At 41.3% G+C, this 60,948-nt stretch overlaps 1 protein-coding gene across 2 annotated transcripts; it reads right to left on the reverse strand.

Moving 5' to 3' along the window:
* Positions 1–9,780: 9,780 nt before the first annotated feature.
* Positions 9,781–57,797, reverse strand: MAP3K7CL (MAP3K7 C-terminal like). 2 transcript variants are annotated; one of them, XM_019957974.2, is made up of 6 exons: positions 57,533–57,797; positions 56,946–56,999; positions 55,373–55,481; positions 39,264–39,325; positions 26,673–26,788; positions 9,781–10,900 (listed from the first exon to the last, which is right to left on the reverse strand). In XM_019957974.2, the coding sequence occupies exons 2-6, from the start codon at positions 56,979–56,981 to the stop codon at positions 10,720–10,722; spliced, it is 504 nt and encodes a 167-aa protein (XP_019813533.1). In that variant the 5' UTR covers positions 56,982–56,999; positions 57,533–57,797; the 3' UTR covers positions 9,781–10,719. The 2 variants fall into 2 exon arrangements, with proteins under 2 accessions (XP_019813533.1, XP_019813620.1); XM_019958061.2 differs by lacking the exon at positions 56,946–56,999 and having other exon boundaries at positions 57,533–57,658.
* Between the last annotated feature and the right edge of the window lie 3,151 nt (positions 57,798–60,948).

Below are 60,948 nucleotides of genomic sequence, written 5' to 3' on the forward strand. Positions count from 1 at the left end.
AGTTGGGGGTGGGGGGCTGTGTATACAAACTATCAACACTCATCTCCACTTTATAGAGAAAAGGAGAATTTGCACACAGACTACAATGACCCTGTGGTAAGTATTGGGTTTTTTTTCTTGCCTGGGGTCTGAGACCTGCTTGCTGTGTTCACTGCGTTCATTTCCAGAAATCATAAAACCCCCAAATTTGGCTGACAGGCCAGATGTTCTAAGAATACCTAGTGCTGGGCACAATAACAAGTTCAATTTTCAAATTTTTTAAATTAAAATAAAAAAATGAAAACGCCCCAACTTACCCATGGTCAATTTCTTGCTCTTTTTCTCAGCTATTTTTAAATAACCAAATCACCATAGTCTCTATGGCACTCTGGAGATTGCAGGGTTTGTGAGTCATATCCTTATTTACAGGAATGATGGGGAAAGTCAGCCACTTCAGCATTTACTCCATTTTTGAGAAGTGAGCAGGCAATTAAGAAGCTGGGGGTGGCAGGGCGGGAAGCTGTTTTCATACATGATTTTACCTCTTCCAACTATTTCTCGATCTTTTGCTTTTCAAGGTTCAAACCCTGAGAGAACAGCCACTGCCCAGACATGTCCAAAGACAGATAAAATAGATCAGTGTAGCAGATGGTAGATGCAAAGTCTTCCTCATTTGGCTGGTGAAAAATTTGATTCCTTCTAGAAAAATGAACCTATTTGCAGGGCAGGGGTAGAGACAGAGACATAGAAGATGGACTTATAGAAACAGCAGGGGATGGAGAAAATGAACAAATTGGGAGATTGGGATTGACGTGCATACACAACCTTGTGTAAAATAGACAGTAGTGGGGAGCTGCTGTATAGCGCCGGGAGCTCAGCTCAGAGTGCTGTGATGACCTAGAGGGGTGGGGTGCGAAGTGGGGTGGGGGGGCAGGAGGAGGGAATATATGTATACACGTAGCGTGACAGACATACCTCTATGCGTGTAGCTATATGTTTATACATGTATACTGCTGCTAAGTCGCTTCAGTCGTGTCCGACTCTGTGCGACCCCATAGTATAGCTATACATATATTCCTCTCAAAGAGGAGGGAATATATGCATACATATAACTGATTCACGGTGTTGAACAGCAGGAACCAACACAACATTGTGGACGAATTGTTCTCCAATTAAAAAACAAATTTTAAACAATTAATGAAACGAAACATGATTCCTCCTTTGTTCACACTGGCTCAGTCCTTGTGTTCAGAATTTCTTCTCTTAAACTTCTTAGTCCAAAGGAATGAGAAGGTTTCAAAAGACAAACTCTTTGGGGAAAACTTTGTTTTCCAGCTTGTGTGACTCAGGCCATCACCTCAAGGGCGTTATCTAAGCTTGTAAAAGCTGCTGCTTTTATCAACCTGCCCCAGAGCACTCTGAGAAACATGCAAATATGAGGACTCGTCAGGAATATGCTCAAAGTTTCAGGGAGCAAATGGAAATGGATGTGATTTTGACACTAGAACTTCAAACTCTCTTGAATATAAAACACTTTTCTTTTAGAGAGTATTTGCTTCTAACCATGAGAAATAATTGGAGAAGGAAATGGCAACCCAGTCCAGTATTCTTGCCTGGAGAATACCATGTACAGAGGAGCCTGGTGGGCTACAGTACATGGGATCACAAGAGTCAGACACGACTTAGCGACTAAACCACCACCATGGGAAATAATAGATTCCCGGTAAATTGAAACATAGAATGTAAGAACTGGAAGGATGTTCAAAGAAGCTGAAGGTTAAGGCTGTCAGCTTTGTGGGTGATTTCATCTCTGCCCTGCGGACATTTCACACATGTGTGACTCGATCTACACATCCACTTTTTATCATTAATATCCTTTAAAAATAACATGGCGGGAAGGTGGGATAAACTGGGAGGGTAGTGTTGACATATATACACTGCCATGTGTAAAACACACAGCTAGTGGGAAGCTGCTATATAGCACAAGGAGCTCAGCCCAGTGCTCTGTGATGACCTAGAGGGGTGGGATTGGGGGAAGAGGTGGAAAACGCAAGAGGGAGGGGATATCTGTGTATATATGGCTGATTCACTTTGCTGTACAGCAGAAACTAACATAATATCATAAAGAAATTATACTTCAGTTAAAAAAATAATAAAAATAACACAGACAGGTGAAAAAAATTGTCTCCAAAGTTGTTATTGCTTAAGATTTCCTGGCAGCTAAGACAGTGAAAGGCAATGCCAAAGAATGCTCAAACTACCGCACAGTTGCACTCATCTCACACACTAGTAAAGTAATGCTCAAAATTCTCCAAGCCATGCTTCAGCAATACATGAACCGTGAACTTCCAGATGTTCAAGCTGGTTTTAGAAAAGGCAGAGGAACTAGAGACCAAATTGCCAACATCTGCTGGATCATGGAAAAAGCAAGAGAGTTCCAGAAAAACATCTATTTCTGCTTTATTGACTATGCCAAAGCCTTTGACTGTGTGGATCACAATAAACTGTGGAAAATTCTGAAAGAGACGGGAATACCAGACCACCTGACCTGCCTCTTGAGAAATTTGTATGCAGGTCAGGAAGCAACAGTTAGAACTGGACATGGAACAACAGACTGGGTCCAAATAGGAAAAGGAGTACGTCAAGGCTGTATATTGTCACCCTGCTTATTTAACTTCTATGCAGAGTACATCATGAGAAACGCTCGGCTGGAAGAAGCACAAGCTGGAATCAAGATTGCCGGGAGAAATATCAATAACCTCAGATATGCAGATGATACCACCCTTATGGCAGAAAGTGAAGAGGAACTAAAAAGCCTCTTGATGAAAGTGAAAGTGGAGAGTGGAAAAGTTGGCTTAAAACTCAACATTCAGAAAACGAAGATCATGGCATCTGGTCTCATCACCTCATGGGAAATAGATGGGGAAACAGTGGAAACAATGTCAGACTTTATTTTTTTGGGCTCCAAAATCACTGCAGATGGTGACTGCAGCCATGAAATTAAAAGACACTTACTCCTTGGAAGGAAAGTTATGACCAACCTAGATAGCATATTCAAAAGCAGAGACATTACTTTGCCAACAAAGGTTTGTCTAGTCAAGGCTATGGTTTTTCCAGTGGTCATGTATAGATGTGAGAGTTGGACTGTGAAGAAAGCTGAGTGCCAAAGAATTGATGCTTTTGAACTGTGGTGTTGGAGAACACTCTTGAGAGTCCCTTGGACTGCAACAAGATCCAACCAGTCCATTCTGAAGATCAGCCCTGGGATTTCTTTGGAAGGAATGATGCTAAAGCTGAAACTCCAGTACTTTGGCCACCTCATGCGAAGAGTTGACTCATTGGAAAAGACTCTGATGCTGGGAGGGATTGAGGGCAGGAGGAGAAGGGGACGACAGAGGATGAGATGGCTGGATGGCATCACTGACTTGATGGACATGAATCTGAATGAACTCCAGGAGTTGGTGATGGACAGGTATGCCTGGCGTGCTGCAATTCATGGGGTCGCAAAGAGTCGGACACAACTGAGCAACTGAACTGAACTGAACTGAACTGAGGGCTTCCCTGGTGGCTCAGATAGTAAAGAATCTGCCTGCAGTACAGAAGGCCTGGGTTAGATCGCTGGGTTGGGAAGATTTCCTGAAGAAGGGAATTGCTACCCACTCTAGTATTCTTGCCTGGAGAATTCCATGGACAGAGGATCCTGGTGGGCTACTGTCCATGGGGTCACAAAGAGTCGGACATGACTGAGCAACTAACATATTCCAAACTTATATTTGTTTATTAGCTCTGAGTTTGGCAACTTTGAATTATGAGTGAAAGTGTTGAAATATGAAGTAAGAGCCCTCCCCCGCCAAAAAAACAGGTAGATCTCAGAAATCTTCGTGAAAAGCAGGATTTTGAGTGTCATTCAATTATATTTGTTAGTGATGACAGTGGAGGTAGCCTTATTCCTGTTCTAAGCCAGGCCACGTGATACCATTAAGGGTTAACTTACTCAAGAAGGAGAAAAATGTTCTCTGAAATGACTTCTCAAGTTAGAGGTAACCCTATACGAATAATCCTATCATCTGTTTAGCAAGCTAAATCTGTATAGCAAAAATGACTCTTTAAAGTATAGCACTCTAAGCAACTTAAAATGAAGTAACTTAACAAAGAAAACTCATAAAACATGTTTCTCTAGAAGATAATGTGTTAACATGTTACCCCTGTGCTTTAAAGTCTTCATTGTTCCCTACTGTTTTTAGGATTTCAGCCAAAATTCTTAATGTGAACGTCAAGGTCCCGCGTTATTCTGCAACATCATCTCATCCCAGACTCTGTATACTTCCCCATGCTCAGCTACACGAGCCTCCATGCAAGTCTTTGAACATGCCAGAGGGCCTTTGCTCGTGTTTCACTCCATCTGGACTCCTTCCCCCTCCTGCTTTCTTTGCCTCTCCAGCTCTTACTCATCCACCAGATCTTAGCTCAGTAGTCCCAGCTTAAGGAAAGCATCCCAGACTCCTATCTCGATTAGATTCTTTTTCTTACATGAACTCATGTGTATGTGCCTTCTAAGTTGCTTCAGTTCAGTTCAGTTCAGTCTCTCAGTCGTGTCCGACTCTTTGTGACCCCATGAATCGCAGCATGCCAGGCCTCCCTGTCCATCGCCAACTCCTGGAGTTCACTCAGACTCACGTCCATCAAGTCAGTGATGCCATCCAGCCATCTCATCCTCTGTCGTCCCCTTCTCCTCCTGCCCTCAATCCCTCCCAGCATCAGAGTCTTTTCTAATGAGTCAACTCTTCGCATGAGGTGGCCAAAGTACTGGAGTTTCAGTCACGGCCAACTCTTCTGTGACCCCATGGACTGTAGCCTGCCAATTTCCTCTGTCCATGGGATTCTCCAGGCAACAATACTGGAGTGGGTTGCCATGTCTTCCTCCAGGGGATCTTCCCAACCCTGGGATCGAACCCAAGTCTCATGTCTCCTGCTTTGGCAGGCAGGTTCTTTACCACCATCTGTGAAGCCCATATGAACTCATAGACTATATATTTTTTTTCTGGTTGGCACTTACCTCATTTATTTGCTGTAGTTTTTTATCCATTGCTGCATAACATATCACCCTAAGACCCCATGGCTTAAAACAACATTATCATCTCCAAGATCCTGAGATTCAAGAAACAGGAGCAGCTTGGCGGCTGATTCTGGCTCAGAGTCTCTCATGAGGCTGCAGGCAAGAGGTCAGCCAGGCTGCTGCCATTTGCAGTCTCGCCGGGAACTGGAGGACCTACTTCCGTGTGGCCTGCTTTTTATCACGTGTGCCTCACCACGAGCTTCCCAAGTCTCTTCAGAACCAGGCAGCCAGCTTGCCTAGTGCTCCCGATCAAGACAGAGCAGATGAGAAGGAAGCCGTGTGTCTTCATGACCTCGAGTAGAGGACACATACTGCCACTTCTGCTTTATTCTCTTTGTTAGCAACAAGTCATTAAGTCCATCCCACACTCAGTTCAGTCGCTCAGTCATGTCCGACTCTTTGTGACCCCATGGACTGCAGCATGCCAGGCTCCCCTGTCCATCACCAACTCCCGGGGCTTACTCAACCTCATGTCCATTGCGTCGGTGATGCCATCCAACCATCTCATTCTCTGTTGTCCCCTTCTCCTCCTGCCTTCAATCTTTCCCAGCATCAGGGTCTTTTCAAATGAGTCGGTTCTTCGCATCAGGTGCCCGAAGTACTGGAGTTTCAGCTTCATCATCAGTCCTTCCAATGAACACCCAGGACTGATATCCTTTAGGATGGACTGGTTGGATCTCCTTGCAGTCCACATTCAAGGGGAGGACAATTAGGTTCTACCTAATGAGGGAATTTGGGGATAGATTTAAGACTACCCAGGGTAAGTATTTTGGGGGCTTCCTAGGTGGCAGTAGAGGTAAAGAACCCACCTGCCAATGCAGGAGACTCAGATTCAATCCCTGGGTTGGCAGCCCACTCCAGCATTCTTTCCTGGAGAATCCCATGGAATGGATAGAGGAGCCTTGTGGGTGCTACATTCCATGGAGTTACAAAGAGTTGGATGCAACAGAAGTGACTTAGGGCACACACACGCATGAGTAGGTATTTAAGTAAATGGTTACCTCTTTTACTAGACTAAGGGTTCCTTGAGTACTGGACCCACATTTCTGTAGTTCACTGTGTATCTCTGGCACTTTTCAGAATGCCTGGCAAAGTACAAGGATTCAATGAAAGAGAGAAGGAAAGGAGGAAAGAAAGGGAGAGAAAAAGAAACAAAGAAGGAAGGAAAAGGGAAGGGAAGGAGTGAAGGAACGAGTGGCGAGAGGGAGGGAAGAAGTCAGTTTTCATTTGAATCCCAGCCCTGGTGAACACTGAACACTGTACAAATTCTGGGTCCTTATTTCTGGCTTTGGAGAATGGGGATAATTATGGCTACCTCTCAGGCTGTTCTGAGAAATAATATAGCCAATGTGATGAACCTGGATTGTCTGGCATGGAAGGGGCTCATCAAATGTCACTTCTCTTCACCTTCAGCGACACAGGCCTTCCATCCCAAGGCACCTGGATTCCCCTTCTCACCATGTCTGTCCCAATGCTCCTAGTCTGTGCTGCATCCCTGCTGTTGCCGCCACACACCCTTCCTACTGACCTCCTAACAATTCCTTGTGTCTCTAGTTCCACGCAGTCTGTGCCCTGCAACCATATTCATTATCTTCAAATCCAGCCCTGATCATTCACTCCCTTTTGAAAGTGTTTGTTTTGTCGAAACCCTCCCACAAACAGGGCCCAGTGGAACTTCCCAATTTCATTTCTCACTAACGCCCTCGATATACCCTCTGGGAAGACAGCCGCTCCTCAAGGGGTGGAAGGCTGGCATTGAGTCATTCACTTTGGGGTTCCTATTGTGGCTACTCTGCCTTGCACTTGGTAAATAAATAGTAAACTTCTGTGGAACTGAATTTCAGATCCCTCTTAGTTCCTTGTTTGTACCGAGTTAATAACACATCCCAACTCAGGCACCAGAGTGACCGAGATACCAACACCGGTGACTAGAGATTGGACCTTCAGTCACCCGTAACCACATTCTTCTCATGTCTACACAAACTGGATGGCTCACAAACAGCAAAGTCTTTAGCAGAGCAATTACAGAGTATAATGTGGGTTACATTTTTCTTGCATTCAAGTACCTTCATTTTAATACTAACAGAACCTCTGTGCTCATTTTTAATGCGCTATAAACTTTTCATTACTGCTAATCACAAGAACATTGCAAATATATTTGAAGAGAGAAAACTCTTAAATGATTCTGTGTTATATAGATGATAAGCAATGTAAATAAGATTGGGGGGGCGGGAATTGTCAAATGAATGAAAAAACGAAAATGACAAAGAGAAATTTTGCCTTTAGATTTCCCTGGCAATGCTACAAAAATAGATGATGCTTGCATATTTTTTTCCTTAATTTTATCTATTTCCATTTACGGTTGTGCTGGGTCTTCGTTGCTGCATGTGGGCTTTCTCTAGTTGCGGTGAGCAGGGGCCACTCTCTGGTTGTGGTACATGGGCTTCTCACTGAGGTGGCTTCTCTTACTGCCGAGCACAGGGGCCAGAGCGTGTGGCTCGGTAGTGGTGGCTCACAGGCTCTAGGACTCACGCAGGCTCGGGAGTTACGACGCACTGGCCTAGTCGCCCTGTGGCATGTGGAATCTTCTCGGACCAGGGATCAGAGCTGTGTTCCCTGCACTGGCAGGCAGATTCTTAACCACTGGACCACCAGAGAAATCTTGTTTCCATATTTTTAAATAATAAAATCTGCTTAAAACTCATACTCCTATAACGACTCACTGTGTTGTATACCTGAAACTAACATGACACTGTTAAAAATCAACTATACTTCAATTTAAAAAATATTAAAACACATACACGCAAACCTAGAGAGATGCTGGCTTTTGAGTCATGAATAGATACCTTTTGGGAATATAGTAAAATTTCAGGCTGAGACTGATATGAAAACTATTTAGATATGCAGAGATATGAAAATTATTTACTTAGTATCTCCTTAACATAATAACAAGCGTGTTCAAGTACTTTGACCCTGTAAGATTATTTTCATTCTAGTAGAGTGGAGAGATTTTGGAACTTCATTTCCCTGCTCCCCCCCTGCCGTTTTCTATAAGGTGCTATGACTGCTTGAATTCTGTAAATACGTGTAACCTTCTTCAGGTGGGCAGTGAACAAAAACTAATCCTTGTATATAAAGATCAGTAACTTACCATTGATCCATTCCATTAACCTTAGAAACATATAAATTTAGTGAACAAATCCTCCTCTATATTAGTATTCATGTCTTGAGGTTACTGAAAAAAGAAGATTCTAACAGGATAATAGGGACTTTCACCTTTGGTTCAATGTTTGTTTTGTTGCTGTTTTTTTGTTTTGCTTTTGCTATCTTTGGCATTTTATTTTTGCTGTTGTTTTAATTGGGGTATAGCTCCCTTACAACGTGGGTTTCTGCTGTACAACGAAGCAGATCAGCCATATGTATACATACATCCCCTCCTTCTTGGACCTCCCTCCCACTCTGTCCCCATCCCACCCACCTAGGTCATCACAGAGCTCCAAGCTGAGTACTCTGCACTCTACAAAGCAGCCTAAGGGTGAATAGGCTCGCATAACATTTCAAATTTGAGATCCGTCAAAAAGCTTCATCTTACAAATGAGAAGGCTGGGGCTGAGGATGCTAAGGACCTTATGAAAACACAGCACAGGACAAGAAACCCATGGCCCTGCATCATGTTTCCCCTTGGCATTTGCCCGACCGTCCAGTGATTAGTCTAAGGTACATGGACCTCAGCACCATTGGCACATTGAAAGTGAAAGTCGCTCAGTCGTGTCTGACTCTTTGCAACCCCATGGACTATACAGTCCATGGAATTCTCCAGGCCAGAATACTGGAGTGGGTAGCCTTTCCCTTCTCCAGGGGATCTTCCCAACCCAGGGATTGAACCCAGGACTCCCACATTGCAGGCGGCTTCTTTACCAGCTGAGCCACAAGGAAGCCCAAGAATACTGGAGTGGGTAGCCTATCCCTTCTCCAGGAGATCTTCCCAACCCAGGAATTGAACCGGAGTTTCCTGCATTGCAGGCAGATTCTTTACCAACTGAGCTACGAGGGAAGCACAAGTGCAAGTGAAAGTCGCTCAGTCATGTCTGACTCTTTGTGACTCCATGGAATACAGTCCGTGGAATTCTCCAGGCCAGAATACTGGAGTGGGTAGCCTTTCCCTTCTCCAGGGGATCTTCCCAACCCAGGGATCAAACCCAGGTCTCCCACATTGCAGGTGGATTCTTTACCAGTTGAGCCATAAAGGAAGCCTGGGCCAAACAATTCTTCATTGTTGTGATGTCCTGTGCATGGCGGGATGTCCAGCAGCATCCCTGGCCTCTCCTCTCTAAATGCAAGTAGCACTCCCCATTCTAGTCATGACAATAACCAGAATTTGCCAAATGTCCCTTGAGGGCATCAACCCCAGTTAATAACAACTGGTCTACCCCAGGCCATCATAGTGCTTTAATCAGTTATTCTGTTTTATGTTTTCTGAGCAAATACTTTAAGACATTAATGCATCATTCCAGGATAGAGCTCTAAATTATTTATATAAGAAACCACAATCTTATCAAGAAAAGAGACTTCACTGCTTTTTTGGCACTTGCAAATACAACTAAGAGCAAATTCTGACTAGGGTTAGCTTATGCCAACTTTTAGCATACATTAAGGTTAAAAAAAGGAACAAAATACAGACTGGAGAATTTTGATCCATGTTTAATGAAAAAGAAGTTACAAGAATAGAAATGGACATAAAAGAAAGAGATCAATTTGGGGAAACATTGTGATAGAACAAGGGAAGATCATATTAATCCTGAATTTACTCATGTATTCTTATTAGTCATCATTGACCCAAAACATCTCCTTAAACCCAAAACAGAGGGGTAGTTAGAATTTTACTGATGTTTACATGGGAACTCACCAAAGTAATGTCTGTTTCCCCCAGAACACACACAAGCAAAGGCAGAAATGTTTACCAGGAGGTAACGTGGCATGAAGAAAATGCACCTTTATCAGTTTTTCCTTACAACAGCAAGTTAGCACTGTGAATGTGCACTCACACAAACATGCTTGCTGCTAATATTTTCATGAGAAAGCTTTTATGATATGCAACAATATATTCTTAATGCAATCAATCATTGAGGGATTAAACCTAATGGTGAACATAAATATATGCAGTGAAGTTTCTGACAGTTCACACTGGAGCACAGTTGAAATATTAAAGACATGAAATTTAAAAATACTCCGATGTGAAACTACAGTGAGCATCGTACTAGTCTGTTTCATGGCTGAATTCTGCTCGTGATTCTTAGTAGAAACAGTCAATGTTCTTTATCATTTTCTACCCAGATATATACAGTATGATCATACCTTGCTAAATAAGGAAAAAAAATGTTTTGAAACGAATTATGATCTCTAAAAACATCTGGTAAAGATTTGCTTTCATTATCTTGTTTAAAAGAAAATAGCCCTTCTGTCCAACTAGACTGGCAAGCATGCAATTCATTAGTGTAGACCTTGGCCGTGTGTGTAATAAGGAGAAGCAACAGATTTTACTCGCTATCCCTTTAAAATAAAAAATCTTTTGGCCAGTGCACAGCAGTCACCAACCTCTTATGCTCACACTGAATCATGTCGAGTTAGGACGAGCCCTGTCTCTTCTGATACTGTATTCTCAGTTTCTCCAGTTGTTCTACACACTGGGACTGGGCCAGCTTCAGTGTCCGATTCTCCTCCGTCAGTGCCTCGAATTCCCGAGCCAGCTGAGCGGCATCCAGCTTCTCCTTTTCTGCCTGATCCAGCTTGGCAATGAGCTCCTTTCTGAAGATGCACGGGGCAGGTGAGGCAGAAGCACAAAACGTAATGAAACAAATTAAATTACACAGCAACAGCATACTGGAAGCCGAATATGTCATTCCGCTCTGCTAAATCGGACCCATCTCTGCTTCTCCAGTGACTTAGGGTCATTTTTCTAGGTTCACAAATGTTTGCTGCCTTTATTTTATCCCAGCACCTCTATTAGGTATATCCCAAATACTTAAAATACACTTTTGAAAAGCTCAATAAGTCCATCAACAGTCAGAAAGGTGATCCTTTAAAGAGTTCAACTAACTGTAAATGTTACCACTATTTTGGAGAAAAAAGCAGAAAAATTTGTTTACAACTTAAGATGCTACTGTCTTAAGGGTAGGGGGACTATAGTTTGTCCCTTATCTATTAACAAGTTTTGTCCTCCAAGTTCAGATATTACTTCTTTTGTTTTCTGAGTTTAACAAACCTTGACTAAGTTTTTTCGAACTAAGAAATCTCAGTTGCTTCCTGCAGGTTTTATTTTCCATGTCTTTCTCTAGTCCTTATGTATATCTTGTCACTTTAACTACAAAAACGATGTATCCACATTTGGTGGGAGTCTGACTTGAGAATTCAGGAAGTAGGCTAAGGTTATTGGAGGGAGCCTGTGGTGATAACGCCTTAAACAAAATCAGTTTTCAATAAATATTTGTAAGTAATTCATTGATATAAATACACATAATAAGGAGGAGAAGGCAATGGCACCCCACTCCAGTACTGTTGCCTGGAAAATCCCATGGGCAGTGGAGCCTGGTAGGCTGAAGTCCATGGGGTTGCTAAGAGTTGGACATGGCTGAGCGACTTCACTTTCACTTTTCACTTTGATGCATTGGAGAAGGAAAAGGCAACCCACTCCAGTGATCTTGCCTGGAGAATCCCAAGGATGGGGGAGCCTGGTAGGCTTCCATCTATGGGATCGCACAGAGTCAGACACGACTGAAGTGACTTAGCAGCAGCAGCAGCAGCAGTCCATGTTTAGATTTAATAAATTGGGGTGGGGGGCACACGATCCCATGGACTGTAGCCTGCCAGGCTCCTCCCTCCATGAGATTTCCTAGGTAAGAATCCTGGAGTGGGTTGCCATTTTCTATTGCAGGGGATCTTCCCAATCCAGAGACTGAGCCTGAATCTCTTGCATCTCCAGCATTGGCAGGCGGATTCTTTACCACTAGCGCCACCTAGGAATCCATTAATAAACATGACAACCCAAAACAGGTCCACTCCCCTTATATGTGTCGGTTAATCCTAAACTAGATTTAACTGAATTCTCCTTTACCTCCATATAAGGGTATGTCACATTTCTTCCTCCTCTGTAGGAAAAAGTGCAGAGACCTGGAACATCACTTGAACCAAGTGATCAAACTTGACATTTCTAGTAATGAGATCAGTAGATGTTGCATACATCACAAAAGACCCTACATCTTTTCTGTGGTGTGTGCATGCTGTGCTGAGTCGCTTCAGCCGTGGCTGACTCTTTGTGACTCTGTGGACTGTGGCCGTGCATGCTCCTCTGTCCATGGGATTCTCCAAGCAAGAATACTGGAGTGGGTTATCATACTCCTCCAGGGGATCTTCCCCACCCAGGGACTGAACCCACATCTCATCTCCTGCATTAGCAAGCAGATTCTTTACCACTAGCACCACCTGGGTATTCCTTCCAAAAAATGCAAATACCAGACAACCTCAAATTGAGGGAAATGCTAAAAAAAATAGCTAGCCTGTACCCTTCAAAATGTTAAAAACAACTCTTTCACATGTTAAAAAACTAAAGAGAAATCAATATGCAATTCTGGACTGGGAAAAAAAAGCTCTGAAGGACATTATAGGGAAAGCGATGCAATTTGTTGTTGCTGTTGTTTAGTCGCTAAGTCATGTACAACTTTTTGTGACCCAAGGACTGTAGCCCACCAGTCTTCTCTGTCCATGGGATTTCCCAGGCAAAAATACCAAAATGGGTAGCCATTTCCTTCTCCAGGGGATCTTCCAGACTCAAGAATCAAACCCATGTCTCCTGCATTTGCAGATGGGTTCTTTACAGTTGAGCCACTAGGGGATGCAATTTAAATACAGGCTATGAATTAGATAACAGTAGTGTGTCAATGCTAAATTTCTTAATTTTAATTATGGTACTGAGGTCAAGTGACAGGATGTCCTTGTCCTTAGAAAACATCACTGAAGTATTTAGGACAAAGGAGCATAATAGAGATACAGATACTGATTGACATACACATATATATCTGTATATATATGGGATTCCTTGGTGGTTCAGACGGTAAAGCGTCTGCTCGCACTGCGGGAGGCCCAGGTTTGATCCCCAGGTCAGGAAGATCCCCTGGAGAAGGAAATGGCAACCCACTCCAATACTCTTGCCTAGAAAATTCCATGGATGGAGGAGCCTGGTGGGCTACAGTCCATGGGGTCGCAAAGAGTCGGACACGACTGATCGACTTCACTTTCACTTTTCACTATTTATCTGTATATATACATGTGATATAGATAGATACATATCCTACCTCTCTAAGAGAGAAAGAACCCCAGCAGTGTGCAGCTTTTGGGAGAGGGAGAATAAAGCACAACTGGGGAAATTTTTAATAACTGCTGCTAAGTCACGTCAGTCGTGTCCGACTCTGTGCGACCCCATAGACTGCAGTTCACCAGGCTCCCCATCCCTGGGATTCTCCAGGCAAGAACACTGGAGTGGGTTGCCATTTCCTTCTCCAATGCATACAAGTGAAAAGTAAAAGTGAAGTCGCTCAGTCATGTCTGACTCCTAGCGACCCCAGGGACTGCAACCCACCAGGCTCCTCCGTCCATGGGATTTTCCAGGCAAGAGTACTGGAGTGGGGTGCCATTGCCTTCTCCTTTAATAACTAGTGAATGCAATAAAGGAAATATGGGGGTTCTTTATATCATTTTTGCAACTTTTCTATAAATTTGAAACTGTCAAAATACAGTTGCCTTAGAAAAAGGGCAAAAAAGCAAATAAGAATAGAAGTTCTAGTATTTTCTTCCTGCATTCAATGGACTACCTTGTGTACCCAATTTGGTGACCACTGAGCAAAACCAGGCATTGGAAAGAAACACCCCAACAGGGACAAAGGGAAGATAACCTGAACACTGATACGCATACACACAAAGTTCCTTTGGGCTCTAATTGGTCTTTGAATCTTTGAATCTTCCATGAACACAAAGGCTCCCAAAGACAAATTAGAAGTTTGGGATTAACATATACACACTACAATATATAAAATAGATAAATACCAAGGACCTACTGTAGAGCACAGGGAACCATACTCAAATCTTATAATAACCTATAATGGAAAAGAACTTGAAAAAGAATTTATATGTGTATATATACATAACTGAATAATTTTGCTGTACACCTGAAACTAACCTAGAATTGTAAATCAACTATACTTAAATGGTTTAAAATGGTTTTTAAAAATGGTTTGAAAAAAGAGTATAGGGAATTCCCCAGCAATCCAGTGATTAGGACTTCACATTTCCACTGCAGGAGGCATGGGTTTGATCCCTGATCAGATTCAGTGAGGCCAAAGAGGGGAAAAAAAATATAAAGTCTGCAAGAAAATACTTGTTGATTAAATATAATTGGAGAATAAGGTACCTCAGGGTCAACAAATGTTTTAAAGATAAATAGAAACTCAAAGTACTTAGTCTAATTGGGAAAAGTCACACACCTATTAAGAAACAGATGTGAATCGAACCTATTCTTCTGATTAAATGTTTGAGGTTCTTGCCTCTAAACTTAACTTAAGCAATAAACGTTAATAATTAAATGTTAGTTAAGTTTCTTATGGGCTTCCCATTGGCTCAGCAGTAAAGAATCCACCTGCAACGCAGGAGATGTGGGTTTGATCCCTGGGTTGGGAAGATATCCTGAAGGAGGGCATGGCAACCCACTCCAGTATTTTTGCCTGGAGAATCTCATGAACAGAGGAGCCTGGAGGGCTACAGTCCATAGCGTCACAGAGTCAGATACAACTGAAGCAACTGAGCATGCACACACAGTTTCTAATGTAACTATCTTAAAGAAAGTGAAGTGAAGTCGCTCAGTCGTGTCCGACTCTTTGCAACCCCATGGACTGCAGCTTACCAGGCTCCCCCGTCCATGGGATTTTCCAGGCAAGAATACTGGAGTGGGTTGCCATTTCCTTCTCCAGGAGATCTTCCCAACCCAGGGATTGAACCCGGGTCTCCTGCATTGTAGGTAGACGCTTTGCCATCTGAGCCACCAGGGAAGTCCTGAAGAAATTTCTTAAAGAAATTGATCGGTAAAACTTATGTAAGTAAAAAGAGACATGCCTTCAAATCCCTCACCCATCAGATCATCTATTCCTGTTCTTTTCATCTCTTCAAATTAACTGTGTCACACAAACAGTGGCTACTGTCCAGGTTCCATATCTGATCTTGTTTAAAACTCCTGAGGACATTCATTACCAGTTTTAACTGGTAGGGAAAATAAATCACAAAATCACAGATTTTACAACTAAAAGGAATGGTCGTGATTGTCTAATCCAATCTTCTTGAGTCGGAGAAAGTCAATAATAATTTATTCCTTACTGGAATCAAGAAGACTCGATTGATAGATTTCTAAATTAGTTTCATGTATTTGATAAGCAGTTATACATCTATTTAATGAATACTGTCAAAACATCTGTTACCTCCTGTCCAAGACCTAGTTATATAGACAAGTTGATGCTCATCCATTGTGCTGTGCTGTGCTTAGTCACTCAGTCATGTCTGACTCTTTGTGACCCCATAGACTGTAGCCCGCCAGGTTCCTCTGAACATGGGGATTCTGCCGGTAAGAATACTGAAGTGGGTTGCCATGCCTTCTGCCAGGGGATCTTCCCAACCCAGGGATCGAACCCAGGTCTCCCATTTATATAGACAAATTGATGTTCATCCATTAGCAATTCATAATTAAATCCTGGCACATCAAGCTACAAAGATAATCATAAATAGATGATCTGAAGAACAAGTCAATATGTATAATTGACTAGATAGGGTCTTGCTTTGATTTCTTATTTATCATTTCTATCATTCCCTTCAAAAGAGTTTGATAAAGGTGCAGAAGACCATCATCACAGGAATCTTATTTCTGATGTCAAGAACCTGTAACACAGTTTTCCACATGAGGTACCTCAACAGTGAAAAGGTCATAACCTTGGCTGCACCAGAGATCATCTATTGTCTCCATCCTAAGCTGCATGCTTGGCAAAGGTTTTATTTGCTAAAACAAATAGGAAAAGGGGAAATCCTAGTGAGTTGGTAGAAAAAACTTGAAGACTTTCTGTAAAGTAATTCCAAAATGAAGGATATTCTTTATCTTATAGGAGGTTGGAAATAGATTCATCATTAGGACAAATATTTCTCTGCTTCTGTGAAGACCACTACTATGGCTCTTCAAACTTTCAAAGCTGACTAAACATTTTTATTTGGAAAAGAAAATCCTGGCAGGTTAGCCCCTAGGAGCTAAAGTATTAATTTTAGATAATAAAGTAATACAATACTATCTCTATCATGGGGAGACTTTTAGTTTAAATAAAGATTTAGACTGCACTGTTAGTGATTCTCGAAAGATATGTGCACTTTGCTGTTGAGTATCTAAGTCCAGTTGGATTCTTTTCAATCCCATGGACTGTAGCCTGCCAGGTGCCTCTGTCCATGGGATTTCCCAGGCAAGAGGACTGGAGTGGGTTGCCATTTCCTTCTCCAAGGGTGTCTTCCTGACCCAGGGATTGATCCCACATCTCCTGCATCTCCTGCGTTTGTAGGATGATTCTTTAAAGGCCCAAATCTTTATGACTGGGGCACCAGTGGAAAGTGTAACCTCGTAGTCTGATGAAATCTGGGATACTGGGATTTCACATAAAGCTCAGTCCTAAAATGAAAGAATCCCCTTGACCACATCTCTGCCTCTTGGAGCAAAGTGAAGAGTCAAGACACTTCTTTGGCCCTTCTACTCATTCACGCAACACATATTTGTTGAAATCCTATTGCAAACCAAGCCCTGTCCTCCATTCTCGATTGCTTAGTTAGTCTCAGAAGTGTATCTCCCCTGTTGGAAAACGAACACAAATCCTACAACTTACCAAAAACCATCTTATCTGTATTAGACATCTTAGGAAAGAGGGTCAGATTTCGTTCCCTCATTACTACATACCCTGCAAACACTTGTGGAGAAATATCCTCATTCACTGTTTCTTTATAACCCTGAAAACCTACTTTCTGAGGGCTGTGTAAATACTTCAGGAAAATATGCTGGGAATGAAAAAAAGTGAGGTTTGGTTTTCAACGTTTGCTAACTGTGGTACTGTGGGAAGAAAACTTCCCTGAAGGCAAGCAAGTGAAACACATAAAACTGAACTTCCACCATCTGGCCCTTCCCTGCCCCTCACCCTCTTTGTCCCGTCTTTGAGAGTTTCCCCAGAACACAGGTTAAAAACCTCTGAGTTCCAAAATGTAACACAGGAATATCACAAAGAAATGAATGTTTCTGGTGAGATAGAAAAACCTCTTGCTGCTGGAAATTTCAAAACAAATTAAATACCATAACTAAAAACAAATCAAAATAGGGCTGTTTCTAAACTGACTTTACAAATTGCTTACACTCCATTTTCCTCCATCCCAATATATTCTCCTCAAGTGAGATATTGCTCCCTCAAGCATCATTTTAAACACTTTAAAAAGATGTGAAGGGACTTCCTTGGTGATCCAGCAGTTAAGACACTGCATTTCCAATGCAAGGGGTGTGGGTTTGATCTCTGGTTGGGGAACTAAGATCCCACATGCCATGCAGAGCAGCAAAAAAAAAAAAAAGACAAGAACTGCTGATCAGATGTTAATTGTGGTATTCCCCCTATGAAAACCCTTTTCTAAAGTTTTGCCATTAAAATTATATATCCTTTTTTTTTAACTCAATAATAAAAAGACAACTCAATTTAAAAGTGGGCAAAGGATCCAAATAGACATTTCTCCAAGACGTCATAGAAATGTCACAAAGCACATGAAAAGATGTTCAACATTTTTAGCTATCAGGGAAGTGTAAATCAAAACCACAAAGAAACATCATTTTATAGCCACTAGTATGACTATACGGAGAAGGCAATGGCACCCCACTCCAGTACTCTTGCCTGGAAAATCCCATGGATGGAGGAGCCTGGTAGGCTGCAGTCCATGGGGTCGCTAGGAGTCGGACACGGCTGAGCAACTTCACTTTCACTTTTCACTCTCATGCATTGGAGAAAGAAATGGCAACCCACTCCAGTGTTCTTGCCTTGAGAATCCCCGGGACAGGGGAGCCTGGTGGGCTGCCGTCTATGGGGTCGCACAGAGTCGGACACGACTGAAGCGACTTAGCAGCAGCAGTAGCACGACTATAACCAAAAAGACATAATAAGCGTTGGCAAAGATGTGGAGAAATTGCATCGTTCATACGTTTCTAATGGGAATATAAAATGGTGTAGCCATTTCAGAAACAGTCTGGCAGCCCCTCAGAAGGTTATGGGGCTTCCCTTGTGGCTCAGCTGGTAAAGAATCCTCCTGCAATGCCGGAGACCTGGATTTAACCTCTGAGTTGGGAAGATCCCCTGGGGAAGGGAAAGGCTACCCACTCCAGTATTCTGGCCTGGAGAATTCCACAGACTGTATAGTCCATGGGGCCACAAAGAGTCGGACACGACTAAGTGACTTTCACTTCAGAAGGTTACACGTGGGACTATCACAGGACCCAGCAATTCTCCTCCTAGTAAAAGTGAACGGAAAAGATACATACCCACAAACACTTTTACATGAATGTTTGTAGCAGCATTATTCATAATAGCCAAAACTTCAAAGAATCCAAAGGTCCATCAACTGACCAATGGATAAATGAATGTGGTATAACCATACAGTGGAACATTATTTGACAATAAAAAGAAATAAAACACAGTTGTATCTCATTTTATTGCACTTTGCTTTATTGTGCTTCACAGATACTGTATTTTGCTTTTTTTTTCTAACATTTGCTCATTTTGTGTCTCTCTATTACATTTTGGAAATTCTCAAAATATTTCAAGCTTTTTCATTATTACTGTATTTGTAATGGTAATCTGTGATCCATGATCTTTGATGTTATTATGTAAAAAGACCACTATTTTATGAAGGTTAGCATTTATTAGCAATAAAGTGTTTTTATATTAAGATATGTACTTTTTTGGGTTTCCCTGGGGGCTCAGCAGTAAAGAATTCACCTGTGGTGCATAAGCTGCAAGAGATGCGAGTTCAGTGTCTGGGTCAGGAAGATCCCCTGGTGAAGGGAAAGGCAACCCACTCCAGTATTCTTGCCTGGAGAATCCCACAGACAGACTGGCAGGCTACAGTCCATAGGGTCACGAAGAGTCAGACACGACTGAAGCAACTTAGCGTGCACGCATGTACTTTTTTAGATATAATGCTGCTACACATTTAATAGATTACATAGTATACTTAATAGATTAATAGTATAAACATGAAAGTGAGGTGAAAGTGAAAGTTGCTCAGCCGAGTCGGACTCTTTGAGACCCCATGTACTCTACAGTCCATGGAATTCTCCAGGCAAGATCACTGGAGTAGGTAGACTTTCCCTCTTCCAGGGGATCTTCCCAACCCAGGGATCTAACCCAGGTCTCCCGCATTGCAGGCGGGTTCTTTCATATTCACTGGGAAACCAAAGAATTTGTGTGACTCTCTGGTGCGATGTTCACTTTACTGCCCATGGTCTAGAACCAAACCTGCAATACCTCCAAGGTCTGCCTGCACTGACACATGCCTCAACACAGATGAACTTCGAAAATATTACACTAAGTGAGAGAAGCCCGTCACAAAAGACCACATACCAAGTCTCTGAATGAGAAATGCATGATTCCATTTCTCTGAAATATCCAGAATAGGCAAACACACAGAGTCAGAAAGTAGATGAGTGGTTGCCAGTGGCTGGCAGGAGGAAGAGGAATGGGGACTGACTACTCAGTGCATCAGATTTGTTTTTGGGGGTGATGAAAATATTCTAAAATTGTGATGATGGTCGCACAGCTCTGAGTCTACCAAAAACCCCTGAATTGTTTCTTTTGTTACATAACATTTTTCAACCCAAATTTTCTAAGAGTTTACCTCTTTTCCTGATATTCTAAGTCAATCTTCCCACCACCACCACCCTAGCCACACCCCACAACATGTGGGATATTAGTTCCCCAACCAGGGATCTAACCCTCACCATACCCTCCCCGCATTGAGTGGAGACTCAGAGTCTTAACCACTGCACCACCAGGGAAGCCCCTCTAAGCCAAACTTTTAAACACTACAGCACCTAACACAATTTTTCTTACATAGAGCAACAAGTGATTTCTCCTCTGAATGAGATAAAACACAAAGCAAACTTTACTATTATAAATTTAAGTTTATTATTTTTTAACATATTTAAAAAATACGTATTTAATAATAGTATTATTAGTATTTAATTGGAGAAGGCAATGGCACCCCACTCCAGTGCTCTTGCCTGGAAAATCCCATGGATGGAGGAGCCTGGAAGGCTGCAGTCTATGGGGTCGCTGAGGGTTGGACATGACTGAGCAACTTCACTTTCACTTTTCACTTTCATGCATTGGAGAAAGAAATGGCATCCCACTCCAGTGTTCTTGCCTGGAGAATCCCAGGGACGGGGGAGCCTGGTGGGCTGCCGTCTATGGGGTCACACAGAGTCGGACACGAATGAAGTGACTTAGCATAGCATAGCATTAGTATTTAATAATACTAAGTTTACTACAAACTTTACTGTTATAAGTTTAAATTTTAGAACTAATTAGAGTTTAACTCTACCTTTTTTTTTTTTTTTTTTTTGCTGTGTCGAATGACTTGCAGAATCTTAATTTCTTGACAGGGATTGAACCCAGGCCCCCTGAAGTGGAAGTGCAGAGTCCTAACCACTGGACTGACAAGGAATTCCCAAAAACACATTTAAGACATGCAAACAATTCAGTGATAAATTTCAATGTCATAAAATATCTATGGGAGATTTGGGTTGACATACACACATTACTATATGTAAAAAGAGATAGCTAATAAGGATCTACTGTATAGCACTGCTGCTGCTAAGTCGCTTCAGTCGTGTCTGACTCTGCGTGACCCCATAGACAGCAGCCCACCAGGCTTCCCCATCCCTGGGATTCTCCAGGCAAGAACACTGGAGTGGGTTACCATTTCCTTCTCCAATACTGTATAGTACAGTATACTACTATACAGACTTCTCAATAAGTCTGTAGTGACCTATATGGGAAAGAATCTAAAAAACAGTGAATATATGTATGTGTGTGTATATATATACATATATATGAATATATATATGTATATGTATAACTGACTTACTTTGCTATTGTAAATCAACTATACCACAATAAAAAATTTTTTTAAATACTAAAATAGATAAAAATGGAATCCTAAAATATGTTCAATTAACCCACAGGATGTCAAGGAAAAAAAGGAAATGGCAAGGAAAAAAAAAAAACAGAGGAAACAAAAAGAAAACAATAACAAAATAACCAACTCAAGTTTATAGCCCAACAAAAAAAAAAAAACTCATTTCTATGAGTTTCCATTACATACACAAAATTTATATGTGTTCTATAAAAATGCTCATAATATTTATTGAAAAAAGTATATATATATTTTATGTTACTATACTTGTACTTATATAAATATATTTATTCACATACAAAAGGGTTAGAAAAAAATAGGCAAAAATGATAGTAGAGTTTTGCAAAGCTGTCAGAATTATTGGTAAATTTTTAAAGCTTTCAGTAAAATTGTCTTTTTTTTTTCAACTGAGAAGAGAAAACTTCCCAATGAAAGTAAGAAGCAGCTGATGGTATATCACTGGTCAATAAACCAGAAACTATTCTTTAAATTAAATTCACCCTATTGTGAGTTTGTAATCTTAGAAAATGTTTGATTCTCTTTATCCACCCAACAGACAAGATTTAAAAAATATATAGTCAACTCTTCCCTCCCCTCTGTGAAGTCTCTCAAACTAGATCCAGGGAGACCCCCTCTGGAGACGAGAGTGAAGTTCAGTTTAACCTGTGCCCACATGGCTCCAACATGTAAAAACTCTCTCTTAAACACCTGGGTTAATATGGACAGTGCCCCTCTCAGTGTGGTATGGAACATTCACTGCACAGCTGAACGCAGTGGCTGTTCTTTTTTTTAACGCTTTATTTTGTACTGGTGTTATAGCCAATTAACAATGTCGTAGAGTTTCAGTGGACAGCAAAGGAACTCAGTCATATATATCCATTCTCTGGATGTATATATATCCAGTCATAGATATAGATATATCCAGAAGCAACGTAATCAGTCACATTTTATTAAATATAGGGAAGAAATGCTCATCCAAATGATTGAAAAATGAAGAGCTGATTTATTTCAGTCAAATCCATTTGGTCCACTCTATTTTGACTAAGTATTAACAACCTCAGATATGCAGATGATACTACTCTAATGGCAGAGAGTAAAGAGGAACTAAAGAGACTTTTTTTTTTTTTTCCCCTTTAAAGAGCCTCTTGATGAGGGTGAAATAGGAGAATGAAAAAGCTGGCTTAAAATTCAACAATCCAAAAACTAAGATCATGGCATCCGGCTCCATCACTTCATGGCAAAGAGAAGAGGGAAAAGTGGAAATAATGACAGATTTTATTTTCTCAGGCTCCAAAATCACTGCAGCCACAAAATTAAAAGACAATTGCTCCTTGGAAGAAAAGTTATGACAAACCTAGACAGTGTATTAAAAAGCAGAGATATCACTTTGCTAACAAAGGTCCATCCAGTCAAAACTATGGTTTTTCCAGTAGTCATGTATGAATGTGAGAGTTGAACTATAAAGAAGGCTGAGTGCCAAAGAATTGATGTTTTCAAATTGTGGTGTTGGAGAAGACTCTTGAGAGTCTCTTGGACTGCAAGGAGATCAAGCCAGTCAATCCTAAAGGAATTAGAGTATTCATTGGAAGAACTGATGCTGAAGCTGAAGCTCCAATTCTCTGGCCACCTGATGCGAAGAGCCAACTCACTGGAAAAGACCCTGAAGCTGGGCAAGATTGAGGTCAGGAGGAGAAGGGGACGACAGAGAACGGGATGGTTGAATAGCATCACCAAATCAATGGACATGAGTTTGACCAAACTCCAGGAGACAGTGAAGGACAAGGAAGCCTGGCATGCTGCCGTCCATGGGGTCACAAAGAGTCGGACACAACTTGGCAACTGAACAACAATCTTGCCTAAACACAAAGACCATTTAGGAGAATATCTGTTGCAAAATGAATTTCTACTTCAATAAAATGAAAGTGAAGTCACTTAGTCGTGTCCGCCTACCAGGCTCCTCAGTCCATGGAATTTTCGAGGCAAGAGTACTGGAGTGGTTTGCCATTTCCTTGTGGCAAACGCTTTACCATCTGAGCCACCAGGGAAGCCCACTTCAGTAAAGTGTTAAAAAAAAACAAAATGAACCACACAAAGCCTTTGTAGGATCAAGCTCATTTTTTTACAAATATAAAACATAACCATACTTCCAGTTTTAACAATTTATCTTAGCAATTCTTTACTTCTGATACTGACTCCATATTTTAAATACAGACCATACAAATTACAAATAAAAAATGCTACATGGTGGATATAACGATCTCCTATAATCGGCCACTGTAAATCACCCCAACTCATATTTTATCCTATGCTCAACTCCCTATTCAGTGACTGGGATACAAAGAGAGGTTAAAGGGTATCGAGCTCTGCAGGGAGCTAGACAGAATCAGAAAGACAGGACATACAGTTCAGTGATAGTGATAGTCACTCAGTCGTGTCTGACTCTGTGACCCATGAACTGTAGCCGACTGTAGGCTCCTCTGTCCATGGGATTTCTCAAGCAAGAATACTGGAGTGGGTTGCCATTTCCTTCTCCAGGGGATCTTCATGATACAGGGATCAAACTCACGTCTCCTGCATTGCAGGCAGATTCTCTACCATCTGAGCCCAGTCAGTGAGTAACTACTGATAACACTAGCCTACAAAAAGTGCCCAAAGAATCATTCCAGTAAGTTTTTCTTCACCCAGGAAAAGCGGTGGGGTGGTTGGGGAGGGATACAGGCTAAGTTCTTTTCAAGGGTAGCGTTTGGACAGATGAAGAGGAACGAAGGAGACTCTAGACAGAGCCTGATGTGAGCAAGGGCACTGAGGCAGGAAAAGTGAATAGGCGAGAATGAGCTAAAACATTCTGCAGAGGTACTAAGACCATACTGAGGCAGATCTCACAATCTAGGCGGAGAACTTCATGTCCTTCTCCAGCAATGTGAAACCACAGGCAGGGAAACCAGTTAGAATATTACACTGACCAAGATTTGAAGTAACAAGTCCCAATCCCAAATGGCAGAAACTAGAATGAATAAAAAGGACTTTGAGAGACTTTACCAAAAAGAAAGGAAAAAAATAATCAAAGAATCTGGTCTTTGTCTAAAATCTAGTGAATTACTTAGGGAGAAAAAAAAAGATAACATCATGATTTCAAGAAAACTCCAAACCCTTCCAAATAGGCTTGAGAGAGGAAATAAGATGAGTTTTGCAGAAACAGCAAGAATATGCTTCAATAAGAGAGCAATGAATCACTCTCATATTGTATTATGAGATCTCATAATGTTGTCCTATTGTATTTTTTGATGCAGCATATAAAAATATACACTTACAAAACATATAATTTAGTGGGAAAGTCTTGTATTGCCACCCCCCCAAAAAAAGCTACACATGCAGCTAATTTAAATAACACTATAACTTCAGTCTAAAATATTTATTATTTACAAATAAATACATAATTTACCTGGGGCTTTTTTTCCTGTCACAACACCATAGTTAACACACACATACACACCAACTGGAAGATACGTTTATAAGCCACTGATAATACAAGTCCTCTCTTAACTTCATCACTGGTTACATTATTGATAGGCATCTTCAGTTCCTTTATGACACTTTTTGAAGGACTCAGATTGTATGCAAATGTACAATCGAAGCATTCCAACCAATTTGTGAAAACTCTTTAGACCAAAAAGTAAGTCTCAGACATACAAAGGAAAAGTTGTGTTTCTCATCTCCTCATGAGCATCTTTCAATGCCCTATAGCCAAAAGTCCAGGTATGACTTTATGTTTGAAGGAAAGTAAGGAAGTAAGAGGGCTTCCCTGGTGGCTCAGAGGTTAAAGCATCTGCCTGAAATGTGGGAGACCTGGGTTCGATCCCTGGGTTGGGAAGATCCCCTGGAGAAGGAAATGGCAACCCACTCCAGTATTCTTGCCTGGAGAATCCCATGGACAGAGGAGCCTGGTGGGATACAGTCCACGGGGTCGCAAAGAGTCGGACACAACTGAGCAACTTCACTTTACTTCAAGGAAGTAAGAAGATATTTGCAACATGCCAACTGGTCTTAGCATAAATGATGTCCGACCCTAAAACCAGTGCTGCTCCCCACCATATTATCCTGTCCAACTACCATTCTGGGGAGTCTTCAAAGGGTCCCGAGAGCTTCATAAATCTCTCAAAACAAAATATGTTTCCCTTAGAGTCATTTAAAAATTATGCTTTATATAAGTATAAATAGAAATATGTTGTGATACCATGTATCACTCCAGTAGGAAGAAGAAGAGCAGAAACTTAAAGACTCACAATATGTTTGGATTATGTGTCACTCATTCACCGAAACTTGATTCAGTATCTACACGCTATGTATTGTGCTTCAGGAAAATGATGGTGGGAAACACCTGACTATCCTCCCTTTTTAGGACACTTGCCATTTAGCAGGAGATGCAAATATCCATCAAAAGATCTCCCTAATAAATGTGTAAGTACACACTGACCAAAGCTATGAAAAAAAAGTGTCTGATGCTTTGAAAGGATGAAAGAACGGGGATCACCGAGTTGATATCGGCAGAATTTAGTGCAATCAAGAAAATGGATACATGTATGGCTGAGTCCCTTTGCTGTCCACCTGAAACTGTCACAACATTGTTAATCAGCTATACTCCAATACGAAGCAAAAAGTTTAATATAAAAAAAAGGAGGAGGATTCAGAAGCATAAAGTTATGAGTAGGTAAAGTGAGAATGCTTTAATTAATAAACTGCCTAACTCCCTTCACAGAACTTTAATGATAATAGAAGCTGTGAAGATAAAAAAAGAAAAAGAAAACTTACTAGACTATTGAGCTATAAAATACAGTTAATCAACTAACACATTTACCTTATCCCAAGGAGCCATCCCAGTGGCTTCTCTACCTGAGGTGGGCATGCCAGCATTCAAGCATTAATTAAAATCCACCCTAAGACAAAGTGCCCTGGGCCTTTGAGCACATTCTCAGGGAACACCACGTGGCTCCAGGCGGTATTTTAGCATCTTTGATTTCCTGAATTAAAGAATGCTCGTTAAAAGTTAAGTTTTGAGTAGGACACACTGCCCTGGTTCCTCTGGCCGGTCTCTTTCATCCAGCACAGTTCCTCTTTATCACTCCTAGAATCACAGATGAAGGCACAGAACCCTGAACCACAGAAAGTTCTCCTGCCCACCTGTCTCCTTCCCTCTCGCCCCCATGCTCAGCCTCCTCCCCTACCGTCCACTGTCCATGAGCAGCAGTCAGCGGTCAAGGATGAGGGTACCGGGGGGCGGCACACTACTTACTTTCTTTCCTCCAGCAGGGCGATCTCCTTTTTCACCTCGCGGTATTCTTCTGCTATCTGGCAGTGCTGCTTGTACACCTGCATGGATTCCATGGAGTCATGACAAGGCGGCAGAGGCTTCACCAAAAAAAAAAGAAAGAAATCAGTCCATTTCCTTGTAGCAGAATAAATTGCCAACCACTGTGCTATCCTGGTGATCTTTAGAGGAAGAGGTTTTTCAGGAGAATGGCATTGTCAATCCACACTGGACAGGGACTGGCTGATTCTATTTGACTACAAATGGAGAAGTGGCCCAATAACCCCCCCACCCAACCCCCCCACCCCCTGCCGCAGGCATCGTCCAGTGTTATTCCAGGGCACCCTCAGGCCCAGGCCAGAGCCCTGAGACCCATGACAGGTCAGCTACCTGCCATGCACTGAAAAATAAGTCCCCTATAATTCTAAGAATCTTAAACTCTGCTTTAGAGAATATTTCGGTTGTCTGTTTCAATTACCCCTTGATTTCTATTCCTGATGCCCAGAGGCATAAATGCAACTCGTAGAGAGGAGGAGCCCTCCAAGAAAGGAATCCAATAAACTTACTTACAAAAAGAAATAAATATATAGAGTCACAGAAATAGAAAAGAAACCTATGGTTACCAGGGGAGAATAGGAGGAGGAATAAATTGTGAGACTGGGATGAACGTACATACATCACTATACATAAAATAGATAACTAATAAGTGCTTACTGTATAGCACAGGAAACACTATTCAATAGTCTGTAAGGACTTTTGTGAGAAAAGAATCTTAAAAAAAATAAGATGCGTGTGTATAACTGATTGACTTTTGTTGTACACTTGAAACTAACACAACATTGTACATCAACTATACTCCAAGAGAAAAAAATAAAAAGAAAGAAAGGAAGCCAAACTGAAGAAATGATGCTGGCCTGGAAATAATGCTTGCAACAATTAACCAACCATATGAAAGACCAAATCCCAAATAAAACGATGCTTACAACATGTGCAGGCAAAGAGAACAAGGATTCCTGTCTGTGCTTTTCTCCCATCCTTGAGGGGGACAACAGCCAGCACACAAGTTTTTCTAACCACAACATGCTGACTTCTTTCTAGAATTTATTTTTAAAGAATTGGCTTTCCCTCAGTTCGCAATTCTAAGTTCTAATTAGCAGCATGTTATTAAACACATTACTTTGAGAAAAACTAGTTAATATTCTTTTAAAGAGGTTTGTAATCACCTTTTTCAATTATTTAATAGAAAAATGTTGCATAATATCTGAGAAAGTGTTAGTCGCTCAGTTCTGTCTGACTCTTTTGCGACCCCAAGGACTCTAGCCCACCAGGCTCCTCTGTCCTTGAGATTCTCCAGGCAAGAATACTGGAGGGAGTTGCCATTCCCTTCTCCAGAGATCTTCCCAACCCAGGGATCGAACCCAGGTCTCCTGCATTCTTTACCATCTGAGCCACCAGGGAAGCCCAGTACCTGAGAAAGATCACTTAATCGTTATACAGGCTCTTCTGTCTAACCTTCTCTTCACAGTATTCTTAAATATGTATGCTATGTGTCTGACTAGGTTACAATCTCACTAATTTTATATTAGTAAATGAGAAATAATGAATTCCTTACTACTTGTGCCTCTCATTATATTCTTCAAAGAAACTGATTTCTTTGGGTGTCATATTTAGCAGTCTCACCCAAGATGCCAAAAAAATTCTAGAAAGTTCTACAAAATTCTATAAAATCTGACTGATAAATCAGATAACCCTTCCTATTTGTCATGAAACCTTCTGAGTAGAGATCTTCTAAACGAAATAAAATTCAGAGTAAATGTGGATGAAATTAACCTTTATGTGGAACATCTGTTGTGTTCTAATCTATGGAAATTCATCCAATAATTCTATTATGTAGTATTTTTCCTCACCGCCCTATGGACACATTCACAGCATAAACTCAGCCTGTTGGAACAATTATGCCTTTTTATAGTGAAATAAATTGCAAAGTAGTGCCCAGGAGTATTACAGTACAACTCACCCCAGGAGATAAAGCCATCGCCAAAGGCGTTCAGAACTCCTGGCTCCTCTAGTCCTAGAAATCACCACCCCCTCCTCAATTTTCACCTGTTATACTGGCAAATGACCAGGTGTAAGAGTAAGAGTAATGAAAGCAATTTACTCTGGGTACCCTTGCCAAGCTGCTATTAAATCACCTGTGCCCTGTTAAAGGATTTGCCTACTGGAAAGCCCTAAGACTCAACACATCCTATTTCCTGCCCTTTTGAACACTCATAAACTATATTCAGCTCAGCCCATAAGCTGCCACATGGAGGTACCCGCACGATGAATTCAGCATAGCCACCTATGTGACAGCCAGAAAATTCTAGGACTCCATGCTTGCATGCCAAAGAGGATACAGATGAGAGAAGTCACGGAAAGGGAGAAAAATGCCCTTTGCTGCTATGGTTTAAAAGGAACACTGAAAATTACAAATAATAATTTTCTTAAGAGGCGAGAGGCCTGTTTTCCCCCTTGGCTTGCCAACATGAAATGCTTTTTATTAAAGGGGCAAGGTTTTCATGACTTCTTTTTTTATTGGCATTGTTTTTCTAAAAGCTTTTTTTAAACTAATTTATTTAACTTTGTGGCTGCAATGCCTGGCATGTAGAATCTTAGTTCCCTGACCAGGGATCGAAATTGTGCCCCCTGCATTGGAAGTGAGGAGTCTTAACTATTGGGCCACCAGAAAAGTCCCTAGATTCATTTTTAAATTGTTCAAATATATGTGTCTTCTTGGTTTATCATGACTTTAAGAAAAAAAGACCCAGCTAAGCAGAACCAGGTAATCCATTGTATATTCTAAATGATTTTCTTTTATGTGAACCATTTAAAAAGCCTTTATTGAGTTTGTTGCAAGATTGCTTCTGTTTTATGTTTTGGTTTTTTGGCCACGAGGCATATGGGATCTAGTTCCCTGACCAGGGACTGAATTTGCACCCCCTCGCACTGAAAGGCGAAGTATTAACCACCGGACCACCAGGGAAGTCCCTGTTGGCAGTTTTTAACTGTGGGAAATTTGAAGATGTTTTTATGTACTGGTAGCATGATCAATCATGCTAAAGGGACATGAGGAAAGGGAGCATTTCAAGATATATTTGATATCCTCACATGCTCTCAGCAGGCTGACCATGCTATATATCACAATATTTTCAAGTCTGCCCACAATTAAGATGTTTTTCTTAACTTTTTAAAAAGCCAAAAATACTTAGTGTTCAGGGTTTTTAGGGAGTAAAATGATGCCAGGGTTCATGTCAATCTCCTGCCCCTAAGAGCTCTGTCTTCACCCAGCCTGACTTGTAACTCAGCACCAATACACATTCTTCCAATTTGCATAAAAGCACTGAAGAGCAAAATAGATTTTTTTTAAGCAAGGTGAGAAGTGATATTGCACAACCACCACAATATTGTAAAATAATCTTTTTAAGTTGCCAGGGGCTGGTGCGTATAAATGAGGAATTATTGGTTAATGAGAATAGAGTTTCAGTTTTGCAAGATGCAAATGTTCTGATGATTGGTTACACAACAATACAAATATACTTAACACTATGTTATGTGTTTTTACCACAATTTTTTTAAAAGTTAATGGAAAAAAAAAAAGTGTCATTAGATCCTTCTGCTGCCCCCAACCCATCTTCCAAGCATCGCTTGCAGGATTCCCCATCTGAGACTCACTTTGTTCACACCCTATCTTTCTCTCCTTCCCAAATTTCTCCCCAGGGAATTAAAATTCCCTACCCCTTTATAACTTGAAACTGTGTACCACTAACCCAAATGTTGCTGGACAAACCAAAGTGCCCTCTGGTCAGCAGGACCCACTGTCTCTGGAATGGCATTTAACATCATTGGTCATTTACCCCATTTCAGGAAACTAATCCAAGAGTTTTCTAAGCACATATTGTTCTCATCCCAACAGGAATTTACCTGATATTAAACAGAACTACAGAGTAATGGGATGTGTGGCCCAGCATGACACAGCCCACTCTCACTGTTTCATGGCATAATGTGGGTGTGTGTGTGCGCATCATACCATACGGCCTTCACCAAACATGAGTCTCTCTTCCCTTCTAATAAGCCCTCAAAATAGGAGACAATATTTACCCAACAGAGTTCACTGAATAAAGTGTTCGCCTGAGGAAATAGGTTCCTAAAATTCAAGCACAGGAATCAGGTTTCCAATTTTAAAATGGAGCTACTAGTAGGCTTACATCAGGTGACAGTTTACTGGCACTCATGAATCAATCAGTCACACGTTGGTTTAAGATACTATTTAGCATGTGCTCACACTAAAAGAAATAAAAACCTAAAAAATAATGTAAAAGAATGCCTGTAGTAACCAGATGAAAAACAGCTATTAACTTCTTGGAATAATAATTAACACTTTTTTTTTAATTTTAAGTATAGTTGATTTATAATTTTGTGTTAGTTTCAGATGTATACAGCAAAGTGATTTGGTTATATAAGTGTACATATACATATATATACATTCTTTTTCAGATTCTTTTCCATTATAGGTTATTACAATATATTGAATACGTTTCTCTGTGCTATACAGTAAATTCTCATGTATCTATAACACTTTTATTTTTTATTTCAATTCTCTTTGATTTTGACTATTCTCCGTCAAGAGATTTTCATACTTATATTCCCATGCTAGGAATGGACAAGCAATAAGTAAACTCAATGTTGACACTGAATTTCTTTTCGCTTCATGAAGAGCAATTTTCCTTGTTACTTTCTCCACAGTTACCCTAAATTCTCCCTTCGTTTGGATGCATGTATTGCACATTCTTATTTAAAGAACGAAATATTGAATTTCAAAGAAATGGAAGCCAAAGATACCCTATTTGAGTTAGGGACTTTGGGAAGGTCACGTACACACTGCTATATTCAAAATGGATAACCAACAAGAACTTATTGTATAGCACAGGGAACTCTGCTCAATGTTATGTGCTGGCCTGGATGAGAGGGGAGTTTGGGGGAGAACGGATACATGTATATGTACGGCTGAGTCCCTTCACTGTTCACCTGAAACAATCACAACACTATCAACCAGTTATACCCCAATATAAAATCAAAGATTTAAGTTTGAAAAAAATCCCAAGTATACCATCATTTGCAAAAAAGAAAAGAAAATGAAAACATAAAAATATTCTTCGGGCACTAGAGCACAAACTCTGCAAAACTGCAGAAACAACTTTTCCGATAACTCAATATGTGGTCTCTGGTCTCCTCACAACACAGCCAGTTCTAAGAAGGCTAAATTAAGACCTTCCCTTGACAGTGTCTCAAGCGAACGTTGAAACACACTTTCCCAAGACACAGATTGGGGTTTGGATGAAGTCAGAGCCTAGGAGAAGGCAGTTCCTCCTCACCCCCATCCCCTCCCTCATCCTGCCGCTGCCTAGGGATAGAGTTTGCAAGGGCTTTAAATTACACGGCAGCGTGAGTGAACCACTACGATCTCTGGTATCCACCCCAATCATCAGGACCAATTTAACAAGATGAAGTAAGAGAGAAACCACAGGCTTCTGTTCCAAGAATGCTGGCTTGAGCCACACCATCCTATCCATCGTTTTATAGCTAGCTCCTCCCGAAATGGACTCTGTCCTCTGGAAAGAGCCCCGTGGGAACAGACCAAGCCAAGCATCTCTCCGCAAGGGGCAAAGCCAGCTAAAGCATTTCCGTTTTCTACTTGGCTTCTTCAAATACTACTGGCCCCATCCACTTAAAAAACGTAAGAATTTAATTTTCCTCTCCCAGCTTCCCATACAGAAGATATATTTAGAGAAATAAATATTCTACAGTTGCTGAGCAGACTTCTTATTTATTCCTTGATTCTTGGTGTTATCTTTATTTTGGGGGTAGCACAGAAGGTGTCTGGTTTAAATTTTGTCTCATTTCAATGTCCCCAAATGAGCAAGTGTAATCTGTTATAACTAAGTGGAAAACCACAGTCAGGACTAACTGCCATATTTGAAAACTCTTTTATCTCGGAATTGTAAATATTTTTTTTACCATTTTAAGAATTGACATTTCCATAGTATCTACATCATGGTCAAAGTCATCACTAAGTAATAATTATAGCATATCTTATACATTACATAACACATTATATCATTATATATTACATATATACAATATATTAAACACATAAAATTTTATATATTGTTATACATATATAATTTTACATTACACATAAAATTTTATATAATATAACATTATATTATATAATATTGGAATGAAGGATATTTAGGTCAATTCTATCAACATAAGCAGTATTAAAGGGACAGATAAGTCGAGTATCCCAAATGTTTCTGAGAATGCATAGCCTAAAAACTGGGCTGCTCAAAAAATAATAATAATAAAGGTATCATTGTAAAGCTCCAAGTAATCTATATATGTTTTCTGTGTAGTCACAGCAGCCAAAAAAAAAAAAGCTGTAATATACTTTTTAATACGTGTGTGAGAGAGAAAATGGCAGGACTTTTTTTAGTGCTTTATCTGGATGTTCAAGAGCACTGTAGTAGAATCCTGGAATGCTCATCCTCCATTTTATACCATCTTTGTTTCCCAGACAGCAAGTGATACACTGATGCAAGACCTAAAAGAAGTTTCAGGAGAGACTGCTAGGATAACAAGATACTATAGTACACAACCAAAGCTAAGAAATTGGTTATTTGTGGAGGTGACATCAGTTTCTGGACTTACCAAACTCTGTCTGAGAAAAAAGCAAGTTCAATGTGTACTGCAGAGACACCTGTTACTGTCTTCTCATATTAGATGGGAGGACCTTAGAAGGGACTGAAGCTATTGCTCAATTTGATTTAAAAAAAAAAAAAAAAAAGTCTTTGTTTTCCAAATATCTTAAAGAAGAGGGCATCTCTATTCCTAACTCAAAAAATCCAAAGAGATGCTTCTCTCATTTCATTTTACACATATGAAGATACTGGTACTTCAATAGTTCATTCAATAAACAATTTCACTAAAGCAGGAAATTAATATTAATTGAGCAATTATTTTGCCAAGTACTGTGCTATATCTATTCATCATCTCATTTAATTTGCACAATGATATGAGATATTTTCTCTACTTTGCAGGTCAAAAAAGTGAGGTTTGGGACTTCCCTGGAAGTTGAGTGTTTAACACCTCGGGGCTTCCAATGCAAGGGACGTGGGTTCGATCCCTGGTTAGGGAACTAAGATCCCACATGTCCCACGGCATGGCCAAAAAAAAAAGAGAAAGAAATTGAAAAAAAAAAAAAAAGTGAGGTTTACAAAAAGGAAATAACATGTTCCAAATTACAAAACTAGTAGATGGGGAGCGATGGTCCAAATTCAGGTCAGCCTGATGCCACTGTGCATACCCCGGTGGTTGTCACTCTCCTTAACAAGTTTATTGCAATCTAGGTGTTGGCATGCCCTCCACCTGATTATAAAAGCATAATCTTCCCAGGGTAAAAAAGATCACAAAGCTTAGCTTTGGATCTTCCATAGGTCAAACTACAATCTCCAAAACATAGCAACATGGTTAAATTTTACTAATAAGACAAATTTGGTTCTGAGCAGACCCTGGGACTGTTAAAGGATTGTGCCATCCTTCAGAAAAGAGAGGGAGGTCAGTCATGGCCTCTTCTTCAAATAAAAGGAAACAGAGGCCTAAAGAAAAGTCATGTTTTTCATTCATTCTTACAAGTGGACATAGAGTTGAACCTCCTTTCTTTCGACAGTACGGTCTAAACTAGCTCTGCCCAAACACTGCCCCTAATGGACATGAAGAATTTAGAAACCAAGTTCCAGGAAAGGAATCCACACAAAATAGAATCAACCTACCATCTGCCACTGGGCTGAGGCCTATATAGAGTTGCTCATTTTAACACCTACCTTACCCCCAAGGTCTCTTGCCCAACATTTCGCATTAATAGAGACATCAAGAGAAATGTTTGTCACTGCTATTCTTGCCCAAGGCTTTTTTTGGCTTCTGTGAAAATAGAAGCACCATGAATTACATGCTCAAACATGTCCAGATTCTTGGCAAAGCAACTGAAAAATCTTGGGGGTCAAAATGTAGGTAGAGTAACTACCAAATACTTGATAGCTGCATTTTATAAACTATGAAAGAGTGTGTAATGGACATCCGAAAGTCAGAACAGATTTTACAAGTCTGTTCTACAACCACAGTATAGCAACCTCACAAATCAGACATTCTCCACCTATCCATGTAATTTAAGCAGCCCATAGGTTCTGCCACAGTTGAAAAGAAAAAAATGTTACCTAGATTCAGAATCAGAGATCTAGTCAGGCAAATTTATGTAGACCAAAATTTGACTCACATGTTTCATCCTTAAAGCAGAGACATAATAGTTTACACAAGTGTTGCAAGGATCAAATGAGATCATTTGTGGCAAAACACCCCTTGTCCAAGTAACACTCAATGTGCATGGGTGGGATTTAAATGTGAGGGTATGCAGAGAGCAGGGCTTAGCAATCATCACCTAGCATCAATTACTTTTCATATTTATAAGGCTCTAGAGAGTCCCTTGGACTGCAAGGAGATCCAACCAGTCCATTCTGAAGGAGATCAGCCCTGGGATTTCTTTGGAGGGAATGATGCTGAAGCTGAAACTCCAGTACTTTGGCCACCTCATGCAAAGAGCTGACTCATTGGAAAAGACTCTGATGCTGCAAGGGATTGGGGGCAGGAGGAGAAGGGGACGACGGAGGATGAGATGGCTGGATGGCATCACTGACTCGATGGACGTGAGTCTGAGTGAACTCTGGGAGTTGGTGATGGACAGGGAGGCCTGGCGTGCTGCGATTCATGGAGTCGCAAAGAGTCGGACACCACTGAGCAACTGAACTGAACTGAACTGAGGGCTTCCCTGATGGCTCAGATAGTAAAGAATCTGCCTGCAGTACAGAAGGCCTGGGTTAGATCGCTGGGTTGGGAAGACTTCCTGAAGAAGGGAATTGCTACCCACTCCAGTATTCTTGCCTGGAGAATTCCACAGATGGAGGAGCCCAGCAGTTTATAGTCCACAGGGTCACAAAGAGTCAGAAACTTTCACTTACACTTTTTCAGAGACAAGTAAGAATCAGTTCATCCTCAAGCAAACAGTTACAACCACAAAGCACTCATATACCTCTGTAACCTAACTTTTATTCTTCCGTAGAGGATTATGATGGTCGGTAAAATTCCAAGAGCCATTATTATGTGATGAAAGCACAAGGAACTGACTGTAAAGACAGCCTGCTCCACGGAATCGATGGTTCCTTTCATACATAAAGCATTTTCATTGCTTTCAATATAGAGACTTTCTGCTGCAGAGTGGCTTAAATTTATATGCTTATGCTAAGCATGGAAATAAGAATCTGCTTTTAGATATAGCTTTGTGTTATCTTTCCCCTCTCAATCCTTATCTTCATATATTTTAGTCACTCATACCCTAGAATGTATAATAAAGGTAACAGACAACAGTCTTAGACAGAGGCAACGCTAACCAAATGGCTTGACTAATGGTAAATGTTTATAACAAACTCAATCAGATCCTTCACCCAAAAAACAAGCCCTCACTTAAGTGCTTTTAGTTGTACTGCTGGGAACGTTCTCTCTAGTCATGAAGTGGTAAAACAATACTATAGGGACTTCCCTGATGGTGCAGTGGTTAATTAAGACTTTGCCTTCCAATTCAGGGCATGTGGTCAGGGAGCTAAGATCTTGTGTGCCTCGTGGCCAAAGAAACAAAATATAAAACAGAAGCAATATTGTAATAAATCCAGTAAAGACTTTAAAAATGTTCCACATCAAAAACTCTTTAAAAAAAAATGAAAAAGCAATGCCATATTTTAGGGTGAGAAAGTTGAGGGTGTGAAAGCTGAGGGTTTGGAAAGTTGGGGGTATCATAACCCCTGAAGCAGAAGACAGCCTCTCAACTGACTAATTCATTAAAGCTCAATAAAGATGAAATAGTCTCACTGGATTAAATAATTAAATAGACTTAATTTCTAGTATATGTCAAATGGGATTAAAGCTGTAAAATTCAAATGGATCTTGCAATACTTTAACAGAAGAATTATCTGGATAACTTCCAGGGGTGCTATGAATCCTGTGAAGAATGATCCACGAGTCAGAGAAGACCATTAATGTTCCCAAAGGAAAAAAAATTGTCAATACAAAAAAGTAGAATTCATGATCCACACTATTGATGGGGGAATAAGAATCTGAACACACATTCACTCTTTTATTTTCAAAACATGTTAACTCCTTAATTTCAGCTGACTCCTATGATAATAAAATAGCTTTGAGGTAACAGTAAAATAAAGGAGAAAAGCTGTGACTGGGGAAAAAAATAGAGTTATTATTTTGCAATCCCAACTACACCACGAGTAGCACATACACAGGCCTCTGGAAGGACAGAACCTAAGCAAGGGAGGCTGTATGTCATGTAAATGTGCCAGACTGGAAAGCAGAGGAACGGCTGAGTTGTCCTCCATGATGAGAAGAGAGGTTGGGGGGTGGGGTTATACCTCAGGAATCAGGAGAGTTGGTGGAAGACCCCACATGGGGACGGGAGAAGAAGGAGGTACTGTAGATAATAGCTGCAGAAGACATTTTAGAGGAGAATGGAGCTGTCTTTTGACAGCTGTGTGGTCATAACCTCCCACCTCCTGGACCACCTTCAGTAATCTCTATATTATTGATATGGCTCTGTTGGCAGGCTTTCTATTGGAGGGCTGGGACGACACCCAGGACCGTGCAGAGATGAGGTAAGGGCTTCTCCAGGAGGTCTGATCACGCCTGATGTTGACCCATGTTGGGTCAGCACCACGTCTAGTCAACATGTACCCATGTTGGGTACGTTTTCAGGGGACCACCCCAGCAGTGGAGCACCACTCTTCAGACCCAACCTGGGTGCTTCCAGATTACAAAAAAAGGACCCTATCTCGGGTTGCACAGGGCTCATTCTTGGTTCTTTCCACCTCTGTCAAGGGCCGTTCCAGTCTGGGGGTCCCAAATTCAAATGGCATTAGGATACCAGGCACATCCACAAATGTGAAAACTGCCAAGTATAAGTCAAGGAGAAACATCAGCTGGGAACTAACTGGAGGTGGTAACCCCCTGCCCCCGTCAAAGATTTTCAGAATTGGTATTCAGAGGGAAAAAAGTGGTGACTAAACAAATATCTGTAATGGGATTCCAGACCGCTACTAGACTGGTCTAAATGTGACTGCAAAGTGAAGTACTCAAGAGAACATCTGACCCAAGGCCAGTATCCAGTGTTTTCAGCAGAACCTCTTCCTAAAGTCATCTTTCTGAAATCATCATATATCATCTGAAGAAAATTAATGTGTCATAAATTAGCTCCTTCCAAATAATTCTGGTGTATTAAAAGAGGATATCTTTGATAGATCATCCATAAATTATGCATACAAAATATCAGGTTGGCCAAAAAGTTCATTAGGGTTTTCCATAAGTACATAAAGTATTCAGAAGATTTAGCTTAAAATAATTACATTCTATTTTTAAGAATTCTCAGAGAACTTGGGAGGAGATAGGGTGGAGTTGAGAAATGAAAATTATTCTGAATCTTGCCACACATGCCAAGTCTCCCTTGTAGTTTATCACTAGATCACCAACCCACCATGGGCCAAAACTGCAATGGCCCAGAAACATCCACAGGTAAGGAGAGCAGGCACCAGACCACCCCCACGTCCAAAACGCCTTCAAAGGAGGAGCTTGCTATAACAACTTAGAGGGCTGGGAAAGGGTGGGAGGTGGGAGGGGGGTTCACGAGGGAGGGGACATATGTACATCTATAGCTAACTCATGCTGATATATGGCAGAAATGAAACCAACGTTGTAAAGCAATTATCCTTCAGTTAAAATAATTTTTATATGATATTATACATATTTCAATGCCATTCTTGCCATTCAATGCCATTCAATGCCTTGAAATATGTATAATATCATGTATGAAACGAGTCGCCAGTCCAGATTCGATGCACGATACTGGATGCTTGGGGCTGGTGCACTGGAGGACCCAGAGGGATGGTACGGGGAGGGAAGAGGGAGGAGGGTTCAGGATGGGGAACGCATGTATGCCTGTGGTGGATTCATTTCGATATATGGCAGAACCAATACAATATTGTAAAGTTTAAAAATAAAATAAAATTTAAAAAATAGATTTACAGTATTTTGAGCAGATAGTGAAACATATGCAATATATCTGATAAAGTATGTATTTTAATGTGAACAATGAGTAATAAATATGATAATCTTATATTAAAAAAATAAATTTTTTTTAAATATAGGAACTTGTTTATACCCTGAGTTCTTAATATGCTTGTGCTATAGCCAGATAAACAGACAGAGACATTACCTGAGAGTTCATGACCTGGAGTCCTAGAAATACAGACCTCGATGATGTGAAATCTCCACTCTGTCTACAAATCAGTCTTTCCCAATTAGATGACTTTTCCATTCACTGTATTTTATGAAACTAAGGAGGAAAAGTGAAAGACTCTATAGAAAAATGCTTACCTGTAGTTGCTGCTCTAATTCTGGAAAGACCAGAGGAATGGCATCTTCAGGTGGTGTATCATCTAAAACATGAAAATAAAAATTCCTCACTACGAGAGCCCTTTCTCCAGGGAGAGTGGTCCTGCCGTTACCATCTTTGGACCTGTAAACATCAGTTAGGGACAGAAAGAACGCAGAAGGCAGTTTTGCTCATTTTTGATACACTGTGCTCTCTCTGTCCCAAAATTTTGCAAGCAGAATCCTCAAATGCTCAGTCTGGTAGTTCCCCAATGAAGCACTGCTTGTCTTTCAATACTCTGACGTTAGCCAAAACCAAAACATATGATATGCAGGAAAGTACTTTATTTAATAAGGTGATAATGAGGTGGCCAGGACAACCGCAATAGAACAGAAGAACGTGTGAGTGAAAAAGAGAAGTGTTACTTCTGCCCTGAAAGACTCCAAGGGCGGCCAGCTTTGATGGGTTTGCCCTCTGCCCTTACCACAACCCACTCCGCTGATACAGGAGAGTCCACAACTCTCTACTGACTACCCTCCACTGGCTGGCGGCAATAGGCAGGTGTTGGGACCTCCCCAGTGGCCCCATGCTGAGAATCCACCTTCCAATGCAGGGGACGTGGGTTCAATCCCTGGTCAAGACATTAAGACCCCACATGCCAAAGGGGCCAACTAAGCCCATGACATAACGAGAAAGCCCACGCAGTGCAACTAGAGAAAGCCCAAGCGCCATGAGGAAGACTCAGTACAGCCAAAAACATTAAAAAGAGGCAGGTGCTGCTGGATCAAAAGGCGGTTCACAGAAGCATCAGAGGAAACCTGATAAGCTTACCCAAATCTCTTCAAGAATCTGCTGCTGCTATCTTTGCAATAAGGCTAATCTCCTTAGACGAAAAGACTATGGGAATTGTACCAGGCAATCACTGGGCAGGAGGAAAGGTTTTCTACAGCAGAATTTCTGAACGAATTCATGCCAGTTGGATTCACATGGTAAGAAAAGCTGTGCATAGAGCCAGAAAAAAGTGCTTCTCGAGAATAATATGACCTTGAAGCAAAGCGTTTTGACCCTTACTAGAAAGTTTAAAAGAGTTATGGGATCTAGAGTAGTGAGTAGCTATTGGTGTCCATTCTATTATTCTGTACAGATAAAGACAGAACTATAGGGGACTTCCCGGGCAGTCCAGTGGTTAAGACTCCAAGCTTCCAACGCAGGGGGTACAGGTTCAATCCCTGGTCGGAGAACTAAGATCCCACGAGTCTTGAGGTGTGGACAAAAATAATTAATACATAAAATATAAACGAACAAAAAATGAGAAAATTCTGAACAGAAAAAATATTAAAAATATATATATATAAGTGTAGTGGTTCTGGTTGAGGCTTAACTAAGCATTTTAGCATTAATAAAGACTGTCTTAAAGGTTTTCTAAAACAAAAAACATACTTCTGACCTTTAGCCATGGTTCAAAAGGACAGCTCTCTTGTCAGCAGAACCTCTGTATCTCTGGCCCTGTGGGTCCACTCACCATTCATTCCCAGTCCTCTCCTTGCTGACAACACCTAACCCAGGTATGACTATGAGAATAAGATGAAATACAGGCTAAACGAATAATTGAAAAGCCAAGTCTATTTTAAATTATAAAAAAAGAAAGATCCTGGGTTTTTTTTTATGTTTTCACTTCCATAACTAATTCATTTATAAAAACCATTGAAGTTCTGTTTGAAACTCAAGAAGGGATATGGGCCATACACAATGCAAAAGGCCAGCATCCTCTAACCACTCCTTGACAACATAATCCAAATAAAATGCAGTAGACAAAGAGTAGACAAAGGCTTCCCATGTAGCTCAGCTGGTAAAGAATCTGCCTGCAATGCGGGAGACCTGGGTTTGATCCCTGGGTTGGGAGGATCCCCTGGAGAAGGGAAAGGCTAGTATTCTGGCCTGGAGTATTCCATGGACTGTATAGTCCATGGCGTCGCAAGAGTCAGACAAAACTAAGTGACTTTCACTTTCATCCAGAAGAAGAGTCCAGGTTTCTGAGGGATTACATTTCCTCCAAGGCACCAAAGACAATCACCAGAAAGATGATTCAAACAAAGACAGGATTCATCCCTGCCAAATGCCTCAAGAGCATCTGGTACATTTTATCCAAGAGTAGTATAAACAACAACGAAGTGTAACATACCCCCACTTAAGAGTGGCTTCAGACAATAACAATGCGGTAACAACTGTGAATTCATCTGCGCCTGTCCCTACCAGACAATGCCCCCATGTCCATTGACACTATGCAGCTTCAGAGAGCAAGTAGAAATGGGGGGACCTTCTTCCCAAGACCCTCGCTGCAGGCTGGAGGGCCATCTCACCTTGAAATGAGGACGTCAATCCCCTGATCCTTCAAATGGACTCTTCCTATTCAGAAGTGACAACTTCTGCTCAATATTTTGTGACTTTTTCAATCCATCTCATCATTCGCAAAGAATTGGACAATAAACAGGGTTTTTTAAAAAAGAAATAGTCCTTGTTTCTATTGACTCTTTGGAGGTAGCCTTTATTATAAAACCTATCGTTTGTAAAACAGATTTTGGTTTAAGGTGCATTTAAATTGACTTCAGTAAAATATCAGTAACTCAAAGAGGAAAGTGTTAGTCGCTCAGTCATGTCCAACTGTGATCGCATGAACTGTAGCCTACCAGACTCTTCTGTCCATGGAATTCTCCAGGCAAGAATACTGAAGTGGGTAGCCATTCCCTTCTCCAGGGGATCTTCCCAACCCAGGGTGCAAACCCAGGCCTCCTGACTGCAGGCAGATTCTTTACTGTCTGAGCTACCAGGGAAGCCCCGCACAGAGATAAAACATCAACAATAACCCAAATAATGATTATTTCAGCTCATTGAGCTCAAGGCCAGCAACACTGTTTGGCATGGGTAAAGGGGAACCTATTCTACTTTGGCACCCCAACCCTAATAGTCATAGATGAGCAGGCACTTGTTAGGAGGAGAAACCACTCTTATGAAGTACCAGAGTAGACAGTGCATTCTAGAATTCTAGAAGACAAGCCAGGAATGGAACTCAAGGCTTCCTGGGACTTAATCCCCCTTGTTCCCTGTGAAATCACGCTCCTTCCTGCTTAACTATAAAAAGGGGAGAGGGGAATTATTCATCTTTATTACTATAGTAAACAGCAAATATCTGGTATGACTCAGAATTAATAAAGCCCATTATAAAAATCTGTCCTTATTGATACTCACACCATATATAATAGAAGCACATACATGGAACCAAGTTGACAATTTTGCAGATAAGTAAAGGCTTAAGACTGAATTCCTAGAGTTGAAAAAAAAAAAGTCTGATTGATTGACATAGAAATAAACACATAAAAAATATTTTAGAAAATAAAGGCAAGATTTTTGTTAAGGAATGGATCAGGTTGGATTAATCCAAGCAGGAAATGGCAGCGGAAACAAGAAAACCAAAGACAGATGTAAGGAATTGGCTGTGTTTGAAAGCCAGTCCTGTATTTCACTGCCTGATGCCATCTGGTTTAGCTGGCATCCCTGCCAGCCAGGAATTTCAGGGCTTGCAAAGCTGCTTACAAAGCTGCTCCAAGTTGATGTGTGGTGTGTTTACTTTTAAACAGTGGCTGCCTTCTCTGACTGGTTTTAAAAATAGGCAAATATTCTAAAAGCAGAATAATGAATCACTGGATCGGGCCAAAATTAAAGAAGAAAAATGACTCAGGCAGACTAGAAGCACAGCTGTTCCACAAACATTTGGCCAAATCATTGTAAAACATTTTGACAGTGATATCAGATCAGAGTTCGTAAGTTCAGTTAGGTTTGTTTTGACAATTCCAGAAGCACAAAGTAGAGTGTACAGTAGCTATGTAAGACACCACCTTGGCAAATTTGGCTTTTGTTTAAAAAAAAAAAAGAGAGTAGCTGCTAGATATGTGTATAATGTGATAAAAATCAGAATGCAAGTACATCTTTTAAAATGTATTTGTTTACCAAATATTTATTGAATACCTGTTATATTCAAGGCAGGGACTGAGGTTCTGTGCTCAACTGGCACACTACTTTATCACATTTTTAATGCACTAAGAAAATAATTCATAGGCTTCCTTTTCAAAATGGCACTGTGGGCTTGATGGATCAAGCAAAATGTAGCCCCAGGAATTTATAAAAGGATGAAAGATAAAGGAAAGAATGAAAGAGACTTTTTTTTAATAAACAGATGTTCACTGCCTGTTTTGCCAGCACAATGTGACTAAGTCAATGGTACTTAAGATAGAACTTTCTGATTGGTATCCCAACCATTATGACATACCATAGTACATTTTATGATGGGCTTGTCTAAGCATCTATTTAGCAGCTGTTGGATTGCTTTGGTGGTTATTCTGTTTCAGATTTCCTTAAATTGTCTGCTCTGTGATTCTCCATGAATGGGATAAGCAAGACCCATTGGGTCTGTAACCCAAATCCTCGATGATATTTAGTAATTAGAGCTATGCAGCCAGAGCTCTCAGAGAATGCTGCAGCTGGAAGGGACTGGGCAATCATCTGGTCCCAGATTCTCAGAGCAGAGCTGAAGACAAAGGGCCCCAAGAAGGGCAAGGAGTCTCATAAGCGGTGTCACCCCACCCAGGGCTCTTCTCATGCTGCCCTGCGCTGCTTCACCTTCTGCTCCACAGTTTCCCATACTTTTGTACTTCATGAGCCAGGAACACATTCCCCCAAACACTGGGAGTCATGCCCTTGTGTGTGGTGTGTGTGTGTGTCTGTCATTCAGTTGTATCTGACTCTGCGACCCCATGGACTGTAGCCCACCAGGCTCCTCTGGGGACCTTCCCAATGCAGGGATGGAACCCAGGCCTCCTCACTGTAAGCAGATTCTTTGCCATCTGAGCCACCATGGAAGCCCCACGACAACAATAACATTGGATAAATTTAGCTTTATAGACACACATAATCACACACACACACTACCATGTTCTTACTTCTCTTAACATCAGAGAGGAAAACTTCATCAAAACCAAAGCATGTCTATGAACCAGTGTTTGAGAACAACTGCTCTAGACAACATCTTGACTGGACTCTGGAGTCAACCATCTCCCCCTACCCCTCAACCCCTGTGCCCCCAATCCTACATACAACTAAGTCTATCTAGCCTTCCAAACTCTAAATCCTTGGTAAAACAAGTGTAGCTCTCCACCCAGAGAAGATGACCTCAGGAGAGGAAGAAGTCACGATCAGAGAAAATTCCCAAGCCTCACTCCACTCCCCAACCAAGAAGCTGAGAGACAGCTGGCATAGAATCCATTCAATGCGTCTACACGTCCGGCAGCCAGAGCCGGCTTCCTGGGAATGCACCCACACAATTGCAATTGCCCTTCACAGGCGGTCCACACTTGGCTTAATGATCTGAGTATGCTGTCTTGAAATTCTTAGTAACTTTTGAACCAAGAGCCCCAGAATTTTTGCACCATGCCTCCACAAATTGTTGTCCTACCTACAGGACAACCCCTGGTGCTGGTGCCCAGGAGACTGTCTTTCAAGATACATCAGGGGCAAGCTGACACTAGAGAGGCAAGAGTTTGGGCGGTGCCCACAGTGCAGAGGCTCGTCCAAAACCTTTCCTGTTTACTGTTTGCTTGTGTAGACTCCTAACCACTAATTACATGGGCCAGTGCCACTCGGTAGGATAGATAGACCTGCATTTGAATCTCAAGTTGGCCACTCTTTAAGTGGTGAGAGTGGAAGATCAACATCTCTTGGAGACTCAGTTTTCTCCTCTGCAAAATGGGTGTGACATTCTCTGTCTCAGATTTATTATTAGTAAAGGAATTCATATGTCAATCATTTAGCCTAAAGCCTAGCACCTAGGAAATAATCAGTAGTAATAATGAATGCTTAAGATAATCGCGTTTACTTTCCATCTTTTCACCATAAACTCAGCCAAAGTTGTAACGGCGAGAGAAGGGGTATGTGTGTGTGTGTGTGAGCGCGCATGCAGGCATGCGTGAGTATATGTATAATGGTGTGGATTAAGGGTATTATCTTCATCATCTGAATAATCCAATGAGAACAGGTAAGATCAAGATCACCGACTCTAATTACTGAATTAGAGTAATTCAGTACTCTATGTAATTTAACTCACCTGGAATCAAGATTGCCGGGAGAAATATCAATAACCTCAGATATGCAGATGACAACACCCTTATGGCAGAAAGTGAAGAGGAACTAAAAAGCCTCTTGATGAAAGTGAAAGTGGAGAGTGAAAAAGTTGGCTTAAAGCTCAACATTCAGAAAACAAAGATCATCACATCCGGTCCCATCACTTCATGGGAAATGGATGGGGAAACAGTGGAAACAGTGTCAGACTTCATTTTTCTGGGCTCCAAAATCACTACAGATGGTGACTGCAGCCATGAAATTGAAAGATGCTTACTCCTTGGAAGGAAAGTTATGACCAACCTAGATAGCATATTCAAAAGCAGAGACATTACTTTGCCAACAAAGTTTCGTCTAGTCAAGGCTATGGTTTTTCCTGTGGTCATGTATGGATGTGAGAGTTGAACTGTGAAGAAAGCTGAGCACTGAAGAATTGATGCTTTTGAACTGTGGTGTTGGAGAAGACTCCTGAGAGTCCCTTGGACTGCAAGGAGATCCAACCAGTCCATTCTGAAAGAGATCAGCCCTGGGATTTCTTTGGAGGGGATGATGCTGAAGCCGAAACTCCAGTACTTTGGCCACCTCATGCGAAGAGTTGACTCATTGGAAAAGACTCTGATGCTGGGAGGGATTGGGGGCAAGAGGAGAAGGGGACGACAGAGGATGAGATGGCTGGATGGCATCACTGACTAGATGGACGTGAGTCTGAGTGAACTCCGGGAGTTGGTCATGGACAGGGAGGCCTGGCATGCTGCGATTCATGGGGTCGCAAAGAGTCCGACACGACTGAGCGACTGATCTGATCTGATGCCAAGTTAAAGATTTCCCTGGTGTGGCCATAACTTCAGGTCTTTAAGGTTTAATCTCTTCATTCAAATCTGAATTTTAAAAGGGTTTGTCTTTACTTCCCTATCAAAGCAAACATTATATAAAATAATGTTTAAAAAAATTTTAAGTTACACATGAAAAGTCTTTTGAGTACTTTTGTTTGAAATCTAAAGATTCACATTATTTTTAGAAATAAATAAATGACATAGGGCGGCCAACTCACATTACTAATACATCAAAAAGCTATTTTAAGATTTATAGATAGCTTGGTTCTTGTTAGAGCATTATATCGTTTTGAAACACTTCATCCTTTTTTTAAACTTTGTTTTCTGCTTGTTAAACATTCGAGATGAGACTGCTTTAATACACATTGAATTTTCAGGGCCCATATAATTAGGACTAGCGATACAGATATGGATAAAGGTACAGCTTTGGTATGATACCTAGTAGGTTGTCAATTAGTAAAAATCACCATATTACTGTAACCAGTACCTAAAACTATCAGGCAAACAGATCATATATCAAATAGACTGAGTGATATTTCTCTGCATGGAGAGACCTTTTTAAGTTTAAACATAGATTTTATATTTCTATGAAACACTCTTCTAGTCACTATCATTGTAGCTATCATTTTGTGAATCTTATTGATTTATTCTTTTGTAAGAATTTTTGGACTTATTTAGCTTAGAAACGGGCTTCCCTGGTGGCTCAGACAGTAAAGCTTCTGTCTGCAATGCTGGAGACCCAGGTTCGATCCTTGGGTTGGGAAAATCCCTTGGAGAAGGAAATGGCAACCCACGCCAGTACTCTTGCCTGAAAAATCCCATGGACAGAGGAGCTTGGTGTCACAAAGAGTCAGACACGACTGAGCGATTTGACTTTCACTTTCAGCTTAGAAACATAGTCACTTACTCAGAAACCTGTGTTCCAAGAACCCTTTGGAAATACATTTATTTCTCAGCACACCACTAAATAGAATTTACCTCTCCCTTTCTTCTTTACTACTCTGTGAAAACGTATCTGAACGAACTTTCCCTCATCGTCTCCCAGGACTACCAGGGAAGCCATTTGCCATCAGGAACACTCATTTGTTTATTACTTGGATTCCTTCTTGCCTTGCTTGCACTCAGGCATGTCTGATTCTTTGTGACCCCGTGGACTATAGCCTGCCAGGCTCCTCTGTCCATGGAATTTCCTAGGCAAGTATACAGGAGCGGCTTGCCATTTCCTCCTCCAGGGGATCTTCCCGACCCAGGGATCAAACCCTCGTCTCTTGTGTCTCCTGCATTGGCAGGCAAATTCTTTACCACTGTGCTACCTGGACCCTACCTCTAAATGGGTAATAAAGTAAAATTAACCCCAAGGGCCTGGCTTTGAATCTTTTCCCATTATTTATCAGAGACTTGATTAGAGTGCCTGCGTGCTAAGTCGCTTCAGTCGTGTCCAACTCTTTGCAACCCCATGAACTGTAGCCCACCAGGCTCCCCTGTTCATGGGATTCTCCAGGCAAGAATACTGGAGTGGGTTGCCATGTTCTCCTCCATGGGATCTTCCCAACCCAGGGATCAAACACGTGCCTCTTCTGTCCGCTGTCTGCATTAGCAGGTGAGTTCTTTACCACTAGTGCCTCCACAAGTTATTTAACCTTCCTTAGCCAACATTTCCACTTCTGTAAAATGGGTATAATAACATCTTTTCAGCAGAGTTGTCACTTGGACTAAATTGATGAGATAGTACAAGCAAAAGCACCCAGGAACTCCATAAGCATTCATTTCCACTCTGATCGTTTCTTTACAGCCTTAAGCAACAGATTCCAACCAATAAATCCAGCTGTATCTCAAAAAATCTTCACCTGGTATCAGAAGCACGAACTCAGAGGGGTTATCGATATTGTATTATAGATTTTATAGTATTTATTAAGTTCTAACTAGGGTTCTCTACTCTGTGTTCTATAGATCAGGGATCCCCAACACCTGGGATCCAAAGCCTCATGATCTGAGATGGAACTAATATAATAATAATAGAAATAAAGTGCACAAGAAGTGTGATGTGCTTGAATCATCCTAAAACCTACCCCTCCTTCTGTGGAAATATCGTCTTCCACGAAACTGGTCCCTGGTGCCAAAAAGCTTGGGGACTGCTGCTGAAAAGAATATAAATATAGGAGATCACACCCCCACTTCTAAGAGCTTGAGTGGTTTTCAGCTGATTGTTGTCAGCTCATGAGAGATGAACTCAAAGTAGGGTCAGAATTGGGACAGAATGTGACTCAGGAAAATGCAAAGAGACTCACCCAGCCCATGTCCTCAAATGCCACCCTTACCAAGTTGGCTGGTAGAATTCCCGCAGGAACTTGATCCCTAGGCTTCCTACTGATTCCCCCATGGATACGCACAAACACACCGAGAGAGAGAAAAGGGTCAGTCTTGACATTTACTTATTGCTTAGCATGAATCAGGTTTTCCAGGCTCTTTCCTGAAAACAAGGATTGAAATGTGAAGAGAAGGGAGTATGGAAACTTTGGGACCCTGAGAAGGAAAAGAGAAATAACACCAAAAGATACCAAAGGTAGAAGAAGTCAAAGGAAGGAAACAATGACAAGGGACACTTCACCTGTATCACAGTTTTGCTGAGAGCTAGTTTTGCAAGTGTAAATCTTGCTTCCAAAGAGACATTCATATAATATCCAGTTAAATTAGATTCAAGGATAGCTGTTTCAGCTACTCCACATAATTCCCACTGCCACACAAAACACCTGGTTTGTGGGGACAAAACAGTTTACATAAACAGAGTGAGTCTTGATTTTTTTAACTAAATGTCTTCTAATGAAATCAGACCTGGATTTAAAAAAAAAAAATGTTGAAAGCTATGAGCTTGGGCTTATATTTCTGACTCTAAATAATAAGTATCTCTGACTACAATAATAAGAAAATTTTTTAACACCAAGGTCTAGATTTTCTTCAAAAGTGTGCCAGATTTTGGCTCCACTGAAGATAAGGAAAATTCTCAAGTAATTAACATCAAATCCGCATGTCCATCAGACTCTAAATTCTAATTGGAGAAGGGCCAGGTTATTCTTCCTAATAACCCAAGAGATGTGATCCATATTTCTCTTCTGCACATTTTCTGTTGAGGAAAACTGACTCCATGAAAGTCCCTATTTAGAAAGTCAACTCTTGGAATTTGAAGTTTGGAGGCAATACAAGTTATATCATTGGTTTATTAAAGACAAGCATTGCTGGGAATTTCCTTGCAGTCCAGTGGTTAGGACTCCAAGCTTTCACTGTACAAGGCCAAGGTTTGATCCCTGGTCTGGGAACTGAGATTCCCAGATCCTACAAAGCCACAGGGTACAGCCAAATAAATTTAAAATTAAATTTTTTTAAGATTCTTTTTTTTTTTTTTTTTTTTGATGTGGACCATTTTTAAAGTCTTTATTGAATTTGTTGCAATATAGCTTCTGTTTTATGATTTAGGTTTTTTGGCCCAGACCCATGTTAGATCTTAGCTCCCTGACCAGGGATCAAACCCGAACCTCCTGCATCGGAAGACAAAGTCTTAATCACTGTACTGTCAGGGACGTTCCAATAAAATTTATTCTTTAAAAAAAAAAGAAAGACAAGCATTGCTGCCTCTGGCAGTTACGGTTAGCTAAATGTTACTTAATAAAGCATTCTAGTCTTAGGCTAGAAATGGTGATTGTATTTTAAAAGGTACTTTTTTCCCCGCTAAAAACGGACTACCTTTATTTAACCCCTTGGAGTCCATAGTCTTTTTGGAGACTTGTGGCTCATTTTGCTATCAATGATCAATTCCCCATCTCCCAGGCCAGTCTGTCACCAAGTCTTTCCAACTCTTCTTTCAAAATGTAGTCTGAATTCAGTCATCCCATCCCATTCTCTAATCCAGGCTTTTACCACTTTATCTGTGTGCCATGATAAGAAGCCTCTTCCATTCTCTCATATCCTCACATTCCAGGCTATATCAATTGAACACTTACCATTTTCATCATATTACTCCCTTGCTCAAGAATTCTTGACACTCTGCTGCTTCTGATCAAAACAAACTCTTTCATTGCACTCTCTTGATTGACTTGGTAATGCTGCTGCTGCTGCTGCTAAGTCGCTTCAGTCGTGTCCGACTCTGTGCGACCCCACAGACCGCAGCCCACCAGGCTTCCCCGTCCCTGGGATTCTCCAGGCAAGAACACTGGAGTAGGTTGCCATTTCCTTCTCCAATGCATGAAAGTGAAAAGTGAAAGTGAGCAACCCCATGGACTGCAGCCTACCAGGCTCCTCTGTCCATGGGATTTTCCAGGCAAGAGTACCGGAGTGGGGTGCCATTGCCTTCTCTGTGGTAATGCTAGTTTGCTACTGCTAAGTTGCTTCAGTCGTGTCCAACTCTGTGTGACCCCATAGATGGCAGCCCACCAGGCTCCCTCATCCCTGGGACTCTCCAGGCAAGAACACTGGAGTGGGTTGCCATTTCCTTCTCCAATGCATGAAAGTGAAAAGTGAAAGTGAAGTTGCTCAGTCGTGTCCAACTCTAGCAACCCCATGGACTGCAGCCTTCCAGGCTCCTCCGTCCATGGGATTTTCCAGGCAAGTTTACTGCTATCTAAAACAAAGCGAGCAACTGAACTGAATTGCAAACAAACTTTGAGCAAAATGCCCAGCTCAGAGAGGGGCTTAGTAAATGTCCGGTTACTCTTCCACAGTTCAGACCTCTGCTCCAGTTGTAGAGAGTTTAAGCATTTCCTGAACAAATTGTGCTCTTCCTGACTTAGGTTTTGCTAATGATTTCTGTCTGAAGGAGAAAAGAAGAATTGTTAAAAGATGTGTTGTTGTTATTGTTGTTGTTTAGTCACTAAGTCATGTCCGACTCTTTTCGACCCCCTGGACTATAGCCTACTAGACTCCTCTGCCCCTGGGATTTCCTAGGGAAGAATACTGGAGTGGGTTGCCATTTCCTTCTCCAGGGGATCTTCCCAGCTCAGGGATCAAATCCGCATCGTCTGCATTGCAGGCGCATTCTTTACTGCTGAGCCACCAGGGAAACCCCAGAAGATGTGTAGCTTCCTTTTTTTACACCTGATTTCCAGAAATGCTATCTTTCCTACACTCTCTTTCTATACCCTACCTGCCTTCAAGCCCAGGATGACTATCACATCTTCCAAGAAGCTGTACCCATCTGCTCTGGGTGACAGATTTTTCCCCAAATCTCTCTGCCTTTTAAAACCCATAGGAGATCTCATTGTACTTCTCTGTTGCACAGCCCACCCGACTTTGACAGAGCACTAGAAATACAGAAACTAAGTAAAGCTCAGCTAATTAATAAGAGCAGAAGCAGAGACACCCACAATCTTGCGTGAAAGTAAAAAGTGAAAGTGAAGTCGTTCAGTCATGACCGACTCGTGGCGACCCCATGGACTGTAGCCCACCAGGCTCCTCCATCCATGGGATTTTCTAGGCAAGAGTACTGGAGTGGCTTGCCATTGCCTTCTCCAACCAAGTGAATAAGGAGTCGCTAAATAGTTGCAGCTCATTTATCCTGTAAACCCTATCTTGACATGAGATACAAGTGTGAGATGTAGGTGAAACATACAGCTGCTTCGTGGTTTATACTTTGCTTAATTCTCCAGAATCAGTCACCATTAACACAGGGGCTAGTTTAGTCCTTAATTTGTATCAAACATGATGCTAAATGCTTTATCGACATTGCTATTATTGTTTGAGTCACTAAATCATGTCTGACTCTTTGCAACCCCATGGACTGTAGCCCACCAGGCTCCTCTGTCCAGGGGGACTCCCAGGCTAGAATACAGGAGTAGGTTGTCATTTCCTTCACCAGGGGGTCTTCCCCACCCAGGATCGAACCCACATCTCCTGCATTGCAGGTGGATTCTTTACCACTGAGCCACCTGGGAAGCCCCCTTTATCTATATAGTGTTATTAATTCTTCCAACAACTCTATGAGTTATTACTAAACACATACGGGAAACTGAAGTTCAGAAAAGTTGAGTGATTTATGCAAGATCATACAAACAGTGATGGAAATGAATCTGGAAACCACCCCTCACTAGTTCCAAAGTCCTAGGCCCTTAACTTTTACACTAAATTGTCTCAGAAGAATATGAAGAAAAATAAAAGATGACTAGAGGAATAAGCACTGCATTAGGCTTATGAGAAATGAACAAGTCAACATTCACAGACAAAGATGTCTCCTTTTCTCGTGGACTCTCCTTACTCCCCACAATAAATTCAATAATATGGAATTACTTTTTAAAAGTTTACTTGGTTTTCTCACTTATTATAAATGAGATGTTTTCCTTTGTTTCGCCCCTACATGCGTGGTCTATAGACCACATGCACTGGAATGCAAAAGGCATGCACAGTGCGTGTGATGGCAAGTGCTGCGTGGTGTGACACACTCCTCACTCAAGAATTCAGAGGGAGTGTCCCCAAGTGTCTGCAAAGCATCTTTCTGTACACTTGTAACTTCAGGTGCATTAGGAAATACAGATTGTTGGACTTCGGTCAGAACTCACTGCAGTAGGAGTAGGGCCATGGAACATACATTTTTGATGAGTGCTCTCCGATGATTATTTTAAGAAAGATTGAGAAACAGGGAACTCTAACTACTGTCTTGGATTCTCTAGTTAGGTGCTTTATCTAGATCTATGGGAATGCATTGATCCTTTTTAAAATTTAATTTTAGAAGGTTGTTCATAAAACTTCATAAGCGTCCTTCTGTAGGGGTAAAAGGCAGGAATTACTTGAAATAAATGACAACCCTTATTGGAAGCCAGCATATCAAAAAAACCCATGAATTTCAGAAGTGGACATTCTTGGGACATTTGAAAGAGACTGGAACAAACCAATCAAAATTGACTGATGAAAAATATGCAGGAATTCTCAGTGCTCAAAAGATGATGGTAAATTAATTACAAGTTGTACATCTTGTATTTCAAGGAAGAATCTATTCATGCAACCCAGAGAGCAAGAGCCTCCTCTCTCCATGGCTCTTTTCTGTGCATTAATTTTGTTAAAATGAAAATGAGGGCACATTTATTTGTGTCATCCCAAATTATGACATAATCATACTATTTAGAACAAACAAGCTTTATATACTACATTTTCTCTGGAACTCTGTTGATTATAACAGGACTTGTCTTGCTCATGTGGAACACGAGCACAAGGAAGAAAATTGTACATTTGCTTTCTCCCTGGAGTTTGGGTTTACATGTGTCTGTCTTGAGAGCCAGACAATCAAGCACTTGTTACTCCTCAAAATCTTGCATTTATAAAGTGCATAAAAACAGAAGGAGCTTTTCTTTTTTTGTTGTTTGGTTTTTCTTTTTGTTTTAACAAGAGACTTCATTCTTCAGAGCAGTTTTAGGTTTATAGATAAATTGAGTAGAAAGTATAGAGAGTTCTTACAGACTCTTTCTCCCTACACATGTAGTTTCCTTTTTCTTCTTAGAGACACAGCTTGGAATAATGGAGAGGGTTTAAACAGTCCAGTCCAGGGATGAGAGTTTAAATCATAACTCTGTTATTTACTAACAGCGTGGTCTCTGGACTTCAGTCTTTGTCTCTGCAAATTAAGAATACTAATAGGTACATAGCATGGTTATTCCAAAGATCAGAAATAGTATAAATGAAAGTCTAGTGAAAAGACAAATGCAACTGATAGTCATTGTCATTTCTAAGTTGGGATGTGTTGATTCGCCAGTTGGGAGGATTTCCCTTCACCATTGTCTTTCAGGGCAACATTGAGTGGGAATACAGCATAACAGCAGCCATGGAAAAAGTGTCAGAAAAGTAGGTGATAAAGAATCAAGGCTTCACCTCTTTCACCTCTAGAACGAATCCACCACTGGGGGTTGCACAGTCTAGGAACCCCAGGGTAATTGTCACCATCATAACCATGCAGTCTAATAAAGTCTGATGGAGGAGGAAATGGCAACCCACTCCAGTATCCTTGCCTAGAAAACTCCATGGACAAGGGAGCCTGGTGGGCTGCAGTCAGCGTCGCAAAGACTGAGCGACTGCGCACATGTGGTCAAGTCTGAATGGGCTGTGTAATGTCAGACATCACAGAGCCCAGATCCTTACCCGGTATTACTTCGTCCCCTTTCAATCATTACTTTTTAAACTGTTCCTTCCTCCAGGAGCACCGTAAGAAAGAAGGAAGGAAGGAAGAAAGAGGGAAGGAAAGAATCAATTCTCAGAAGATCTAAGGTTTCAATGATGATGTGGTTTAAAGTGTATGATTATGTGACTTTAACGGATGACATTAGACTGCAGGCAAAAGCTGATGCCAGTGGAAGAAACCCAAGCCTTCCCTTCCTCGAGGCTGTGACCTCACACCACCTGGGGTCCCCTGTCAAAGGGGGTGCAACTGAATATGCATGTTAAGAGGTCACTGAAGGAAGCCATGACACAGGGCTCTAAGTATGGCAGCCTCACCTCAGACGGGACTATTTCAAGAGGGTTCGCCTCACCTGTCCCATTCATCACTCCCGTTGGAGTCTATTTAGCCGGAAGTGTGGGAGCACCAGCAAGAAACCAGCATTTAGGACTGGGCTTCAGGAAATGCTGCTGGAACCAGGACAGTGATATTTTTATCTTACCTAGCCAACTGCCAGCTCTTAGTACACGTTTCCTCATGCAGTTTGAACAATGACATAATTTGCTCTCCTTTGAAATTGTTATAGCTCCATGAATTTTATAATAAAAGAAAGCGAAAACGGAGAAAGTGAAAAAGAAATGTGCTCCAACCACCCAAAGTTTGGAGATGGAAATATCACCAGAGGGATTTCTGGAAGCCACACTTCAACAATGCGTGATTAAAAAAAAAAAAACCATACTCCCCATCACTGGGTCATACCAGGCATGCTCTTTTTTAGGTCATGCAGCATGCAAGATCTTAGTTCCCTGACCAAGGATCGAACCTGTAGCCCCTGCAGAGGAAGTGCAGAGTCCTAACCACCGGACTGCCAGGGAAGTCCCCAGGCATGCATTTTTAAATACCCTTCATGAAAAAGATGATGGTAAGAAGGCAGGAGGCAGGGTGGTGGTAGGGGGGCTCTTTTCCTCAGAGCAGAGCATACCTGCAGCATTATCGAGGCTGAAGGCAATGCGTACTGGCTTATCTGCAGGTACCCTGGCTGTGCTGATCATGTGGGCACCTGAGCCTTGGCCTTCCTCTGGGTCTTCCAGCTGCAAGGACAAGACAGAGCCATGGTCACTTTATCCAACATCGTCCCAAGAGCCCTTTGGAAATTAGAAAAGAAATTTAGTAAGCAATGTTTTCTTATTTTAAAGCTGTTTCTAGCTCCTAGCTTCCTTTCCCTACACCTGCTCCATTTAAAATTCTTTTTCTGGCTTATAAAAAAAAATTTGCTTTGGAAATACATCTAGAGTGAGATTTACAGGATGGAGCAAAATCTCCACCCACCTCACTTTTTAAAATATCTCCTATACTGACCCATCCAGCCCTGGCCCTTTGAGGTCTTACATAGTGCTTTATTTTTAATTGAGGGGGATAAAGAACCTTAATAAGGCATCAGACAGTTCTTCACACTCAGAAGCCTAAACTGGATCTGAATTATTGATCTGGGAGTGGTAACAAACGAGTATCATATCATGGAATTATTTCAATGACTACTTAATTATTTCAATACCAAAGACTACTTAAAGACATTCCCCCATTATATTATGAATAGTATGTGCTTTAAATATCTGATTACCTATAAGTCTATCAAACATTTCTAAAGTATATATGATAAAAGCAAAAGACAACATATAATATAAACAAAAGACAAATCCTAAAACATCCTACGCATACGCCACCCCACAAACTAAATTATCATTGAATTAATAAACTAAGATAGAAATGAATGGAAAAACATACTACAGATAAAATGGATTGGGGTAGGTGAAAATATATGAATATTTCTTTGTTAAAATAAGAGAATTTAGCCCAAATACATTTTAACAAAGATATTTGTTTTTATTCAATGGAACTAGGAAAAGATATTATAAATACACGATATCTCTGCCATTTAAACTCATGTATTTAACGTCTCTATTTTTAATCAAGCATCCCCCTAAGCCTTCTATTTTCCTTCTCATGGAGACAGTAAACCAAAAACTCTGAATGATATTTTAAGGAAAATGTTTCTAAAAATGGCAATATATAAATCATCTATTTACCCATCCTTAGTGAGATTCTGGGAACTGCTGTAGCAGGGCATTTTCTCACAGCAAGGTTTCTGATTCTTTCCCATAACTTTTCTCTATCTAAAAATAGTGTTCTAGAAAACTGAATTTTGTTTTTACAATTATTTATAGAGTCAAAGCAAATGCATATATATATACATACGTATATTTAGACATACATACATATGGAATCATCTTACCCAGTACATGAAAAGAGAACAGGCTTATATTAAACACCTAGCATAGCTTTGGAGAAAAACCAGCGACTGTTTATCACCCAGTTAGAATCATAGTTGGCCCATTCATTTAACACTACAAGTAGCAATGAACCATTAAGCACTCCAAGTCATGTCATTCTAAGTTAGAAAAAAGGATTAACATGAAACATTCGACTCAAGAAAAGGGTAATATAAAATCACTGTTACTTGACTCAAAATTTGCTTTATCTTAGCTCTGACATACATTTGTGTGTAGTCTCGTCTGGTTAGAATCAACCATCTCGTTAGCCACCTGTTCCTAGGGAATAGAACAGACTGTCTCAAATTAAACAAAACAAACAATAAAAATCCCCTTAAAGTTGCAGCCAAAAGAAAAAGTCTTATCATCACACCCTGTACCATCACCAAACCATATTATCGGAACATCTGAGGGTGAAAAGCTTCACTCCTCCTTTGGCTAAGTCTCCCAGTGCTTTCTTGCACCAAGACAGAAACCACAAGGGGTGGAAATTTGCCTCCAGGGGTTTTGTAGATAGATCCCTGGCAGGGTTTCCAGCCAAGGGGTGGGGGAGAATGAAATTGATCAACACAGCCAATTAGAGCCCCTCCCCTCCACACAACGGAGAACATCTGTCTGCCTCCCAAAGGATGGCGGGCGGCAAAGTTGGGTGGATCTGGAGTTCCACACGGTGTCAGCCCCTGCACCCACTTGCCTTTTCATCACACCGCCTGGGGGAAATGGGCTGATTCCTCCTCGGGGCGGTAGCAGAGCTTTGGTGAAGTTGCTGGTGCTCTGAGCGTTTCGTTGGCCTTTCACACCTGTCGCCTTACCTCACTTAGTCGAGTGTCTGGACTCGTGTAATCCAGGGCCAGCCACTGCCTTGGCCGGTTGCTGCCTTTGTGGAGTAGAGACCTAGTGGCAGACCAGGCTGCACCTGCCACATAGCAGCGTGACAATCTGAGCAGCAGTGACAGCTGGGAGGGCGGCTCGCTGCTACCTGCTGTCCCCCAGACCCCAGCGTCCCACGGGGCCTCTCCCTGTTCCGCTTCCCTCCACGACCCCTCTCTCCTTTCCTTGCCTCTCCCGCAGCCAGGATGTTGTCATGCTTCTAGAAAAAGCAAGCGCAAAAGAAAAACCCTCCTCCTGTCAAGAGGCATTGATAAACAGCAAGTTGCGGAGCGTCCAAATGTTTTAATTCATTAGTCCTGGCAAACCTAAAATACAAACAGACTTGCTTCACAAGACAGGAATGTCTTCAGCGTGACCCAATCGGTGTCTGTGTCTATTCCAGCAAACGGGCCGGGAGAGCATGACTGCAGTCAGCAAAAATGTTTCGGCCGCTCCAATCGGCTCCCCGGGACCCGGCCAACTTGGATGGGCCACCGGCCGACTCGGAGGAGATGATAGAGTGATGATTCCGCGGAAGAACGTGAGGGCTGCGGTTGAGCTGCTGTTGGGCTTGATGACTTGATCCCATCTACGATGCAACTGACCGCGCAACGGAGAGTCGATGGTAAACAGGCCGGGAGAGTTCAAACTGTCCAAGCTTTTTAACAGCCATCAACCTGGAGGTCAGAAGTACTTCAGAAGAGGCGGATGTTGGAGTTTAAACGATGAAAGATAAACAAGTATTAGGATGCACCAAAACAAATATCGTATAGTAACACGTATATATGGACTCTAGAAAGATGTTACTGATGAACCTATTTGCAGGGCAGCAGTAGAGATGAAGACATGCAGAACACACTTGTGGACACAGTGGAGGAAGGAGAGGATGGGACAAATTGAGAGAGGAGCACGGAAACAGCCATTACCATATGTAAAACAGATAGCCAGTGGGAATTTATTAACACAAAAAGCTCAGCCTGGTCTCTGTGACAACCCAGAGGGGTGGAACGGGTGGGAGGTGGGAGGAAGGTTCAAGAGGGAGGGGACATATGTATACCTGTGGCTGATTCTTGTTGCTGTATGGCAGAAACCAACATAACATTGTAAAGCAATTATCCTCCAATTAAAAATAAATAAAAAAGAGAGAATGTACAGACTGGGAGAAAAATCTTTGCAAAATACATACTAGGTAAAGGACAGATATCCAAAACATAAAAAGAACTCTAACAACTCAGCAACAGGAAAACAATCCAGTGGGTAAAATCTCCGAATAGACATCTCACAAACAAAAATATACAGACAGCAAATAATCATGAAAAGATGCTGAATACCATATGTCGTTGCTGCTGCTGCTGCTGCTGCTGCTAAGTTGCTTCAGTCATGTCCGACTCTGTGCGACCCCATAGACGGCAGCCCACCAGGCTCCCCTGTCCCTGGGATTCTCCAGGCAAAAACACTGGAGTGGGTTGCCATTTCCTCCAATGCATGAAAGTGAAAAGTGAGAGTGAAGTTGCTCAGTCGTGTCCTTCTCCTAGCGACCCCTAGGAAATTGCAAATTAAAGCAAAATGAGATACCCTAATAGATACGCTATTAGAATGGCCAGAACCAAAACAAACAAACAAACAAAAAAACAAAACACTGACAATGCCAAATACTGATAAGGGTGAAAAATGGTGTGGCCACTTGGGAGACAGTTTGGTAGTTTTCTACAAAACTGAACATAGTCTTAGCATATGATCCAGCAGTCACACTGCCTGGTATTTACCCAAAGGAACTGAAAACTCGTGTCCACACAAACACTTACATACAGGTGTTCACAGCAGCTTCATTCACGATTGCCAAAACTTGGAGGCAAACAACACATCCTTTCATAGGTTAATGGCTAAACAAACTGTTGTATATCCACACAATGAAATATTAGTCAGTGGTAAACAGAAATAAGTCTATCAAGCCACAAAAAGACGTGGAGGAAGCTTAAGTGTGTATAATTAAGTGAGAGAGGCCAGTCTGAAAAGACTACATACTGTATGATTCCAACCACAAGGCATTCTGGAAAAGGCACAGTTATGGAGACAGTACAAAGACCAGCAGTTGACCGTGTTTGGGGAGAGAGGAGAGAGGTGGAGAGGGAGAGGGGGATAAATAGATGGCGCGTGGGGTTTTAGGGTAGTGAGACTATTTCGTATGACACTCGAATGATGGATTTCTGTCATTATACATTTGTCACAACCCATAAAATGTACAACACCAACAGTTACAAACTACAGGCTTTGGTTAATAATAATGTGTCTATATGGACTCATCAATTGTAACAAATGTACCATACTAATGCAAGATGTTAAGAATTGGGGAAATTAGGGGAGGAGAAGTAGAGGGAGGAGATAGATGGGAGCTGCATGATTTCCACTCATTTTTCCCTGTAAACTTTAAATTGCTCAAAAAATGTTAAATAAATAAGTAAAAGGATATAGCAAGTTTCCTTGCTCTAATGAACAAAAGGCTAATTTGTTATGCTATACACAGTGTGTGTATGTGTGTGTGTGTGTGTGTGTATGCTCAGTTGTGTCTGACTTTTTGCAACCCCCATGGATTTTTGCTCACCGGGCTCCTCTGTCCATAGGAGTTCCCAGGTAAGAATACTGGAGTGGGTTGTCATTTCCTTCTCCAGGGGATCTTCCTGACCCATAGATTGAACCCACGTCTCCTGCAATGGCAGGCAGCTTCTTTACCACTGCGCCACCTGGGAAGCCCATAAACAGTAATAAGGGGTATAGATGCAAATGATTAAAAGCATTCACATATAAGCCTATTTGCATTTCTAACGGCAAATCTTTCCAGAAATTTTTATTACTGTTTGATGTTATTTTATGGAAACATCATTTATCTATTGCATTAAAATTTATCAAAGAGTCTTATCCAAAAGAGGTTCATCTTCATCTTCCCAATAATCCTGTGAAATAAACATGGTCAATACTGTCATCTCTATTTAATGGATGAGAAAACTGAGACTCAGACGATTTAAGTAACAGGTTCAAGGAGAAATGATCATTATGGAATAACGACCCAGGAAAGATTCAGGTTCTCTCATTTCGGGGCTTCCCTGGTAAAGAATCTGCCTGCAATGCAGGAGACCTGGATTCGATCCCTGGGTTCACACTATTTCCACCGTACCAGGAGGCACTCTACATGAAAGATCAGATTGGGTTGTTTTGTTAACAGTGTCTGACTCTCGAACTTCCTTGGTGGTCCAGTGGTTAAGATACCACTTGCCAATGCAGGGGACACATATTCGATCCCTGGTCCTGGAAGATTCCACAGGTTGCAAGTGCATCACAACTGCTGAGCCAGTGGTCAAGG

This window comes from Bos indicus, chromosome 1 (genome assembly GCF_029378745.1).
Source record: "Bos indicus isolate NIAB-ARS_2022 breed Sahiwal x Tharparkar chromosome 1, NIAB-ARS_B.indTharparkar_mat_pri_1.0, whole genome shotgun sequence".
Classification (NCBI taxonomy): Eukaryota; Metazoa; Chordata; class Mammalia; order Artiodactyla; family Bovidae; genus Bos; species Bos indicus.

What these genes read in the sequence shown, in the direction of transcription:
- MAP3K7CL (XM_019957974.2), bottom strand. Translation starts at nt 56,981, where the DNA reads ATGGTTGATTCTAACCAGACGAGACTACACACAAAT. An exon ending in AGACGAGACTACACACAAAT is followed by an intron (nt 55,482 to 56,945) that starts GTATGTCAGAGC and finishes TTGTCCTTGCAG; the next exon opens with CTGGAAGACCCAGAGGAAGG. An exon ending in AATTAGAGCAGCAACTACAG is followed by an intron (nt 26,789 to 39,263) that starts GTAAGCATTTTT and finishes TTTTTGGTGAAG; the next exon opens with CCTCTGCCGCCTTGTCATGA.